The following is a 72,089-nucleotide window of genomic DNA, read 5'->3' as shown; positions in this document are numbered from 1 at the left end:
AACCCCCATTTTTGTCGAAAATAGCCATGAACGACTATTTTCAATGACACTGAAGGCTAACACCTACGGATTTTTGACCAAGAACTGGTCTCCACCATAGATCCAAGAATGTGATATATGGAAAGAAAACATATGTGTAGTGAGGTGTATGAGCCTCTGGTTGAAGATAAATGGCCACACAACCCCCATTTTTGTCGAAAATAGCCATGAACGACCATTTTCAATAATACCGAATGCTAACACATACGGATTTTTGACCAAGAAATGGTCTCCACCAGAAATCCAAGAATGTGATCTATGGCAAGGAAACATTTGTGGGGTGAGGTGTACGAGCCTCTGGTCAATTATCAATGGCCACACAACCCCCATTTTTGTCGAAAATAGCCATGAACGACTATTTTCAATGACACTGAAGGCTAACACCTACGGATTTTTGACCAAGAACTGATCTCCACCATAGATCCAAGAATGTGATATATGGAAAGAAAACATATGTGTAGTGAGGTGTATGAGCCTCTGGTTGAAGATAAATGGCCACACAACCCCCATTTTTGTCGAAAATAGCCATGAATGACCATTTTCAATAATACCGAAGGCTAACACCTATGGATTTTTGACCAAGAAATGGTCTCCACCAGAAATCCAAGAATGTGATCTATGGCAAGGAAACATATGTGGGGTGAGGTGTATGAGCCTCTGGTCGATGATCAATGGCCACAGAACCTCTATTTTGTCGAAAATAGCCATGAACGACCATTTTCAATGACAATGAAAGCTAGCACCTATGGATTTTTGACCAAGAAATGGTCTCCACCATAAATCCAAGAATGTGATATATGGCAAGGAAACATATGTGTAGTGAGGTGTATGAGCCTTTGGTCGAAGATCAATGGCGAAACAACCCCCATTTTTATCGAAAATAGCCATGAATGACCATTTTCAATAATACCAGAGGCCAACACCTACAGATTTTTGACCAAGAAATGGTCTCCACCAGAAATCCAAGAATGTGATCTATGGCAAGGAAACATATGTGGGGTGAGGTGTATGAGCCTCTAGTCGATGATCAATGGCCACACAACCCCCATTTTTGTCGAAAATAGCCATGAACGACCATTTACAATAATATCGAAGGCTAACACCTACGGATTTTGACCAAGAAATGGTCTCCACCAGAAATCCAAGAATTTGATCTATGGCAAGGAAACATATGTGGGGTGAGGTGTACGAGCCTCTGGTCGATGAGCAATGGCCACACAACCCCCATTTTTGTCGAAAATAGCCATGAACGACCATTTTCAATAATACCGAAGGCTAACACCTACGGATTTTTGGCCAAAAAATCGTCTCCACTAGAAATCCAAGAATATGATCTATGGCAAGGAATTATATGTCGCGTGAGGTGTACGAGCCTCTTGTCGATGATCAATGGCCACACAACCCCCATTTTTGTCGAAAATAGCCATGAACGACGTTTTTCAATAATACCGAAGGCTAACACGTACGGATTTTTGACCAAGAAATGGTCTCCACGAGAAATCCAAGATTTTGATCTATGGCAATAAAACATATGTGGGGTGAGGTGTACGAGCCTCTGGTCGATGATCAATGGCCACACAACCCCCATTTTTGTCGAAAATAGCCATGAACGACAATTTTCAATGATACCGAAGGCTAACACCTACGGATTTTTGACCAAGAAATGGTCTCCACCAGAAATCCAAGAATGTGATCTATGGCAAGGAAACATATGTGGGGTGAGGTGTACGAGCCTTTGGTCGATTATCAATGGCCACACAACCCCCATTATTGTCGAAAATAGCCATGAACGACTATTTTCAATGACACTAAAGGCTAACACCTATGGATTTTTGACCAAGAACTGGTCTCCACCATAGATCCAAGAATGTGATCTATGGCAAGAAAACATATGTCTAGTGAGGTGTATGAGCCTCTGGTTGAAGATAAATGGCCACACAACCCCCATTTTTGTCGAAAATAGCCACGAATGACCATTTTCAATAATACCGAAGGCTAACACATTCGGATTTTTGCCCAAGAAATGGTCTCCACCAGAAATCCAAAAATGTGATCTATGTCAAGGAAAAATATGTGGGGTGAGGTGTATGAGCCTCTGGTCGATGATCAATGGGCACAGAACCTCTATTTTGTCAAAAATAGCCATGAACGACCATTTTCAATAATACCGAAGGCTAACACGTACGGCTAACACCTACGGATTTTTGACCAAGAAATGGTCTCCACCAGAAATCCAAGAATGTGATCTACGGCAAGGAAACATATGTGGGTGAGGTGTACGAGCCTCTGGTCGATGATCGATGGCCACACAACCCCCATTTTGTCGAAAATAGCCATGAACGACCATTTTCAATAATACCGAAGGCTAACACGTACGAATTTTTGACCAAGAAATGGTCTCCACCAGAAAGTCAAGAGTGTGCTCTATGGCAAGGAAACATATGTGGGGTGAGGTGTACGAGCCTTTGGTCGATGATAAATGGCCACACAACCCCCATTTTTGATGAAAATAGCCATGAACGACCATTCTCAATAATACCGAAAGCTAACACCTACGGAATTTTGACCAACAAATGCTCTCCACCAGAAAGAATGTGGTCTATGGCAAGGAAACATATGTGGGGTGAGGTGTATGAGCCTTTGGTCGATGATAAATTGCCACACAACCCCCATTTTTGTCGAAAATAGCCATGAACGGCCATTTTCAATAATACCGAAGGCTAACACCTACGGATTTTTGACCAAGAAATGGTCACCACCAGAAATCCAAGAATGTGGTCTATGGCTAGGAAACACATGTGGGGTGAGGTGTATGAGCCTTTGGTCGATGATAAATTGCCACACAACCCCCATTTTTGTCGAAAATAGCCATGAACGACCATTTTCAATAATACCGAAGGCTAACACCTACGGATTTTTGACCAAGAAATGGTCTCCACCAGAAATCCAAGAATGTGATATATGGCAAGGAAACTTATGTGGGGTGAGGTGTATGATCCTCTGGTCAATGATCAATGGCGACACAACCCCCATTTTTGTCGAAAATAGCCATGAATGACCATTTTCAATGACAGTGAAGGCTAACACCTACGAATTTTTGACCAACAAATGGTCTCCATGAGAAATCCAAGATTCCGATCTATGGCAAGAAAACATATGTGGGGTGAAGTGTACGAGCCTCTGGTCGACGATCAATGGCCACACAACCCCCATTTTTGTCGAAAATAGCCATGAACCACCATTTTCAATGACACTGAAGGCTAACACCTATGGATTTTTGACCAAGAAATGGTCTCCACCATAAAGCCAAGAATGTGATCTATGGCAAGGAAACATATGTGTAGTGAGGTGTATGAGCCTCTGGTCGAAGATCAATGGCCACACAACCCCCATTTGTGTCGAAAATAGCCATGAATGACCATTTTCAATAATATCGAAGGCTAACACGAACGGATTTTTGACCAAGAAATGGTTTCCACCAGAAATCCAAGAATGTGATATATGGCAAGGAAACATATGTAGGGTGAATTGTACAAGCCTCCAGTCGATGATAAATGGCCACACAACCCCCATTTTAGTAAAAAATAGCCATGAACGACCATTTTCAATAATACCGAAGGCTAACACCAACAGATTTTTGACCAAGAAATGGTCTCCTCTAGAAATCCAAGAATGTGATCTATGGCATGAAAACATATGTGGGGTGAAGTGTACGAGCCCCTGGTCGATGATCAATGGCCACACAACCCCCATTTTTGTCGAAAATAGCCAAGAACGACCATTTTCAATGACACTGAAGGCTAACACCTATGGATTTTTGACCAAGAAATGGTCTCCACCATAAATCCAAGAATGTGATCTACGGCAAGGAAACATAAGTGTAGTGAGGTGTATGAGCCTCTGGTCGAAGATCAATGGCCACACACCCCCCATTTTTGTCAAAAATAGCCATGAATGACCATTTTCAATAATACCGAAGGCTAACACGTACGGATTTTTGACCAAGAAATGGTATCCACCAGAAATCCAAGAATGTGATCTATGGCAAGGAAACATATGTGGGGTGAATTGTACGAGCCTCTGGTCGATGATAAATGGCCACACAACCCCCATTTTAGTAGAAAATAGCCATGAACGACCATTTTCAATAATACCGAAGGCTAACACCAACAGATTTTTGACCAAGAAATGGTCTCCTCCAGAAATCCAGAATGTGATCTATGGCAAGAAAACATATGTGGGGTGAAGTGTACGAGCTTCTGGTCCATGATCAATGGCCACACAACCCCCATTTTTGTCGAAAATAGCCATGAACGACCATTTTCAATGACACTAAAGGCTAACACCTATGGATTTCTGACCAAGAAATGGTCTCCACCATAAATCCAAGAATGTGATCTATGGCAAGCAAACATATGTGTAGTGAGGTGTATGAGCCTCTGGTCGAAGATCAATGGCCACACAACCCCCATTTGTGTCGAAAATAGCCATGAATGACCATTTTCAATTATACCGAAGGCTAACACATTCGTATTTTTGACCAAGAAATGGTCTCCACCAAAAATCCAAAAATGTGATCTATGGCAAGGAAACATATGTATGGTGAATTGTACAAGCCTCCGGTCGATGATAAATGGCCACACAACCCCCATTTAAGTCAAAAATAGCCATGAACGACATTTTCAATAATACCGAAGGCTAACACCAACAGATTTTTGACCAAGAAATGGTCTCCTCTAGAAATCCAAGAATGTGATCTATGGCAAGAAAACATATGTGGGGTGAAATGTACGAGCCTCTGGTCGATGATCAATGGCCACACAACCCCCATTTTTGTCGAAAATAGCCATGAACGACCATTTTCAATGACACTGAAGGCTAACACCTATAGATTTTTGACCAAGAAATAGTCTCCACCATAAATCCAAGAATGTGATCTATGGCAAGGAAACATAAGTGTAGTGAGGTGTATGAGCCTCTGGTCGAAGTTCAATGGCCAGACAACCCCCATTTTTGTCGAAAATAGCCATGAATGACCATTTTCAATAATACCGAAGGCTAACACGTACGGATTTTTGACCAATAAATGGTCTCCACCAGAAATCCAAGAATGTGATCTATGACAAGGAAACATATGTGGGGTGAATTGTACGAGCCTCTGGTCGATGATAAATGGCCACACAACCCCCATTTTAGTCGAAAATAGTCATGAACGACCATTTTCAATAATACCGATGGCTAACACCAACAGATTTTTGACCAAGAAATGGTCTCCTCCAGAAATCCAAGAATGTGATCTATGGCAAGAAAACATATGTGGGGTGAAGTGTACGAGCCTCTAGTCGATGATCAATGGCCACACAACCCCCATTTTTGTCGAAAATAGCCATGAACGACCATTTTCAATGACACTAAAGGCTAACACCTATGGATTTCTGACCAAGAAATGGTCTCCACCATAAATCCAAGAATGTGATCTATGGCAAGGAAACATATGTATAGTGAGGTGTATGAGCCTCTGGTCGAAGATCAATGGCCACACAACCCCCATTTTTGTCGAAAATAGCCATGAATGACCATTTTCAAAAATACCGAAGGCTAACACATTCGAATTTTTCCCCAAGAAATGGTCTCCACCAGAAATCCAAGAATGTGATCTATGGCAAGGAAACATATGTGGGGTGAGGTGTACGAGCCTCTGGTCGATGATCAATGGCCACACAACCCCCATTTTGTCGAAAATAGCCATGAACGACCATTTTCAATAATACCGAAGGCTAACACGTACGAATTTTTGACCAAGAAATGGTCTCCACCAGAAATCCAAGAATGTAATCTATGGCAAGGAAACATATGTGGGTGAGGTTTACGAGCCTCTAGTCGATGATAGATGGCCACACAACCCCCATTTTTGATGAAAATAGCCAAGAGCGACCATTTTCAATAATACTAGAGGCTAACACCTACGGATTTTTGACTAAGAAATGGTCTCCACCAGAAATCCAAGAATGTGATCTATGGCAAGGAAACATATGTGGGGTGAGGTGTATGAGCCTCTGGTCGATGATCAATGGCCACACAACCCCCATTTTTGTCGAAAATAGCCATGGACGACCATTTTCAATAATACCGAAGGCTAACACCTACGGATTTTTGACCAAGAAATGGTCTCCACCAGAAATCCAAGAATGTGATCTACGACAAGGAAACATATGTGGGGTGAGGTGTACGAGCCTCTAGTCAATGATCAATGGCCACACAACCCCTATTTTTGTCGAAAATAGCCATGAACAACCATTTTCAATGACACTGAAGGCTAACAACTACGAATTTTTGACCAAAAAATGGTCTCCACCATAAATCCAAGAATGAGATCTATGGCAAGGAAACATATGTGGGTTGAGGTGTACGAGCCTCTGGTCGATGATCAATGGCCACAAAACCCTAATTTTTGTCGAAAATAGCCATGAACGACCATTTTCAATGACACTGAAGGCTAACACATTCGGATTTTTGACCAAAAAATGGTCTCCACCAGAAATCAAAGAATGTGATCTATGGCAAGGAAACATATGTGGGGTGAGGTTTACGAGCCTCTGGTTGATGATCATTGGCCACACAACCCCAATTTTTGTCGAAAATAGCCATGAATGACCATTTTCAATAATACCGAAGGCTAACACGTACGGATTTTTGACCAAGAAATGGTCTCCACCAGAAATCCAAGAATGTGATCTATGGCAAGGAAACATATGTGGGGTGAGGTGTATGAGCCTCTGGTCGATGATAAATGGCCACACAACCCCCATTTTAGTCCAAAATAGCCATGAACGACCATTTTCAAAAATACCAAAGGCTAACACCAACGGATTTTTGACCAAGAAATGGTCTCCACCAGAAATCCTAGAATGTGATCTCTGGCAAGAAAACATATGTGGGGTGAAGTGTACGAGCCTTTGGTCAATGATCAATGGCCACACAAACCCCATTTTTTCGAAACTAGCCATGAACGACCATTTTCAATGACACTGAAGGCTAACACCTACGGATTTTTGACCAAGAAATGGTCTCCACCAGAAATCAAAGAATGTGATCTATGGCTAGGAAACATATGTGGGGTGAGGTTTACGAGCCTCTGGTCGATGATCAATGGCCACACAACCCCCATTTTTGTCGAAAATAGCCATGAATGACCATTTTCAATAATACTGAAGGCTAACACGTACAGATTTTTGACCAATAAATGGTCTCCACCGGAAATCCAAGAATGTGATCTATGGCAAGGAAACATATGTGGGGTGAGGTGTACGAGCCTCCGGTTGATGATCATTGGCCACAGAACCCCCATTTTTGTCGAAAATAGCCATGAATGACCATATTCAATAATACCAAAGGCTAACACGTACAGATTTTTTACCAAGAAATGGTCTCCACCGGAAATCCAAGAATGTGATCTATGGCAAGGAAACATATGTGGGGTGAATTGCATGAGCCTCTGGTCGATGATAAATGGCCACACAATCCCCATTTTAGTCGAAAATAGCCATGAACGACCATTTTCAATAATACCGAAGGCTAACACCAACAGATTTTTGACCAAGGAATGGTCTCCTCTAGAAATCCAAGAATGTGATATATGGAAAGAAAACATATGTGGGGTGAAGTGTACGAGCCTCTGGTCGATGATCAATGGCCACACAACCCCCATTTTTGTCGAAAATAGCCATGAACGACCATTTTCAATGACACTAAACGCTAACACCTATGGATTTCTGACCAAGAAATGTCTCCACCATAAATCCAAGAATGTGATCTATGGCAAGGAAACATATGTGTAGTGAGGTGTATGAGCATCTGGTCGAAGATCAATGGCCACACAACCCCCATTTTTGTCGAAAATAGCCATGAATGACCATTTTCAAAAATACCAAAGGCTAACACATTCGGATTTTTGCCCAAGAAATGGTCTCCACTAGAAATCCTAGAATGTGATCTATGGCAAGGAAACATATGTGGGGTGAGGTGTACGAGCCTTTGGTCGATGATCAATGGCCACACAACCCCCATTTTGCCGAAAATAGCCATGAACGACCATTTTCAATAATACCGAAGGCTAACACGTACGAGTCTTTGACCAAGAAATGGTCTCCATCAGAAATCCAAGAATGTGATCTATGGCAAGGAAACATATGTGGGGTGAGGTTTGTGAGCCTCTAGTCGATGATAAATGGCCACACAACCCCCATTTTTTATGAAAATAGCCATGAGCGACCATTTTCAAAAATACTAGAGGCTAACACCTACGGATTTTTGACCAAGAAATGGTCTCCACTAGAAATCCAAGAATGTGATCTATGGCAAGGAAACATATGTGGGGTGAGGTGTATGAGCCTCTGGTCGATGATCAATGGCCACACAACCCCCATTTTTGTCGAAAATAGCCATGAACGACCATTTTCAATAATACCGAAGGCTAACACCTACGGATTTTTGACCAAGAAATGGTCTCCACCAGAAATCCAAGAATGTGATCTACGACAAGGAAACATATGTGGGGTGAGGTGTATGAGCCTCTGGTCGACGATCAATGGCCACACAACCCTAATTTTTGTCGAAAATAGCCATGAACGACCATTTTCAATGACACTGAAGGCTAACAATTACGGATTTTTGACCAAGAAATGGTCTCCACCATAAATCAAGAATGTGATCTATGGCAAGGAAACATATGTGTAGTGAGGTGTATGAGCCTCTGGTCGAAGATCAATGGCCACACAACCCCCATTTTTGTCAAAAATAGCCATGAATGACCATTTTCAAAAATACCAAAAGGCTAACACATTCGGATTTTTGCCCAAGAAATGGTCTCCACCAGAAATTCAAGAATGTGATCTATGGCAAGGAAACATATGTGGGGTGAGGTGTACGAGCCTCTGGTCGATGATCAATGGCCACACAACCCCCATTTTGCCGAAAATAGCCATGAACGACCATATTCAATAATACCGAAGACTAACACGTACGAGTTTTTGACCAAGAAATGGTCTCCACCAGAAATCCAAGAATGTGATCTATGGCAAGGAAACATATGTGGGGCGAGGTTTATGAGCCTCTAGTCGATGATAAATGGCCACACAACCCCCATTTTTATGAAAATAGCCATGAGCGACCATTTTCAATAATACTAGAGGCTAACACCTACGGATTTTTGACCAAGAAATGGTCTCCACCAGAAATCCAAGAATGTGATCTATGGCAAGGAAACATATGTGGGGTGAGGTGTATGAGCCTCTGGTCGATGATCAATGGCCACACAACCCTTAGTTTTGTCGAAAATAGCCATGAACGACCATTTTCAATAATACCGAAGGCTAACACCTACGGATTTTTGACCAAGAAATGGTCTCCACCAGAAATCCAAGAATGTGATCTACGGCATGGAAACATATGTGGGGTGAGGTGTATGAGCCTCTGGTCGACGATCAATGGCCACACAACCCTAATTTTTGTCGAAAATAGCCATGAACGACCATTTTCAATGACACTGAAGGCTAACACCTACGGATTTTTGACCAAGAAATGGTCTCCACCATAAATCCAAGAATGTGATTTATGGCAAGGAAACATATGTGTAGTTAGGTGTATGAGCCTCTGGTCAAAGATCAATGGCCACACAACCCCCATTTTTGTCGAAAATAGCCATGAATGACCATTTTCAAAAATACCAAAGGCTAACACATTCGGATTTTTGCCCAAGAAATGGTCTCCACCAGAAATCCAAGAATGTGATCTATAGCAAGGAAACATATGTGGGGTGAGGTGTACGAGCCTCTGGTCGATGATCAATGGCCACACAACCCCCATTTTGCCGAAAATAGCCATGAACGACCATTTTCAATAATACCGAAGGCTAATACGTACGAGTTTTTGACCAAGAAATGGTCTCCACCAGAAATTCAAGAATGTGATCTATGGCAAGGAAACATATGTGGGGTGAGGTTTATGAGCCTCTAGTTGATGATAAATGGCCACACAACCCCCATTTTTTATGAAAATTGCCATGAGCGACCATTTTCAATAATACTAGAGGCTAACACCTACGGATTTTTGACCAAGAAATGGTCTCCACCAGAAATCCAAGAATGTGATCTATGGCAAGGAAACATATGTGGGGTGAGGTGTATGAGCCTCAGGTCGATGATCAATGGCCACACAACCCCCATTTTTGTCGAAAATAGCCATGAACGACCATTTTCAATAATACCGAAGGCTAACACCTACGGATTTTTGACCAAGAAATGGTCTCCACCAGAAATCCAAGAATGTGATCTACGGCAAGGAAACATATGTGGGGTGAGGTGTTTGAGCCTCTGGTCGACGATCAATGGCCCCACAACCCTAATTTTTGTCGAAAATAGCCATGAACGACCATTTTCAATGACACTGAAGGCTAACACCTATGGATTTTTGGCCAAGAAATGGTCTCCACCATAAATCCAAGAATGTGATCTATGGCAAGGAAACATATGTGTAGTGAGGTGTATGAGCCTCTGGTCCGATATCAATGGCCACACAACCCCCATTTTTGTCGAAAATAGCCATGAACGACAATTTTCAATAGTTCCGAAGACTAACACATTCGGATTTTTGACCAAGAAATGGTCTCCACCAAAAATCAAAGAATGTGATCTATGGCAAGGAAACATATGTGGGGTGAGGTGTACGAGCCTTTGGTCGATGATCAATGGCCACACAACCCCCATTTTTGTCGAAAATAGCCATGAATGACCATTTTCAATAATACCGAAGGCTAACATGTACGGATTTTTGACCAAGAAATGGTCTCCACCAGATATCCAAGAATGTGATCTATGGCAAGGAAACATATGTGGGGTGAGGTGTATGAGCCTCTGGTCGATGATAAATGGCCACACAACCCCCATTTCAGTCGAAAATAGCCATGAACGACCATTTTCAATAATACCGAAGGCTAACGCCAACAGATTTTTGACCAAGAAATGGTCTCCACCAAAAATCCAAGAATGTAATCTATGGCAAGAAAACATATGTGGGGTGAAGTGTACGAGCCTCTGGTTGATGATCAATGGCCACACAACCCCCATTTTTGTCGAAAATAGCCATGAACGACCATTTTCAATGACACTGAAGGCTAACACATATGGATTTTTGACCAAGAAATGGTCTCCACCATAAATCCAAGAATTTGATCTAAGGCAAGGAAACATATGTGTAGTGAGGTGTATGAGCCTCTGGTCAAAGATCAATGGCCACAGAACCCCCATTTTTGTCGAAAATAGCCATGAATGACCATTTTCAAAAAATACCGAAGGCTAACACATTTGGATTTTTGCCCATGAAATGGTCTCCACCAGAAATCCAAGAATGTGATTTATGGCAAGGAAACATATGTGGGGTGAGGTGTACGAGCCTCTGGTCGATGATCAATGGCCACACAACCCCCATTTTGTCGAAAATAGCCATGAACGACCATTTTCAATAATACCGAAGGCTAACACGTACGAATTTTTGACCAAGAAATGGTCTCCACCAGAAATCCAAGAGTGTGATCTATGGCAAGGAAACATATGTGGGGTGAGGTGTACGAGCCTCTGGTCGATGATAAATGGCCACACAACCCCCATCTTTGATGAAAATAGCCATGAACGACCATTTTCAATAATACCAGATTCTAACACCTACGAATTTTTTACCAAGAAATGGTCTCCACCAGAAATCCAAGAATGTGATCTATGGCAAGGAAACATATGTGGGGTGAGGTGTATGAGCCTCTGGTCGATGATAAATGACCACACAACCCCCATTTTTGTCGAAAATAGCCATGAACGACCATTTTCAATAATACCGAAGGCTAACACCAACGGATTTTTTACCAAGAAATGGTCCCCATCAGAAAACTAAGAATGTGATCTATGGCAAGAAAACATATGTGGGGTGAAGTGTACGAGCCTCTGGTCGATGATCAATGGCCACACAAACCCCATTTTTGTCGAAAATAGCCATGAACAACCATTTTCAATGACACTGAACGCTAACACCTACGGATTTTTGACCAAGAAATGGTCTCCACCATAAATCCAAGAATGTGATCTATGGAAAGTAAACATGTGTAGTGAGGTGTATGAGCCTTTGGTCGAATATCAATGGCCACACAACCCCCATTTTTGTCGAAAATAGCCATGAACGACCATTTTCAATAGTACCGAAGGCTAAAACATTCAGATTTTTGACCAAGAAATGGTCTCCACCAGAAATCAAAGAATGTGATCTATGGCAAGGAAACATATGTGGGGTGAGGTTTACGAGCCTCGGGTCGACGATCAATGGCCACACAACCCCCATTTTTGTCGAAAATAGCCATGAATGACCATTTTCAATAATACTGAAGGCTAACACGTACAGATTTTTGACCAATAAATGGTCTCCACCAGAAATCCAAGAATGTGATCTATGGCAAGGAAACAAATGTGGGGTGAGGTGTACGAGCCTCTGGTCGATGATAGATGGCCACACAACCCCCATTTTAGTCGAAAATAGCCATGAACGACCATTTTCAATAATACCGAAGGCTAACACCAACAAATTTTTGACTAAGAAATGGTCTCCACCAGAAATCCAAGAATGTGATCTATGGCAAGAAAACCTATGTGGGGTGAAGTGTACGAGCCTCTGGTCGATGATCAATGACCACACAACCCCCATTTTTTGTCGGAAATAGCCATGAACGACAATTTTCAATGACACTGAAGGCTAACACATACGGATTTTTGACCAAGAAATGGTCTCCACCATAAATCCAAGAATGTGATCTATGGCAAGGAAACATATGTGTAGTGAGGTGTATGAGCCTCTGGTCAAAGATCAATGGCCACACAACCCCCATTTTTGTCGAAAATAGCCATGAATGACAATTTTCAATAATACCGAAGGCTAACACATTCGGATTTTTGCCCAAGAAATGGTCTCCACTAGAAATCCAAGAATGTGATCTATGGCAAGGAAACATATGTGGGGTGAGGTGTACGAGCCTCTGGTCGATGATCAATGGCCACACAACCCCCATTTTGTCGAAAATAGCCATGAACGATCATTTTCAATAATACTGAAGGCTTACATATGTTTCCTTAGCCTTCGGTATTATTGAAAATGGTCGTTCATGGCTATTTTCAACAAAATGGGGGTTGTGTGGCCATTGATCATCGACCAGAGGCTCATACACCTCACCCCACATATGTTTCCTTGCCATATATCACATTCTCAGATTTCTGGTGGAGACCATTTCTTGGTCAAAAATCCATACGTGTTAGCCTTCTATATTATTGAAAATGGTCGTTGATCGCTATTTTCGACAAAAAATGGGCGTTGTGCGGCCATTGATCAACGACCAGAGGCCCATACACCTCACCCCACATACGTACGAATTTTTGACCAAGAAATGGTCTCCACCAGAAATCCACGAATGTGATCTATAGCAAGGAAACATATGTGGGGTGAGGTGTACGAGCCTCTGGTCGATGATAAATGGCCACACAACCCCCATTTTTGATGAAAATAGCCATTGTTGGGGGCCTTCGGCTTCCGAAGGTCCTCAAAAACGTGATTTGACAATGCTTTCTAAGTATGCGAGCAGGTATCTTCGGAATCAGGAATCAGGTTGCGGGTATACAGAAGCATGGTCAAGACGAAGATTGACTGAGACGGCGATCACGAAGCTATATGCAGAAGAGCTTCGGCATCACGGCGGGAAGGGGAAACCGACTTAAGGATGAAAAGCCAAACTAGACCTCGAAGAATTACTATAGGGTTATTGATAAATGTAAAGGGCATTAATGTAATTTTGCATGGGCTGCGACCTGTGCCTATAAATAGGTGATCAGTATCCCTGTACTGTTCACGCTGACTTGGCATTCACTTTTGCGCCACGCCTGTACTTTTCTTTCCCTCAAGCTGAAGGTACATTTGTAATTTATCTTCGTTTACACAAATAATATAAATAGAAATATATTAATGATAATGTACACATAAATTATGCTACTTTCTGTATTTTGTTTGAATGTTCTCCACTTTATATCATGATCATGAGGGTTCGCCCTTCATGACCTTCGTCCTAAATTCATTATATCCAAAGGGAAATAATGATTAGAAGGACGAAGGGCTTTTGACATTTAACATTTTATGTTGCCTTGTTCTTGATTCATAGCATTTGAGAACAAGTCTCCAACATTGGCGCCCACCTCCGGTGAACTCACTTCCACTTTTTGAATCTTGAACGCTTTCGGCAAGCATCACCTTCGTCATGCCGCCGAAAAAAGCTTCAGCAATAGGGTCTGGTACTTTACAGCCATTGGATCCCAATCAGGATGTCCTTTCTCTTAGAGAGGCACGAAGCCAGAAGAGGAAGGCTGTTAGTCCAACACCTCCGGAAGATGACTTGGATCAGGAGATCCAGAACCTGGAGATCCTTCAGCAACAGGTGCAGCGCAAGAAGGAGAAGATGGCTCGTCTAGCTGACCTTCAGAGACAGATAGACGAAGCTTCTAAAGAGGTTCGTCATTTTGTTCAAGATGATCAGAGCCGAAGGCCTCCACGCAGAGAGCTCCATCAGGAAGGTTTCCACAATGAGGACGACTGGTATGAAGATTTCCATCATGGAAACTTTGCTTTTGATGATGCTTCTCCTCTTTCAACAGAATTACAGGCTACACCATGGCCCCAGTCTTACAAGCCACCCCAACTCCCCATGTATGATGGTCATACAGACCCGAAGCAATTCCTGATGAGCTACGAAGCAACCATATCTTCGTATGGTGGCAATACTGCAGTCATGGCAAAATCTTTTGTCATGGCCGTCAAAAGCGTTGCTCAGACCTGGTACTCTTCTCTTTGGCCAGGGACAATCACTTCTTGGCAAAAGCTGAAGGATATGTTGATAACCAGCTTCCAAGGATTTCAGACAAAGCCAGTCACCGCCCAGGCTCTATTCCAGTGTACTCAGGATCACGAAGAATACCTTCAGGCGTATGTCCAAAGGTTCCTGCGTCTGAGAGCACAGGCGCCAACGGTGCCCAATGAAATTGTCATTGAGGCCATGATTAAGGGGCTTCGGCCGGGACCTTCAGCGCAGTACTTTGCCAGGAAGCCACCACAAACGTTGGAAAAGCTGCTCCAGAAGATGGACGAATACATTCGAGCTGACAATGACTTCCGCCAAAGAAGGGAGGAAGCATTCAGGTTCTCTGAAATGACCAGGGGCTTCGGAGGAAGATTTCACCCGAGGCACGTTAGGTCAATTCATAACTCTACTCAAACCGATGATCGAGGGAGCCAGCATCAAAGGCCACAATACCCTTCACAAGCTTCGGGTCAACAGCAAGGTTCTTTTCAGCTGCCAGCGCCAAGGGGCAGAGGCGCCAGGGGCTTCGGGGGAAGGTTTGGAGATCAGTCAAGAAAAATTTATTGCCTATTCTGTGGTGAAGACAAGAGCTATACCACCAGGATGTGTCATGTTACCATCCAAAAGCAGAAGGAGATAGCAGAAGCAGCTGCGCAACAAAGTCAGCCGAAGCAGGTCATGCATACTGCTTCGTATCATTCGCCTTATATTCCAGAATATGTAGGCAACCACCCTGCAGCTTCTGTTGCTTCGGCAAGCCAACCCCAAGCATCTTGGCAGCATCCTCCACCACCACCGCCGACGCAGCGAGGGCAGCAGCCAGAAGGGAGTCAGAACAATCACCTTCAGAGAGATTTCAGATAGGAGTCCAAAGCTCGCACAGTCAATAGCACTGTGCCAGAGTCAAAGCACATTTATTGACAAATATCCTACTTCAACAAGCAATTTTTTCGCATTTTCATATTCAGTACTACCTCTTAGTTAATAAGGAACAATTATGAGAAGTTTATATGTCTTTTATCGTTTTTTAATTTCTTGTAACACTTTCTCCTTTTTACCATAATAAAAACATGTCCTTTCCATAGGCTTGAGTTGCCGAAGCATACGACCTTATGGTGGCATGAAGGACCTTTGTATTATCAAAAATTTGTTCTAATAGACACAGTGCAAATTCTGCAAAACACTGAAAAGTCGTTCCTAACGGAGCGAAGTGTAAGTTTTCTGAATCTACAGCGAAAAATAAACGTTGATTCCGCTGAAAGTAAAAGGCGAAGAAGCTCCTAAGGGAGGCTTACAGCGAAAAATAAACGCTGATTCCGCTGAAAGTAAAGGCAAAGAAGCTCCTAAGGGAGACTTACAACGAAAAATAAACGCTGATTCCTCTGAAAGTAAAAGGCGAAGAAGCTCCTAAGGGAGGCTTACAGCGAAAAGTCAGCGCTGATATATAAAGTATGTGTGCTCTATTACAGGGATTTATATTTGTGGCGCAAATATCATTTTGCATGACATAACATCATCACATCATTTTTGCATAACATAAGCATCATATAGCATATTGCATGAGGAACAAGAAGGGGATACAGTGCTGATCTTCAGAAAATATTTTGGGAAAGAGAAAATTATGCTAAGGCACAAGATAAATCGAGACGCAGCACAAAATCTTCTTATAGCTTCGGAGAATATTTCACGAAGCTTGGATATTCTTCATCAGAGAAGTAAGCAATCTCTTGTGATATAGAAAAGATTTTCTTCACGAAGCATGAAAAGAAGGGAAGGTGTTTTTTCGCCGAAGGCTCAAAAAATGGTATGTATGCAAAATTTCATGCATCGTAAAGAATTAAACTATAAATAGATTATATATTACATTCAAAGTTACAATGTATTACATATGATACGATCCAAATGTTCCTACAATATTGATTAATCTTCCTTCAGAACTATTTCCGCAGCTTCGTTCAGTAGTTGGTCGACAACCTTGTCCATAATGGCTTCGGCCATTTTTCTAATCTCATCGTCCCCCTTCGGGTGGGGGCCCGGAGATGCCTCAGCAGGTTCTGAGGGAAGAGAAGATACGGCTATATTACTATTACAGACCGCGAACAAAGTCTGGAATTAAAAATTATAGCATAATAAAAACCACTAATTAATACCTATTTGCCCTTCGGGCTCTGTACTTTTCTTGGCAGCTTCTGCTACTTTTCTAGCATCGTGGATGCCTTTTTCACTCTTTTGAATAATTTCTTGCGCCATTTCTCGGCCGCCGTTATCCCAGATATCGGTAAAGAATTTCCCGCCGACCATGCTTGCTTCGGGTGAGGGGTCTTTAATGTCTTCAGAAGATAGGGTAGCTTCGGACTGCGCTAAGGATTTTACATGCTCGCAGCCTTTCCTCTCCAAAACAGCAGCAATCCCTCTAGCACCCGAAAAAGCGCAGATGTCACCGCGGCTATTCAGGATTTCCTCGAAGGCCTCTGCCTCATGGCTGATCCATTCCATTGGACCTTCAGGATTGCCTCTTGAGAAATTCTCTTCACTAGAGAATGCGCCAACGTTGGCGAAGCTGGATTTTATCTTCTTGACGCACTGTATGGATTTAACATAGCATTTTCTCTGGGATGCACGAAGCTCCTTAACACTTATCTCTAAATGATTGGCCAATTGATCACTAAGCTCCCGTTTTGTCTCTTCAAGTATACGTTCTTCTTTAGCTCTAGCTAGCTGTTTCTGAAGATCTTTAATTTCACGCTTTTGGGCTTCGGCCTAGGCTTTTGAGGCAGCTTCGTCCTTTTTTACCTTGTCTACCAATGTAAGCAGAATTTTATCCTTCTCTAGAGCTTCGTTTCTCAGTTTAATAACTTCGGATCGCAGGTTGTTAAACGCAATTTCATAGCTCTCGTCTTCGGCACTTTTTTGTGCTCTCAATGCATTGCTTAAAATTAAACCCTATATGTAAAAAAAAGTTAGTATAAGAATAAAAAAATGAGTTATGAATCATAAAATTTCCAAATACCCAATTCCCATACCTTCAGGCTATTGTACGCAAGACTATCCGCGAGATCCTCCTTCGTCATAGCACATAATCCAGCTTCGAGCTTCGGAAATCCCATACTTCTAGCCATCTCTCGACAGACGGATAATTCTTTGTTGTCTGGGAGGCAGTATAGGAAATCTTCTTCGTTCGTCCCATTGAACACTAATGCCCCCTTCGGATATTTCAATTCTTTGGCATAGTGATTAGCTTCAAAAACTTCTTCTTCTGATAACTTTCTCCCCGAAGCATGTCGCACGATATAATCGTATATTTTGGAAGATGCTTCGGGGGCAGCGGTATCAATTTCTTTGACCAAAGTTGGCTCTCACATTTTCATTTCTTCGGTTGCCTTTGCAATTTTCGCTTCTTCTGCCTCCAAATGTATTACCTTGGTTGGTTCTGAAGGCTATGTTTCAACTCCAGTCTGTTGCTCCGGAGCTTTGGCAACGGATACTTCAGCAAGGGCCTCAGAAGTTTCAGCAGCCTTCTTTGGGGTTGCGCTTGGAAGTTTAATTGTTTCCAAAACATCTAACACATTAACCATTCTTTTTCTTTTTGGGATCACTGTTGGCCCCTTTTTAATTTTTGCTGCTTCAATTTCTTCTGAAGGACTTAAAATTTCTGATATTTTCACTCCCTCAGCTGATGCTTTCGCTTCTTCTGTGTTTGGTTCTTCCACCTTTTCTGTCGCTGGCACTTCGGCCATTTATGTGACTTCTGGCAGCAGCGTTGGCTCTTTAGCCTCGGTGGCCGAAGAAGTCTCACCGGTGAACTTAGGCACCGTGGCTGGTTCAATATAGCGTGGCCGGTGTGTGAGAACTTTTATCCTTTTTCTCTTCGGCGCTGGCTCGCTAGGAACAGCTGCACCTGTTTCTTTCGCAGAAGTTGTGCCTTTTCTTTTTTGCCCCCGTATTGGATAGCGATAGTCGGGGTAGACAAACCCGACTGCATCAAACACTCGGTTGAGTCTTTTCTTTTTTCGGCCTCCGAAGGCCGCTGACAATGCAGTGTCTTCGGCCTTCGAATATACCCCAAGCAATTCATCACTTACAGTCTCAATGCTCTTTAACCAATCATCATCTGGTTCAACGAACTTGTCTCCGTACTTGAATGTATACTTCAGCCTGACTAGCCCACCTTCGTCAGTATCTTTAACAGTTTCTTTTCGCATTTCCCAATTATCTGCAAGAGGCCACACTCGGAAGGCAATGTGTTCTTGTGTTAAATCCCTTGTCCCAATAAAAGAGCAGACAACTCCGAAGGCTCTCTGGCATTCTTCGTCTGCTTCATTCATTTCAACCGTCGGCCTTCGCAGGCCGAAGCGTTGCCAGATGGGATGCATAATGATCTTCTTTATATCTTCTCGAGATTTCAAGTCATTCTTCACGTAGAACCATTCCGTATAACAATTCGTGTATGTTGCAGAAGCTTTTTGCATCAGGTTCCAAGCCTTGGCTCCTCACGGCCCATACGAAGATGTTCATCCTTATGATTGCTTCGGGGGTAAGTTGGTGAAGGTGAATTTCAAATATCTTCAGCACCTCTACAACAAAACTGCTCAGGGGAAATCGTAGTCCAGCTTTCAAGAAGCTTCGAAATATTACGACCTCATTTTCCTCAGGAGTTGGGCAAGTCTTTTCTCCTTCGTCGGCCCTTACAACAGACAAATCCCGGAAATATCTTCCCCTCATGTTGACAAGATGATTCTCTTTAATACTTGATTTGCCGAAGACCGCATGGCTTGGTCGCCAAGGCCGATCTTCGGAGTCTTCGCCACCACTATCAACGTCATAGCTGTCGCTATCACCAGTATCTTCAGATAAACCTTCCAAAATTTCTTTAGTGATCTTCTCTGTATTAGTCTTTGACATAGATTGAAGAAAACCCAGATGCATCTCTTCAGAAAGGCTCAGCTTCATTTCGGCAGCAACCTTCTTCTCCTCAGACATCCCTTCGAATTTCTTGCCTCTCGCTTCCGAAGCTTAAAACTAGGGAGGCAACCAAATACTTGTGGGCAGAAAACTTTTTAAGCAGCCAAAACAGATGGCAAGAGAGCGTGCCAAATAAATTGTGGTGAGCCCTTATTTATACACCCATTATGTCAAAAACTAGAGGGTCCCGCTTGTCAAAGACTGTTGCTATTCTAGCAAAGGGAAGGTGTTTTTTCGGACCTTCGGCTCAAAGCCTTCGTACATGTCGCAATATAAATTTATCATTCCAACAAATTAATATTGCGAGGGGCTACTGTTGGGGGCCTTCGGCTTCCGAAGGTCCTAAAAAACGTGATTTGACAATGCTTTCTAAGTATGCGAGCAGGTATCTTCGGAATCAGGAATCAGGTTGCGGGTATACAGAAGCATGGTCAAGACGAAGCTTGACTGAGACGGCGATCACGAAGCTATATGCAGAAGAGCTTCGGCATCACGGCGGGAAGGGGAAACCGACTTAAAGATGAAAAGCCAAACTAGACCTCGAAGAATTACTATAGGGTTATTGATAAATGTAAAGGGCATTAATGTAATTTTGCATGGGATGCGACCTGTGCCTATAAATAGGTGAACAGTATCCCTGTACTGTTCACGCTGACTTGGCATTCACTTTTGCGCCACGCCTGTACTTTTCTTTCCCTCAAGCCGAAGGTACATTTGTAATTTATCTTCGTTTACACAAATAATATAAATAGAAATATATTAATGATAATGTACACAGAAATTATGCTACTTTCTGTATTTTGTTTGAATGTTCTTCACTTTATATCATGATAATGAGGGTTCGCCCTTCATGACCTTCGTCCTAAATTCATTATATCCGAAGGGAAATAATGATTAGAAGGACGAAGGGCTTTTGACATTTAACATTTTATGTTGCCTTGTTCTTGATTCATAGCATTTGAGAACAAGTCTCCAACAGCCATGAACGACCATTTTCAATAATACCGAAGGCTAACACCTACGAACTTTTGACCAAGAAATGGTCTCCACCAGAAATCCAAGAATGTGATCTATGGAAAGGAAACATATGTGGGGTGAGGTGTATGAGCCTCTGGTCGGAATTATTGAAAATGGTCGTTCATGGCTATTTTCTACAAAAATGGGGGTTGTGTGGCCATTAATCATCGACCAGAGGCTCCTACACCTCACCCCACATATGTTTTCTTGCCATATATCACATTCTTGGATTTCCAGTGGAGACCGTTTCTTGGTCAAAAATCCGTAGGTGTTAGCCTTCGGTATTATTGAAAATGGTCGTTCATGGCTATTTTCGACAAAAATGGGGGTTGTGTGGCTGTTGATCATCGACCAGAGGCTCGTACACCTCACCCCACATATGTTTCATTGCCATAGATCACATTCTTGGATTTCTGGTGGAGACCATTTCTTGGGCAAAAATCTGAATGTGTTAGCCTTCGGTATTATTGAAAATGGTCATTCATGGCGATTTTCTACAAAAATGGGTGTTGTGTGGCCATTGATCTTCGACCAGAGGCTCATACACCTCACTACACATATGTTTCCTTGCCATAGATCATATTCTTGGATTTATGGTGGAGACCATTTCTTCGTCAAAATTCCGTAGGTGTTAGCCTTCAGTGTCATTGAAAATGGTCGTTCATGGCTATTTTCGACAAAAATAGGGGTTGTGTGGCCATTGATCATCGACCAGAGGCTCGTACACCTCACCCCACATATGTTTCCTTGCCATATATCACATTCTCGGATTTCTGGTGGAGACCATTTCTTGGTCAAAAAGCCATATGTGTTAGCCTTCTGTTTTATTGAAAATGGTCGTTGATCGCTATTTTCGACAAAAAATGGGCGTTGTGTGGCCATTGATCAATGACCAGAGGCCCATACACCTCACCCCACATATGTTTCCTTGCCATAGATCACATTCTTGGACTTATGGTGGAAACCATTTCTTGGTCAAAAATCCGTAGGTGTTACCCTTCAGTGTCATTGAAAATGGTCGTTCATGGCTATTTTCGACAAAAATTGGGGTTATGTGGCCATTGATCATCGACCAAAGGCTCGTACACCTCAACCCACATATGTTTCCTTGCCATAGATCACATTCTTGGATATCATAGATCACATTTTGGATTTCTAGTGGAGACCATTTCTAGTGGAGACCATTTTCGGTGTTATTGAAAATGGTCGTTCATGGCTATTTTTGACAAAAATGGGGGTTCTTTGGCCATTGATCATCGACCAGAGGCTCATACACCTCACCCCACATGTTTCCTTTCCATAGATCACATTCTTGGATATCTGGTGGAGACCATTTCTTGGTCAAAAATCCATAGGTGTTAGCCTTCGGTATTATTGAAAATGGTCGTTCATGGCTATTTTCATCAAAAATGGGGGTTGTGTGGCCATTTATCATCGACCAGAGGCTCGTACACCTCACCCCACATATGTTTCCTTGCTATAGATCACATTCTTGGATTTCTGGTGGAGACCATTTCTTGGTCAAAAATTCGTACGTGTTAGCCTTCAGTATTATTGGAAATGATCGTTCATGGCTATTTTCGACAAAATGGGGGTTGTGTGGCCATTGATCATCGACCAGAGGCTCGTACACCTCACCCCAGATATGTTTCCTTGCCATAGATCACATTCTTGGATTTCTAGTGGAGACCCTTTCTTGGGCAAAAATCCGAATGTGTTAGCCTTCGGTGTTATTGAAAATTGTCATTCATGGCTATTTTCGACAAAAATGGGGGTTGTGTGGCCATTGATCTTTAACCAGAGGCTCATACACCTCACTACACATATGTTTCCTTTCCATAGATCACATTCTTGGATTTATGGTGGAGACCATTTCTTGGTCAAAAATCCGTAGGTGTTAGCCTTCAGTGCCATTGAAAATGGTCGTTCATGGCTATTTCTGACAAAAATGGGGCTTGTGTGGCCATTGATCATCGACCAGAGGCTCATACACTTCACCCCACATAGGTTTTCTTGCCATAGATCACATTCTTGGATTTCTGGTGGAGACCATTTCTTAGTCAAAAATTCGTTGGTGTTAGCCTTCAGTATTATTGAAAATGGTCGTTCATGGCTAATTTCGACTAAAATGGGGGTTGTGTGGCCATTTATCATCGACCAAAGGCTCGTACACCTCACCCCACATATGTTTCCTTGCCATAGATCACATTTTTGGATTTCTGGTAGAGACCATTTATTGGTCAAAAATCTGTACGTGTTAGCCTTCAGTATTATTAAAAATGGTCATTCATGGCTATTTTCGACAAAAATGGGGGTTGTGTGGCCATTGATCATCGACCAGAGGCTCGTAAACCTCACCCCACATATGGTTCCTTGCCATAGATCACATTCTTTGATTTCTGGTGGAGACCATTTCTTGGTCAAAATTCTGAATGTTTTAGCCTTCGGTACTATTGAAAATGGTCGTTCATGGCTATTTTCGACAAAAATGGGGGTTGTGTGGCCATTGATATTCGACCAAAGGCTCATACACCTCACTACACATTTTTCCTTTCCATAGATCACATTCATGGATTTATGGTGGAGACCATTTCTTGGTCAAAAATCCGTAGGTGTTAGCGTTCAGTGTCATTGAAAATGGTCGTTCATGGCTATTTTCGACAAAAATGGGGTTTGTGTGGCCATTGATCATCGACCAGAGGCTCATACACTTCACCCCACATATGTTTTCTTGCCATAGATCACATTCTTGGATTTCTGGTGGGGACCATTTCTTGGTCAAAAATCCGTTGGTGTTAGCCTTCGGTATTATTGAAAATGGTCGTTTATGGCTATTTTCGACAAAAATGGGGGTTGTGTGGCCATTTATCATCGACCAGAGGCTCATACAGCTCACCCCACATATGTTTCCTTTCCATAGATCACATTCTTGGATTTCTGGTGTTGACGATTTCTTGGTAAAAAATCCGTAGGTATTAGCCTCTGGTATTATTGAAAATGGTCGTTCATGGCTATTTTCATCAAAAATGGGGGTTGTGTGGCCATTTATCATCGACCAGACGCTCGTACACCTCACCCCACATATGTTTCCTTGCCATAGATCACATTCTTGGATTTCTGGTAGTGAACGTTTCTTGGTCAAAAATTCGTACGTGTTAGCCTTCGGTATTATTGAAAATGGTCGTTCATGGCTATTTTTGACAAAATGGGGGCTGTGTGGCCATTGATCATCGACCAGATGCTCGTACACCTCACCCCACATATGTTTCCTTGCCATAGATCACATTCTTGGATTTCTGGTGGAGACCATTCTTGGGCAAAAATCTGAATGTGTTAGCCTTCGGTATTTTTGAAAATGGTCATTCATGGCTATTTTCGACAAAAATGGGGGTTGTGTGGCCATTGATCTTCGACCAGAGGCCCATACACCTCACCCCACATATGTTTCCTTGCCATAGATCAAATTCTTGGATTTATGGTGGAGACCATTTCTTGGTCAAAAATCCATAGGTGTTAGCCTTCAGTGTCATTGAAAATGGACGTTCATGGCTATTTTCGACAAAAATGGGTGTTGTGTGGCCATTGGTCATCGACCAGAGGCTCGTACACTTCACCCCACATAAGTTTCCTTGCCATAGATCACATTCTTGGATTTTTGGTGGAGACCATTTCTTGGTCAAAAATCCGTAGGTGTTAGCCTTCGGTATTATTGAAAATGGTCGTTCATGGCTATTTTCGACAAAAATGGGGGTTGTGTGGCCATTGATCATCGACCAGAGGCTCATACACCTCACCCCACATATGTTTCCTTGCCATAGATCACATTCTTGGATTTCTGGTGGAGACCATTTCTTGGTCAAAAATCCGTAGGTGTTAGGCTCTAGTATTATTGAAAATGGTCGCTCATGGCTATTTTCATAAAATATGGGGGTTGTGTGGCCATTTATCATCGACTAGAGGCTCATAAACCTCACCCCACATATGTTTCCTTGCCATAGATCACATTCTTGGATTTCTGTGGAGACCATTTCTTGGTCAAAAACTAGTACGTGTTAGCCTTCGGTATTATTGAAAATGGTCGTTCATGGCTATTTTCGGCAAAATGGGGGTTGTGTGGCCATTGATCATCGACCAGAGGCTCGTACACCTCACCCCACATATGTTTCCTTGCCATAGATCACATTCTTGGATTTCTGGTGGAGACCATTTATTGGGCAAAAATCCGAATGTGTTAGCCTTTGGTATTTTTGAAAATGGTCATTCATGGCTATTTTCGACAAAAATGGGGGTTGTGTGGCCATTGATCTTCGACCAGAGGCTCATACACCTCACTACACATATGTTTCCTTGCCATAGATCACATTCCTGGATTTATGGTGGAGACCATTTCTTGGTCAAAAATCCATAGGTGTTAGCCTTCAGTGTCATTGAAAATGGTCGTTCATGGCTATTTTCGACAAAAATTAGGGTTGTGTGGCCATTGATCGTTGACCAGAGGCTCATACACCTAACCCCACATATGTTTCCTTGCCGTAGATCACGTTCTTTGATTTCTGATGGAGACCATTTCTTGGTCAAAAATCCGTAGGTGTTAGCCTTCTGTATTATTGAAAATGGTCATTCATGGCTATTTTCGACAAAAATGGGGGTTGTGTGGCCATTGATCATCGACCAGAGGCTCAAACACCTCACCCCACATATGTTTCCTTGCCGTAGATCGTATTCTTGGATTTCTGGTGGAGACCATTTCTTGGTCAAAAATCCGTACGTGTTAGCCTTCGGTATTATTGAAAATGGTCGTTCATGGCTATTTTCATAAAAAATGGGGGTTGTGTGGCCATTTATCATCGACTAGAGGCTCATAAACCTCACCCCACATATGTTTCCTTGCCATAGATCACATTCTTGGATTTCTGGTGGAGACCATTTCTTCGTCAAAAACTCGTACGTGTTAGCCTTCGGTATTATTGAAAATGGTCGTTCATGGCTATTTTCGGCAAAATGGGGGTTGTGTGGCCATTGATCATCGACCAGAGGCTCGTACACCTCACCCCACATATGTTTTCTTGCCATAGATCAGAATCTTGGATTTCTCGTGGAGACCATTTGTTGGTCAAAAATTCGTAGGTGTTAGCCTTCAGTGTCATTGAAAATGGTCATTCGTGGCTATTTTCGACAAAAATGGGGGTTGTGTCGCCATTGATCATCGACCAGAGGATCGTACACCTCACCCCACATAAGTTTCCTTACCATATATCACATTCTTGGATTTCTGGTGGAGACCATTTCTTGGTCAAAAATCCGTAGGTGTTAGCCTTCAGTATTATTGAAAATCGTCGTTCATGGCTATTTTCGACAAAAATGGGGGTTGTGTGGCAATTGATCATCGACCAAAGGCTCATACACCTCACCCCACATGTGTTTCCTTGCCATAGACCACATTCTTGGATTTCTGGTGGTGACCATTTCTTGGTCAAAAATCTGTAGGTGTTGGCCTTTGGTATTATTGAAAATGGTCGTTCATGGCTATTTTCGACAAAAATGGGGGTTGTGTGGCCATTGATCATCGACCAAAGGCTCATACACCTCACCCCACATATGTTTCCTTGCCATAGACCACATTCTTGGATTTCTGGTGGAGACCATTTGTTGGTCAAAAATCCGTAGGTGTTAGCTTTCGGTATTATTGAAAATGGTTGTTCATGGCTATTTTCATCAAAAATGGGGGTTGTGTGGCCATTTATCATCGACCAGAGGTTCGTACACCTCACCCCACATATGTTTCCTTGCCATAGAGCACACTCTTGGATTTCTGGTGGAGACCATTTCTTGGTCAAAAATTCGTACGTGTTAGCCTTTGGTATTATTGAAAATGGTCGTTCATGGCTATTTTCGACAAAATGGGGGTTGTGTGGCCATTGATCATCGACCAGGGGCTCGTACACCTCACCCACATATGTTTCCTTGTCGTAGATCACATTCTTGGATTTCTGGTGGAGACCATTTCTTGGTCAAAAATCCGTACGTGTTAGCCTTCGGTATTATTGAAAATGGTCGTTCATGGCTATTTTTGACAAAATAGAGGTTTTGTGGCCATTGATCATCGACCAGAGGCTCATACACCTCACCCCACATATGTTTCCTTGACATAGATCACATTTTTGGATTTATGGTGGAGACCATTTCTTGGGCAAAAATCCGAATGTGTTAGCCTTCGGTATTATTGAAAATGGTCATTCATGGCTATTTTCGACAAAAATGGGTGTTGTGTGGCCATTTATCTTCAACCAGAGGCTCATACACCTCACTACACATATGTTTTCTTGCCATAGATCACATTCCTGGATCTATGGTGGAGACCAGTTCTTGGTCAAAAATCCATAGGTGTTAGCCTTCAGTGTCATTGAAAATAGTCGTTCATGGCAATTTTCGACAAAAATGGGGGTTGTGTGGCCATTCATAATCGACCAGGGGCTCGTACACCTCACCCCACATATGTTTCCTTGCCATAGATCACATTCTTGGATTTTTGGTGGAGACCATTTCTTGGTCAAAAATCCGTTGGTGTTAGCCTTCGTTTTATTGAAAATGGTCGTTCATGGCTATTTTCGACAAAAATGGGGGTTGTGTGGCCATTTATCATCGACCAGAGGCTCGTACAACTCACCCCACATATGTTTAATTGCCATAGATCACAATCTTGGATTTCTCGTGGAGACCATTTCGTGGTCAAAAATCCGTACGTGTTAGCCTTCGGTATTATTGAAAATGGTCGTTCATGGCTGTTTTCGACAAAAATGGGGGTTGTGTGGCCATTGATCATCGACCAGAGGCTCATACACCTCACCCCAAATATGTTTCCTTGTCATAGATCATATTCTTGGATTTCTGGTGTAGACGATTTCTTGGTCAAAATTCCATAGGTGTTAGCCTTCGGAATTATTGAAAATGGTCGTTCATGGCTATTTTCGATAAAAATGGGGGTTGTGTGGCCATTGATCATCGATCAGAGGCTCGTACACCTCACCCCACATATGTTTCCTTGCCATAGATCACATTCTTGGATTTCTGGTAGAGACCATTTCTTGGTCAAAAATCCGTACGTGTTAGCCTTCGGTATTATTGAAAATGGTCATTCATGGCTATTTTCGACACAAATGGGGGTTGTGTGGCCATTGATCTTCGACCAGAGGCTCATACACCTCACCCCACATATGTTTCCTTGCCATAGATCACATTCTTGGATTTCTGGTGGAGACCATTACTTGGTCAAAAATCTGTACGTGTTAGCCTTCGGTATTATTGAAAATGGTCATTCATGGCTATTTTCGACACAAATGGGGGTTGTGTGGCCATTGATCTTCGACTAGAGGCTCATACACCTCACTACACATATGTTTCCTTGCCATAGATCACATTCTTGGATTTATGGTGGAGACCATTTCTTGGTCAAAAATCCATAGGTGTTAGCCTTCAGTGTCATTGAAAATGGTCGTTCATGGCTATTTTCGACAAAAATGGGGGTTGTGTGGCCATTGATCATCGACCAGAGGCTCATACACTTCACCCCACATATGTTTTCTTGCCATAGATCACAATCTTCGATTTCTCATGGAGACCATTTGTTGGTCAAAAATTCGTAGGTGTTAGCCTTCAGTGTCATAGAAAATGGTCATTCATGGCTATTTTTGACAAAAATGGGGGTTGTGTCGCCATTGATCATCGACAAGAGGCTCGTACACCTCACCCCACATAAGTTTCCTTGCCATAGATCACATTCTTGGATTTTTGGTGGAGACCATTTTTGGTCAAAAATCCGTAGGTATTAGCCTTCAGTATTATTGAAAATGATCGTTCATGGCTATTTTCGACAAAAATGGGGGTTGTGTGGCAATTGATCATCGACCAAAGGCTCATACACCTCAACCCACATATGTTTCCTTGCCATAGACCACATTCTTGGATTTCTGGTGGAGACCATTTCTTGGTCAAAAATCCATAGGTGTTAGCCTTCAGTGTTATTGAAAATGGTCGTTCATGGCTATTTTCGACAAAAATGGGGGTTGTGTGGCCATTGATCATCGACCAGAGGCTCGTACACTTCACCCCACATACATTTTCTTGCTATAGATCACATTCTTGGATTTCTGGTGGAGACCATTTCTTGGTTAAAAATCCGTACGTGTTAGCCTTCTGTATTATTGAAAATGGTCATTTTTGTGCTATTTTCGACAAAAATGGGGGTTGTGTGGCCATTGATTATCGACCAGAGGCTCGTACACCTAACCCCACATATGTTTCCTTGCCATAGATCACATTCTTGGATTTCTGGTGGTGACCATTTCTTGGTCAAAAATCCGTAGGTGTTAGCCTTCGATATTATTGAAAATGGCCGTTCATAGCTATTTTCGACAAAAATGGGGGTTGTGTGGCCATTGATCATCAACCAAAGGCTCATACACCTCACCCCGCATATGTTTCCTTGCCATAGACCACATTCTTGGATTTCTAGTGGAGACCATTTGTTGGTCAAAAATCCGTAGGTGTTAGCCTTCGGTATTATTGAAAATGGTCGTTCATGGCTATTTTCATCAAAAGTGGGGGTTGTGTGGCCATTTATCATCAACCAGAGGCTCGTACACCTCACCCCACATATGTTTCCTTGCCATAGATCACATTCATGGATTTCTAGTGGAGACCATTTCTTGGTCGAAAATTCGTACGTGTTAGCCTTCGGTATTATTGAAAATGGTCGTGGTCGTTCATGGCTATTTTCGACAAAATGGGGGTTGTGTGGCCATTGATCATCGACCAGAGGCTCGTACGCCTCACCCACATATGTTTCCTTGTCGTAGATCACATTCTTGGATTTCTGGTGGAGACCATTTCTTGGTCAAAAATCCGTACGTGTTAGCCTTCGGTATTATTGACAATGGTCGTTCATGGCTATTTTCAACAAAATAGAGGTTCTGTGGCCATTGATCATCGACTAGGGGCTCATACACCTCACCCACATATGTTTCCTTGCCGTAGATTACATTCTTGGATTTCTGGTGGAGACCATTTCATGGGAAAAAATCCGAATGTGTTAGCCTTCGGTATTATTGAAAATGGTTATTCATGGCTATTTTCGACAAAAATGGGGGTTGTGTGGCCATTTATCTTCAACCAGAGGCTCATACACCTCACTACACATATGTTTTCTTGCCATAGATCACATTCTTGAATCTATGGTGGAGACCAGTTCTTGGTCAAAAATCCATAGGTGTTAGCCTTCAGTGTCATTGAAAATAGTCGTTCATGGCTATTTTCGACAATAATGGGGGTTGTGTGGCCATTGATAATCGACCAGAGGCTCGTACACCTCACCCCACATATGTTTCCTAGCCATAGATCACATTATTGGATTTCTGGTGGAGACCATTTCTTGGTCAAAAATCCGTAGGTGTTAGCCTTAGGTATTATTGAAAATGGTCGTTCATGGCTATTTTCGACAAAAATGGGGGTTGTGTGGCCATTGATCATCGACCAGAGGCTCGTACACCTCACCCCACATATGTTTTATTGCCATAGATCAAAATCTTGGATTTCTCGTGGATACCATTTCTTGGTCAAAAATCCGTACGTGTTAGCCTTCGGTATTATTGAAAATGATCGTTCATGGCTATTTTCGACAAAAATGGGGGTTGTGTGGCCATTGATCATCGACCAGAGGCTCGTACACCTCACCCGACATATAATTCCTTGCCATAGATCATATTCTTGGATTTCTGGTGGAGACGATTTCTTGGTCAAAAATCAGTAGGTGTTAGCCTTCGGTATTATTGAAAATGGTCGTTCATGGCTATTTTCGACAAAATGGGGGTTGTGTGGCCATTTATCATCGACCAGAGGCTCGTACACCTCACCCCACATATGTTTCCTTGCCATAGATCAAATTCTTGGATTTCTGGTGGAGACCATTTCTTGGTCAAAAATCTATAGGTGTTAGCCTCTAGTATTATTGAAAATGGTCGTTCATGGCTATTTTGATAAAAATGGGGGTTGTATGGCCATTTATCATCGACCAGAGGCTCGTACACCTCACCCCACATATGTTTCTTTCCATAGATCACATTCTTGGATTTCTGGTGGAGACCATTTCTTGGTCAAAAATTCGTACGTGTTAGCCTTCGGTATTATTGAAAATGGTCGTTCATGGCTATTTTCGACAAAATGGGGGTTGTGTGGCCATTGATCATCGAACAGAGGCTCGTACACCTCACCCCACAAATGTTTCCTTGCCATAGATCACATTCTTGAATTTCTGGTGGAGACCATTTCTTGGGCAAAAATCCGAATGTGTTAGCCTTCGGTATTTTTGAAAATGGTCATTCATGGCTATTTTCGATAAAAATGGGGGTTGTATTGCCATTGATCTTCAACCAGAGGCTCATACACCTCACTACACATATGTTTCCTTGCCATAGATCACATTCTTGGATTTTTGGTGGAGACAATTTCTTGGTCAAAAATCCATAGGTGTTATCCTTCGGTATTATTGAAAATGGTCATTCATGGCTATTTTCGACAAAAATGGGGGTTGTGTGGCCATTTATCTTCAACCAGAGGCTCATACACCTCACTACACATATGTTTTCTTGCCATATATCACATTCTTGGATCTATTGTGGAGACCAGTTCTTGGTCAAAAATCCGTAGGTGTTAGCCTTTAGTGTCATTGAAAATAGTCGTTCATGGCTATTTTCGACAAAAATGGGGGTTGTGTGGCCATTTATCTTCGACTAGAGGCTCGTAAACCTCACCCCATATATGTTTCATTACCATAGATCACAATCTTGGATTTCTCGTGGAGACCATTTCTTGGTCAAAAATCCGTACATGTTAGCCTTCTTTATTATTGAAAATGGTCGTTCATGGCTAGTTTCGACAAAAATGGGGGTTGTGTGGCCATTGATCATCGACCAGAGGCTCGTACACCTCACCCCACATATGTTTCCTTGCCATAGATAATATTCTTGGATTTCTGGTGGAGACGATTTCTTGGTCAAAAATCCGTAGGTGTTAGCCTTCTGTATTATTGAAAATGGTCGTTCATGGCTATATTCGACAAAAATGGGGGTTGTGTGGCCATTGATCATCGACCAGAGGCTCGTACACCTCACCCCACATATGTTTCCTTGCCATAGATCACATTCTTGGATTTCTGGTGGAGACCATTTCTTGGTCAAAAATTCGTAGGTGTTAGCCTTCGGTATTATTGAAAATGGTCGTTCATGGCTATTTTCGACAAAAATGGGGGTTGTGTGGCCATTGATCATCGACCAGAGGCTCACACACCTCACCCCACATATGTTTCCTTGCCATATTTCACATTCTTGGATTTCTGGTGGAGACCATCTCTTTGTCAAAAATTCGTAGGTGTTAGCCTATGGTATTATTGAAAATGGTCGTTCATTTTTGACTAAGAAATGGTCTCCACCAGAAATCCAAGAATGTGATCTATGGCAAAGAAACATTTGTGGGGTGAGGTGTATGAGCCTCTGGTCAATTATCAATAGCCACACAACCTCCATTTTTGTCAAAAATAGCCATGAACGACTATTTTCAATGACACTGAAGGCTAACACCTACGGATTTTTTACCAAGAACTGGTCTCCACCATAGATCCAAGAATGTGATATATGGCAAGAAAACATATGTGTAGTGAGGTGTATGAGCCTCTGGTTGAAGATAAATGGCCACACAACCCCCATTTTTGTCGAAAATAGGCATGAATGACCATTTTCAATATTACCGAAGGCTAACACCTACGGATTTTTGACCAAGAAATGGTCTCCACCAGAAATCCAAGAATGTGATCTATGGCAAGGAAACATATGTGGGGTGAGGTGTATGAGCCTCTGGTCGATGATCAATGGCCACAGAACCTCTATTTTGTCGAAAATAGCCATGAACGACCATTTTCAATGACACTGAAGGCTAACACCTATGGATTTTTGACCAAGAAATGGTCTCCACCATAAATCCAAGAATGTGATATATGGCAAGGAAACATATGTGTAGTGAGGTGTATGAGCCTCTGGTCGAAGATCAATGGAGAAACAACCCCCATTTTTATCGAAAATAGCCATGAATGACCATTTTCAAAAATACCGAAGGCTAACACATTCGGATTTTTGCCCAAGAAATGGTCTCCACCAGAAATCCAAGAATGTGATCTATTGCAAGGAAACATATGTGGGGTGAGGTGTACGAGCCTCTGGTCGATGATCAATGGCCACACAACCCCCATTTTGTCGAAAATAGCCATGAACGACCATTTTCAATAATATCGAAGGCTAACACGTACGAATTTTTGACCAAGAAATGGTCTCCACCAGAAATCCAAGAATGTGATCTATGGCAAGAAACATATGTGGGGTGAGGTGTACGAGGCTCTGGTCGATGATAAATGGCCATACAACCCCCATTTTTTATCAAAATAACCATGAACGACCATTTTCAATAATACTAGAGGCTAACACCTACATATTTTTGACCAAGAAATGGTCTCCACCAGAAATCCAAGAATGTGATCTATGGCAAGGAAACATATGTGGGCTGAGGTGTATGAGCCTCTGGTCGATGATCAATGGCCACACAACCCCCATTTTTGTCGAAAATAGCCATGAACGACCATTTACAATAATATCGAAGGCTAACACCTACGGATTTTTGACCAAGAAATGGTCTCCACCAGAAATTCAAGAATTTGATCTATGGCAAGGAAACATATGTGGGGTGAGGTGTACGAGCCTCTGGTCGATGATCAATGGCCACACAACCCCCATTTTTGTCGAAAATAGCAATGAACGACCATTTTCATAAATACCGAAGGCTAACACCTACGGATTTTTGACCAAGAAATGGTCTCCACCAGAAATTCAAGAATTTGATCTATGGCAAGGAAACATATGTGGGGTGAGGTGTACGAGCCTCTAGTCGATGATCAATGGCCAAACAACCCCCATTTTTGTCGAAAATAGCCATGAACGACCATTTTCAATAATACCGAACGCTAACACATACGGATTTTTGACCAAGAAATGGTCTCCACGAGAAATCCAAGATTTTGATCTATGGCAATAAAACATATGTGGGGTGAGGTGTACGAGCCTCTGGTCGATGATCAACGGGCACACAACCCCCATTTTTGTCGAAAATAGCCATGACGATCATTTTCAATAATACCGAAGGCTAACACCTACGGATTTTAGACCAAGAAATGGTCTCCACCAGAAATCCAAGAATGTGATCTATGGCAAGGAAACATATGTGGGGTGAGGTGTACGAGCCTCTGGTCGATTATCAATGGCCACACAACCCCCATTATTGTCGAAAATAGCCATGAACGACTATTTTCAATGACACTGAAGGCTAACACCTATGGATTTTTGACCAAGAACTGGTCTCCACCATAGATCCAAGATTGTGATCTATGGCAAGAAAACATATGTGTAGTGAGGTGTATGAGCCTCTGGTTGAAGATAAATGGCCACACAACCCCCATTTTTGTCGAAAATAGCCATGAATAACCATTTTCAATAATACCGAAGGCTAACACATTCGGATTTTTGCCTAAGAAATGGTCTCCACCAGAAATCCAAGAATGTGATCTACGGCAAGGAAACATATGTGGGTGAGGTGTATGAGCCTCTGGTCGATGATCAATGGCCACAGAACCACTATTTTGTCGAAAATAGCCATGAACGACCATTTTCAATAATACCGTAGGCTAACACGTATAGATTTTTGACCAAGAAATGGTCTCCACCAGAAATCCAAGAATGTGATCTATGGCAAGGAAACATATGTGGGGTGAGGTGTACGAGCCTCTGGTCGATTATCAATGGCCACACAACCCCCATTATTGTCGAAAATAGCCATGAACGACTATTTTCAATGACACTGAAGGCTAACACCTATGGATTTTTGACCAAGAACTGGTCTCCACCATAGATCCAAGATTGTGATCTATGGCAAGAAAACATATGTGTAGTGAGGTGTATGAGCCTCTGGTTGAAGATAAATGGCCACACAACCCCCATTTTTGTCGAAAATAGCCATGAATAACCATTTTCAATAATACCGAAGGCTAACACATTCGGATTTTTGCCCAAGAAATGGTCTCCACCAGAAATCCAAGAATGTGATCTACGGCAAGGAAACATATGTGGGTGAGGTGTATGAGCCTCTGGTCGATGATCAATGGCCACAGAACCACTATTTTGTCGAAAATAGCCATGAACGACCATTTTCAATAATACCGTAGGCTAACACGTACAGATTTTTGACCAAGAAATGGTCTCCACCAGAAATCCAAGAATGTGATCTACGACAAGGAAACATATGTGGGTGAGGTGTATGAGCCTCTGGTCGATGATCAATGGCCACACAACCCCCATTTTGTCGAAAATAGCCATGAACGACCACGACCATTTTCAATAATACCGAAGGCTAACACGTACGAATTTTTGACCAAGAAATGCTCTCCACTAGAAATCCAAGAATGTGATCTATGGCAAGGAAACATATGTGGGGTGAGGTGTACGAGCCTCTGGTTGATGATAAATGGCCACACAACCCCCATTTTTGATGCAAATAGCCATGAATGAACATTTTCAATAATACCGAAGGCTAACACCTACGGATTTTTGACCAACAAATGGTCTCCACCAGAAATCCAAGAATGTGGTCTACGGCAAGGAAACATATGTGGGGTGAGGTGTACGAGCCTCTGGTCGATGAGAAATGGCCACACAACCCCCATTTTAGTCGAAAATAGCCATGAACGACCATTTTCATTAATACCGAAGGCTAACACCAACAGATTTTTGACCAAGAAATGGTCTCCACCAGAAATCCAAGAATGTGATCTATAGCAAGAAAACATATGTGGGGTGAAGTGTACGAGCCTCTGGTCGATGATCAATGGACACACAACCCCCATTTTTGTCGAAAATAGCCATGAACGACCATTTTCAATGACACTGAAGGCTAACACCTATGGATTTTTGACCAAGAAATGGTCTCCACTAGAAATCCAAGAATGGGGTCTATGGCAAGGAAACATATGTGGGGTGAGGTGTATGAGCCTTTGGTCGATGATCAATTGCCACACAACCCCTATTTTTGTCGAAAATAGCCATGAACGACCATTTTCAATAATACCGAAGGCTAACACCTACGGATTTTTGACCAAGAAATGGTCTCCACCAGAAATACAAGAATGTGATCTATGGCAAGGAAACTTATGTGGGGTGAGGTGTACGAGCCTCTGGTCGATGATCAATGGCGACACAACCCCCATTTTTGTCGAAAATAGCCATGAATGACCATTTTCAATGACACTGAAGGCTAACACCTATGAATTTTTGACCAACAAATGGTCTCCACGAGAAATCCAAGATTGTGATCTGTGGCAAGAAAACATATGTGGGGTGAAGTGTACGAGCCTCTAGTCGATGATCAATGGCCACACAACCCCCATTTTTGTCGAAAATAGCCATGAACGACCATTTTCAATGACACTGAAGGCTACCACCTATGGATTTTTGACCAAGAAATGGTCTCCACCATAAATCAAAGAATGTGATCTATGGCAAAGAAACATATGTGTAGTGAGGTGTATGAGCCTCTGGTCGAAGATCAATGGCCACACAACCCCCATTTGTGTCGAAAATAGCCATGAATGACCATTTTCAATAATACCGAAGGCTAACACGTACAGATTTTTGACCAAGAAATGGTCTCCACTAGAAATCCAAGAATGTGATCTATGGCAAGGAAACATATGTGGGGTGAGGTGTATGAGCCTCTGGTCGATGATCAATGGCCACACAACCCCCATTTTTGTCGAAAATAGCCATGAACGACCATTTACAATAATACCGAAGGCTAACACCTACGGATTTTTGACCAAGAGAAGATCTCCACCAGAAATCCAAGAATGTGATCTATGGCAAGGAAACATATGTGGGGTGAGGTGTACGAGCCTCTGATCGATGATCAATGGCCACACAACCCCCATTTTTGTCGAAAATAGCCATGATCGACCATTTTCAATAATTCTGAAGGCTAACACCTACGGATTTTTGACTAAGAAATCGTCACCACCAGAAATCCAAGAATATGATCTATGGCAAGGAAACATATTGGGGTGAGGTGTACGAGCCTCTGGTCGATGATCAATGGCCACACAACCCCCATTTTTGTCGAAAACAGCCATGAACGACCATTTTCAATAATACGAAGGCTAACACGTACGGATTTTTGACCAAGAAATGGCCTCCACGAAAAATCCAAGATTGTGATCTATGGCAATTAAACATATGTGGGGTGAGGTGTACGAGCCTCTGGTCGATGATAAATGGCCACACAACCCCCATTTTTGTCGAAAATAGCCATGAACGACCATTTTCAATAATACCGAAGGCTAACACCTACGGATTTTTGACCAAGAAATGGCCTCCACCAGAAATCCAAGAATGTGATCTATGGCAAGGAAACATATGTGGGGTGAGGTGTACGAGCCCCTGGTCGATTATCAATGGCCACACAACCCCCATTTTTGTCGAAAATTGCCATGAACGACTATTTTCAATGACACTGAAGGCTAACACCTATGGATTTTTGACCAAGAACTGGTCTCCACCATAGATCCAAGAATGTGATCTATGGAAAGAAAACATATGTGTAGTGAGGTGTATGAGCCTCTGGTTGAAGATAAATGGCCACACAACCCCTTTTTTTGTCGAAAATAGCCATGAATGACCATTTTCAATAATACCGAAGGCTAACACATTCAGATTTTTGCCCAAGAAATGGTCTCCACCAGAAATCCAAAAATGTGATCTATGTCAAGGAAACATTTGTGGGGTGAGGTGTATGAGCCTCTAGTCGATGATCAATGGCCATAGAACCTCTATTTTGTCAAAAATAGCCATGAACGACCATTTTCGATAATACCGAAGGCTAACACGTATGAATTTTTGACCAAGAAATGGTCTCCACCATAGATCCAAGAATGTGATATATGGCAAGAAAACATATGTGTAGTGAGGTGTATGAGCCTCTGGTTGAAGATAAATGGCCACACAACCCCCATTTTGTCGAAAATATCCATGAACGACCATTTTCAATAATACCGAAGGCTAACACGTACGAATTTTTGACCAAGAAATGGTCTCCACCAGAAATCCAAGAGTGTGCTCTATGGCAAGGAAACATATGTGGGGTGAGGTGTACGAGCCTCTAGTCGATGGTAAATGGCCACACAACCCCCATTTTTGATGAAAATAGCCATGAACGACGATTTTCAATAATACCGAAAGCTAACACCTACGGATTTTTGACCAACAAATGGTCTCCACCAGAAATCCAAGAATGTGGTCTATGGCAAGGAAACATATGTGGGGTGAGGTGTATGAGCCTTTGGTCGATGATCAATGGCCACACAACCCCCATTTTTGTCGAAAATAGCCATGAACGACCATTTTCAATAATACCGAAGGCTAACACCTACGGATTTTTGACCAAGAAATGGTCTCCACCAGAAATCCAAGAATGTGATATATGGCAAGGAAACTTATGTGGGGTGAGGTGTACGATCCTCTGGTCGATGATCAATGGCGACACAACCCCCATTTTTGTCGAAAATAGCCATGAATGACCATTTTCAATGACACTGAAGGCTAACACCTACGAATTTTTGACCAACAAATGGTCTCCACGAGAAATCCAAGATTCTGATCTATGGCAAGAAAACATATGTGGGGTGAAGTGTACGAGCCTCTGGTCGATGATCAATGGCCACATAACCCCCATTTTTGTCGAAAATAGCCATGAGCGACCATTTTCAATGACACTGAAGGCTAACACCTATGAATTTTTGACCAAGAAATGGTCTCTACCATAAATCCAAGAATGTGATCTATGGCAAGGAAACATATGTGTAGTGAGGTGTATGAGCCTCTGATCGAAGATCAATGGCCACACAACCCCCATTTGTGTCGAAAATAGCCATGAATGACCATTTTCAATAATACCGAAGGCTAACACGTACGGATTTTTGACCAAGAAATGGTCTCCACCAGAAATCCAAGAATGTGATCTATGGCAAGGAAACATATGTGGGGTGAATTGTACGAGCCTCCGGTCGATGATAAATGGCCACACAACCCCCATTTTAGTCGAAAATAGCCATGAACGACCATTTTCAACAATACCGAATGCTAACATTAACAGATTTTTGACCAAGAATTGGTCTCCTCCAGAAATCCAAGAATGTGATATATGGCAAGAAAACATATGTGGGGTGAAGTGTACGAGCCTCTGGTCGATGATCAATGGCCACCCAACCCCCATTTTTGTCGAAAATAACCATGAACAACCATTTTCAATGACACTAAAGGCTAACACCTATGGATTTCTGACCAAGAAATGGTCTCCACCATAAATCCAAGAATGTGATCTATGGAAAGGAAACATATGTGTAGTGAGGTGTATGAGCCTCTGGTCGAAAATCAATGGCCACACAACCCCCATTTTTGTCGAAAATAGCCATGAATGACCATTTTCAAAAATACCAAAGGCTAACACATTCGGATTTTTTCCCAAGAAATGGTCTCCACCAGAAACCAAGAATGTGATCTATGGCAAGGAAACATATGTGGGGTGAGGTGTACGAGCCTCTGGTCAATGATCAATGGCCACACAACCCCCATTTTGCCGAAAATAGCCATCAACGACCATTTTCAATAATACCGAAGGCTAACACGTACAAATTTTTGACCAAGAAATGGTCTCCACCAGAAATCCAAGAATGTGATCTATGGCAAGGAAACATATGTGGGATGAGGTTTACGATCCTCTAGTCGATGATAGATGGCCACACAACCCCCATTTTTGATGAAAATAGCCATGAGCGACCATTTTCAATAATACTAGAGGCTAACACCTACGGATTTTTGACTAAGAAATGGTCTCCACCAGAAATCCAAGAATGTGATCTATGGCAAGGAAACATATGAGGGGTGAGGTGTATGAGCCTCTGGTCGATGATCAATGGCCACACAACCCCCATTTTTGTCGAAAATAGCCATGAACGACCATTTTCAATAATATCGAAGGCTAACACCTATGGATTTTTGACCAAGAAATGGTCTCCACCAGAAATCCAAGAATGTCATCTACGGCAAGGAAACATATGTGGGGTGAGGTGTACGAGCCTCTGGTCGATAATCAATGGCCACACAACCCTAATTTTTGTTGAAAATAGCCATGAACGACCATTTTCAATGACACTGAAGGCTAACAACTACGGATTTTTGACCAAAAAATGGTCTCCACCATAAATCCAAGAATGTGATCTACGGCAAGGAAACATATGTGGGTTTAGGTGTACGAGCCTCTGGTCGATGATCAATGGCCACACAACCCTAATTTTTGTCGAAAATAGCCATGAACGACCATTTTCAATGACACTGAAGGCTAACACCTACGGATTTTTGACCAAGAAATGGTCTCCACCAGAAATCAAAGAATGTGGGGTGAGGTGTACGAGCCTTTGGTCGATGATCAATGGCCACATGACCCCCATTTTTGTCGAAAATAGCCATGAATGACCATTTTCAATAATACCGAAGGCTAACACGTACGGATTTTTGACCAAGAAATGGTCTCCACCAGATATCCAAGAATGTGATCTATAGCAAGGAAACATATCTGGGGTGAGGTGTATGAGCCTCTGGTCGATGATAAATGGCCACACAACCCCAATTTTAGTCGAAAATAGCCATGAACGACCATTTTCAATAATACCGAAGGCTAACACCAACAGATTTTTGACCAAGAAATGGTCTCCACCAGAAATCCAAGAATGTGATCTATGGCAAGAAAAGATATGTGGGGTGAAGTGTACGAGCCTCTGGTCGATGATCAATGGCCACACAACCCCCATTTTTGTCGAAAATAGCCATGAACAACCATTTTCAATGACACTGAAGGCTAACACCTATGTGGGGGCCTTTGGTCGATGATCAATGGCCACATGACCCCCATTTTTGTCGAAAATAGCCATGAATGACCATTTTCAATAATACCGAAGGCTAACACGTACGGATTTTTGACCAAGAAATGGTCTCCACCAGATATCCAAGAATGTGATCTATGGCAAGGAAACATATGTGGGGTGAGGTGTATGAGCCTCTGGTTGATGATAAATGGCCACACAACCCCAATTTTAGTCGAAAATAGCCATGAACGACCATTTTCAATAATACCGAAGGCTAACACCAACAGATTTTTGACCAAGAAATGGTCTCCACCATAAATCCAATAATTTGATCTATGGCAAGGAAACATATGTGTAGTGAGGTGTATGAGCCTCTGGTCGAAGATCAATGGCCACACAACCCCCATTTTTGTCGAAAATAGCCATGAATGACCATTTTCAAGAATACCGAAGGCTAACACATTCGGATTTTTGCCCAAGAAATGGTCTCCACCAGAAATCCAAGAATGTGATCTATGGCAAGGAAACATATGTGGGGTGAGGTGTACGAGGCTCTGGTCGATGATCAATGTACACACAACCCCCATTTTGTCGAAAATAGCCATGAACGACCATTTTCAATAATACCGAAGGCTAACACGTACGAATTTTTGACCAAGAATTGGTCTCCACCAGAAATCCAAGAATGTGATCTATGGCAAGGAAACTTATGTGGGGTGAGGTGTACGAGCCTCTGGTCGATGATAAATGGCCACACAACCCCCATTTTTGTCGAAAATAGCCATTAACAACCATTTTTAACAATACCGAAGGCTAACACCTACGGATTTTTGACCAAGAAATGGTCTCCACTACAAATCCAAGAATATGATCTATGGCAAGGAAACATATGTGGGGTGAGGTGTACGAGCCTCTGGTCGATGATCAATGGCAACACAACCCCTATTTTTGTCGAAAATAGCCTTGAACAACCATTTTCAATGACACTTAAGGCTAACACCTACCGATTTTTGACCAAGAAATGGTCTCCACCATAACTCCAAGAATGTGATCTATGGCAAGGAAACATATGTGTAGTGAGGTCTATGAGCCTCTGGTCGAATATCAATGGCCACACAACCCCCATTTTTGTCGAAAATAGCCATGAATGACCATTTTCAATAGTACCGAAGGCTAACACATTCGGATTTTTGACCAAAAAATGGTCTCCACCAGAAATCAAAGAGTGTGCTCTATGGCAAGGAAACATATGTGGGGTGAGGTTTACGAGCCTCTGGTTGATGATCATTGGCCACACAACCCCCATTTTTGTCGAAAATAGCCATGAATGACCATTTTCAATAATACCGAAGGCTAACACCTACGGATTTTTTACCAAGAAATGGTCTCCACCAGAAATCCAAGAATGTGATCTATGGCAAGGAAACATATGTGGGGTGAGGTGTATGAGCCTCTGGTTGATGATCAATGGCCACACAACCCCCATTTTTGTCGAAAATAGCCATGAACGACCATTTTCAATAATACCGAAGGCTAACACCTACAGATTTTTGACCAAGAAATGGTCTCCACTAGAAATCCAAGAATATGATCTATGGCAAGGAAACATATGTGGGGTGAGGTGTACGAGCCTCTGGTCGATGATCAATGGCCACACAACCCCTATTTTTGTCGAAAATAGCCATGAACAACCATTTTCAATGACACTTAAGGCTAACACCTACGGATTTTTGACCAAGAAATGGTCTCCACCATAAATCCAAGAATGTGATCTATGGCAAGGAAACATATGTGTAGTGAGGTCTATGAGCCTCTGGTCGAATATCAATGGCCACACAACCCCCATTATTGTCGAAAATAGCCATGAACGACCATTTTCAATAATACAGAAGGCTAACACGTACGAATTTTTGACCAAGAAATGGTCTCCATCAGAAATCCAAGAGTGTGCTCTATGGTAAGGAAACATATGTGGGGTGAGGTGTATGAGCGTCTGGTCGATGATAAATGGCCACACAACCCCCATTTTTGATGAAAATAGCCATGAACGACCATTTTCAATAATACCGAAAGCTAACACCTACGGATTTTTGACCAACAAATGGTCTCCACCAGAAATCCAAGAATGTGGTCTATGGCAAGGAAACATATGTGGGGTGAGGTGTATGATCCTTTGGTCGATGATCAATGGCCACACAACCCCCATTTTTGTCAAAAATAGCCATGAACGACCATTTTCAATAATACCGAAGGCTAACACCTACGGATTTTTGACCAAGAAATGGTCACCACCAGAAATCCAAGAATGTGGTCTATGGCAAGGAAACACATGTGGGTGAGGTGTATGAGCCTTTTGTCGATAATCAATTGCCACACAACCCCCATTTTTGTCGAAAGTAGCCATGAACGACCATTTTCAATAATACCGAAGGCCAACACCTACGGATTTTTGACCAAGAAATGGTCTCCACCAGAAATCCAAGAATGTGATATATGGCAAGGAAACTTATGTGGGGTGAGGTGTACGATACTCTGGTCGATGATCAATGGCGACACAACCCCCATTTTTGTCGAAAATAGCCATGAATGACACTGAAGGCTAACACCTACGAATTTTTGACCAACAAATGGTCTCCACGAGAAATCCAAGATTCTGATCTATGGCAAGAAAAAATATGTGGGGTGAAGTGTACGAGCCTCTGGTCGATGATCAATGGCCACACAACCACCATTTTTGTCAAAAATAGCCATGAACGACCATTTTCAATGACACTGAAGGCTAACACCTATGGATTTTTGACCAAGAAATGGTCTCCACCATAAATCCAAGAATGTGATCTATGGCAAGGAAACATATGTGTAGTGAGGTGTATGAGCCTCTGGTCGAAGATCAATGGCCACACAACCCCCATTTGTGTCGAAAATAGCCATGAATTACCATTTTCAATAATACAGAAGGCTAACACGTACGGATTTTTGACCAAGAAATGGTCTCCACCAGAAATCCAAGAATGTGATCTATGGCAAGGAAACATATGTGGGGTGAATTGTACGAGCCTCCGGTCGATGATAAATGGCCACACAACCCCCATTTTAGTCGAAAATAGCCATGAACGACCATTTTCAACAATACCGAAGGCTAACACCAACAGATTTTTGACCAAGAAATGATCTCCTCCAGAAATCCAAGAATGTGATATATGGCAAGAAAACATATGTGGAGTGAAGTGTACGAGCCTATGGTCGATGATCAATGGCCACACAACCCCCATTTTTGTCGAAAATAACCATGAACGACCATTTTCAATGACACTAAAGGCTAACACCTATGGATTTCTGACCAAGAAATGGTCTCCACCAGAAATCCAAGAATGTGATCTATGGCAAGGAAACAAATGTGGGGTGAGGTGTATGAGCCTCTGGTTGATGATCAATGGCCACTCAACCCCCATTTTTGTCAAAAATAGCCATGAACGACCATTTTCAATAATACCGAAGGCTAACACGTACGGATTTTTGACCAAGAAATGGTCTCCACTAGAAATCCAAGAATATGATCTATGGCAAGGAAACATATGTGGGGTGAGGTGTACGAGCCTCAGGTCGATGATCAATGGCCACACAACCCCTATTTTTGTCGAAAATAGCCATGAACAAACATTTTCAATGACACTTAAGGCTAACACCTACGGATTTTTGACCAAGAAATGGTCTCCACCATAAATCCAAGAATGTGATCTATGGCAAGGAAACATATGTGTAGTGAGGTCTATGAGCCTCTGGTCGAATATCAATGGCCACACAACCCCCATTATTGTCGAAAATAGCCATGAACGACCATTTTCAATAATACCGAAGGCTAACACGTACGAATTTTTGACCAAGAAATGGTCCCCACCAGAAATCCAAGAGTGTGCTCTATGTCAAGGAAACATATGTGGGGTGAGGTGTATGAGCGTCTGGTCGATGATAAATGGCCACACAACCCCCATTTTTGATGAAAATAGCCATGAACGACCATTTTCAATAATACCGAAAGCTAACACCTACGGATTTTTGACCAACAAATGGTCTCCACCAGAAATCCAAGAATGTGGTCTATGGCAAGGAAACATATGTGGGGTGAGGTGTATGAGCCTTTGGTCGATGATCAATGGCCACACAACCCCCATTTTTGTCAAAAATAGCCATGAACGACCATTTTCAATAATACCGAAGGCTAACACCTACAGATTTTTGACCAAGAAATGGTCACCACAAGAAATCCAAGAATGTGATCTATGGCAAGGAAACACATGTGGGTGAGGTGTATGAGCCTTTTGTCGATGATCAATTGCCACACAACCCCCATTTTTGTCGAAAGTAGCCATGAACGACCATTTTCAATAATACCGAAGGCTAACACCTACGGATTTTTGACCAAGAAATGGTCTCCACCAGAAATCCAAGAATGTGATATATGGCAAGGAAACTTATGTGGGGCGAGGTGTACGATCCTCTGGTCGATGATCAATGGCGACACAACCCCCATTTTTGTCGAAAATAGCCATGAATGACCATTTTCAATGACACTGAAGGCTAACACCTACGAATTTTTGACCAACAAATGGTCTCCACGAGAAATCCAAGATTCTGATCTATGGCAAGAAAACATATGTGGGGTGAAGTGTACGAGCCTCTGGTCGATGATCAATGGCCACACAACCCCCATTTTTGTCGAAAATAGCCATGAACGACCATTTTCAATGACACTGAAGGCTAACACCTATGGATTTTTGACCAAGAAATGGTCTCCACCATAAATCCAAGAATGTGATCTATGGCAAGGAAACATATGTGTAGTGAGGTGTATGAGCCTCTGGTCGAAGATCAATGGCCACAAAACCCCCATTTGTGTCGAAAATAGCCATGAATGACCATTTTCAATAATACCGAAGGCTAACACGTACGGATTTTTGACCAAGAAATGGTCTCCACCAGATAACCAAGAATGTTATCTATGAAAAGGAAACATATGTGGGGTGAGGTGTACGAGCCTTTGGTCGATGATAAATGGCCACACAACCCCCATTTTAGTCAAAAATAGCCATGAACGACCATTTTGAATAATACCGAAGGCTAACACCAACAGATTTTTGACCAAGAAATGGTCTCCACCAGAAATCCAAGAATGTGATCTATGGCAAGAAAACATATGTGGGGTGAAGTGTACGAGCCTCTGGTCGATGATCAATGGCCACACAACCCCCATTTTTGTCGAAAATAGCCATGAACGACCATTTTCAATGACACTGAAGGCTAACACCTATGGATTTTTGACCAAGAAATGGTCTCCACCATAAATCCAAGAATTTGATCTATGGCAAGGAAACATATGTGTAGTGAGGTGTATGAGCCTCTGGTCGAAGATCAATGGCCACACAACCCCCATTTTTGTCGAAATAAGCCATGAATGACCATTTTCATGAATACCGAAGGCTAACACATTCGGATTTTTGCCCAAGAAATGGTCTCCATCAAAAATCCAAGAATGTGATCTATGGCAAGGAAACATATGTGGGGTGAGGTGTACGAGGCTCTGGTCGATGATCAATGGCCACACAACCCCCATTTTATCGAAAATAGCCATGAACGACCATTTTCAATAATACCGAAGGCTAACACGTACGAATTTTTGACCAAGAAATGGTCTCCACCAGAAATCCAAGAATTGATCTATGGCAAGGAAACTTATGTGGGGTGAGGTGTACGAGCCTCTGGTCGATGATAAATGGCCACACAACCTCCATTTTTGATGAAAATAGCCATGAACGACCATTTTCATTAATACTAGAGGCTAACACCTACGGATTTTTTACCAAGAAATGGTCTCCACCAGAAATCCAAGATTGTGATCTATGGCAATGAAACATATGTGGGGTGAGGTGTATGAGCCTCTGGTTGATGATCAATAGCCACACAACCCCCATTTTTGTCGAAAATAGCCATGAACGACCATTTTCAATAATACCGAAGGCTAACACCTACGGATTTTTGACCAAGAAATGGTCTCCACTAGAAATCCAAGAATATGATCTATGGCAAGGAAACATATGTGGGGTGAGGTGTACGAGCCTCTGGTCGATGATCAATGGCCACACAACCCCTATTTTTGTCGAAAATAGCCATGAACAACCATTTTCAATGACACTTAAGGCTAACACCTACGGATTTTTGACCAAGAAATGGTCTCCACCATAAATCCAAGAATGTGATCTATGGCAAGGAAACATATGTGTAGTGAGGTCTATCAGCCTCTGGTCGAATATCAATGGCCACACAACCCCCATTTTTGTCCAAAATAGCCATGAACGACCATTTTCAATAGTCCGAAGGCTAACACATTCAGATTTTTGACCAAGAAATGGTCTCCACCAGAAATCAAAGAATGTGATCTATGGCAAGGAAACATATGTGGGGTGAGGTTTACGAGCCTCTGGTCGATGATCAATGGCCACACAACCCCCATTTTTGTCGAAAATAGCCATGAATGACCATTTTCAATAATACTGAAGGCTAACACGTACAGATTTTTGACCAAGAAATGGTCTCCACCGGAAATCCAAGAATGTGATCTATGGCAAGGAAACAAATGTGGGGTGAGGTGTACGAGCCTTTGGTCGATGATCATTGGCCACACAACCCCCATTTTTGTCGAAAATAGCCATGAATGACCATATTCAATAATACCGAAGGCTAACACGTACGGATTTTTGACCAAGAAATGGTCTCCACCAGAAATCCAAGAATGTGATCTATGGCAAGGAAACAAATGTGGGGTGAATTGCACGAGCCTCTGGTCGATGATAAATGGCCACACAACCCCCATTTTAGTCGAAAATAGCCATGAACGACCATTTTCAATAATACTGAAGGCTAACACCAACAGATTTTTGACCAAGGAATGGTCTCCTCCTGAAATCCAAGAATGTGATCTATGGAAAGAAAACATATGTGGGGTGAAGTGTACGAGCCTCTAGTCGATGATCAATGGCCACACAACCCCCATTTTTGTCGAAAATAGCCATGAACGACCATTTTCAATGACACTAAAGGCTAACACCTATGGATTTCTGACCAAGAAATGGTCTCCACCATAAATCCAAGAATGTGATCTATGGCAAGGAAACATATGTGTAGTGAGGTGTATGAGCCTCTGGTCGAAGATCAATGGCCACACAACCCCCATTTTTGACGAAAATAGCCATGAACGACCATTTTCAATAATACCGAAGGCTAACACGTACGAGTTTTTGACCAAGAAATGGTCTGCACCAGAAATCCAAGAATGTGATCTATGGCAAGGAAACATATGTGGGGTTACGTTTATGAGCCTCTAGTCGATGATAAATGGCCACACAACCCCCATTTTTTATGAAAATAGCCATGAGCGACCATTTTCAATAATACTAGAGGCTAACACCTACGGATTTTTGTCCAAGAAATGGTCTCCACCAGAAATCCAAGAATACGATCTATGGCAAGGAAACACATGTGGGGTGAGGTGTATGAGCCTCTAATCGATGATAAATGGCCACACAACCCCCATTTTTGTCGAAAATAGCCATGAACGACCATTTTCAATAATACCGAAGGCTAACACCTACGGATTTTTGACCAAGAAATGGTCACCACCAGAAATCCAAGAATGTGATCTACGGCAAGGAAACATATGTGGGGTGAGTTGTATGAGCCTCTGGTCGACGATCAATGGCCACACAACCCTAATTTTTGTCAAAAATAGCCATGAACGACCATTTTCAATGACACTGAAGGCTAACACCTACGGATTTTTGACCAAGAAATGGTGTCCACCATAAATCCAAGAATGTGATCTATGGAAAGGAAACATATGTGTAGTGAGGTGTATGAGCCTCTGGTCGAAGATCAATGGCCACACAACCCCCATTTTTGTCGAAAATAGCCATGAATATAATGACCATTTTCAAAAATCCAAGAATGTGATCTATGGCAAGGAAACATATGTGGGGTGAGGTGTACGAGCCTCTGGTCGATGATCAATGGCCACACAACCCCCATTTTGCCGAAAATAGCCATGAACGACCATTTTCAATAATACCGAAGGCTAACACGTACGAGTTTTTGACCAAGAAATGGTCTCCACCAGAAATCCAAGAATGTGATCTATGGCAAGGAAACATATGTGGGGTGAGGTTTATGAGCCTCTAGTCGATGATAAATGGCCACACAACCCCCATTTTTTATGAAAATAGCCATGAGCCACCATTTTCAATAATACTAGAGGCTAACACCTACGGATTTTTGACCAAGAAATGGTCTCCACTAGAAATCCAAGAATGTGATCTATGGCAAGGAAACATATGTGGGGTGAGGTGTATGAGCCTTTGGTCGAATATCAATGGCCACACAACCCCCATTTTTGTCGAAAATAGCCATGAATGACCATTTTCAAAAATACCAAAGGCTAACACATTCGGATTTTTGACCAAGAAATGGTCTCCACCAGAAATCCAAGAATGTGATCTATGGCAAGGAAACATATGTGGGGTGAGGTGTAAGAGCGTCTGGTCGATGATCAATGGCCACACAACCCCCATTTTGCCGAAAATAGCCATGAACGACATTTTCAATAATACCTTGGGCTAAAACGTACGAGTTTTTGACCAAGAAATGGTCTCCACCAGAAATCCAAGAATGTGATCTATGGCAAGGAAACATATGTGTGGTGAGGTTTATGAGCCTCTAGTCGATGATAAATGGCCACACAACCCCCATTTTTTATGAAAATAGCCATGAGCGACCATTTTCAATAATACTAGAGGCTAAGACCTATGGATTTTTGACCAAGAAATGGTCTCCACCAGAAATCCAAGAATGTGATCTATGGCAAGGAAACATATGTGGGGTGAGGTGTATAAGCCTCTGGTCGATGATCAATGGCCACACAACCCCCATTTTTGTCGAAAATAGTCATGAACGACCATTTTCAATAATACTGAAGGCTAACACCTACGAATTTTTGACCAAGAATTGGTCTGCACCAGAAATCCAAGAATGTGATCTACAGCAAGGAAACATATGTGAGGGTGATGGGTATGAGCCTCTGGTCGACGATCAATGGCCACACAACCCTAATTTTTGTCGAAAATAGCCATGAACGACCATTTTCAATGACACTAAAGGCTAACACCTATGGATTTCTGACCAAGAAATGGTCTCCACCATAAATCCAAGAATGTGATCTATGGCAAGGAAACATATGTGTAGTGAGGTGTATGAGCCTCTGGTCGAAGATCAATGGCCACACAACCCCCATTTTTGACGAAAATAGCCATGAATGACCATTTTCAAAAATACTAAAGGCTAACACATTCGGATTTTTGCCCAAGAAATGGTCTCCACCAGAAATACAAGAATGTGATCTATGGCAAGGAAACATATGTGGGGTGAGGTGTACGAGCCTCTGGTCGATGACCAACGGCCACACAACCCCCATTTTGCCGAAAATAGCCATGAACGACCATTTTCAATAATACCGAAGGCTAACACGTACGAGTTTTTGACCAAGAAATGGTCTGCACCAGAAATCCAAGAATGTGATCTATGGCAAGGAAACATATGTGGGGTTACGTTTATGAGCCTCTAGTCGATGATAAATGGCCACACAACCCCCATTTTTTATGAAAATAGCCATGAGCGACCATTTTCAATAATACTAGAGGCTAACACCTACGGATTTTTGTCCAAGAAATGGTCTCCACCAGAAATCCAAGAATACGATCTATGGCAAGGAAACACATGTGGGGTGAGGTGTATGAGCCTCTGATCGATGATAAATGGCCACACAACCCCCATTTTTGTCGAAAATAGCCATGAACGACCATTTTCAATAATACCGAAGGCTAACACCTACGGATTTTTGACCAAGAAATGGTCACCACCAGAAATCCAAGAATGTGATCTACGGCAAGGAAACATATGTGGGGTGAGTTGTATGAGCCTCTGGTCGACGATCAATGGCCACACAACCCTAATTTTTGTCAAAAATAGCCATGAACGACCATTTTCAATGACACTGAAGGCTAACACCTACGGATTTTTGACCAAGAAATGGTGTCCACCATAAATCCAAGAATGTGATCTATGGAAAGGAAACATATGTGTAGTGAGGTGTATGAGCCTCTGGTCGAAGATCAATGGCCACACAACCCCCATTTTTGTCGAAAATAGCCATGAATATAATGACCATTTTCAAAAATCCAAGAATGTGATCTATGGCAAGGAAACATATGTGGGGTGAGGTGTACGAGCCTCTGGTCGATGATCAATGGCCACACAACCCCCATTTTGCCGAAAATAGCCATGAACGACCATTTTCAATAATACCGAAGGCTAACACGTACGAGTTTTTGACCAAGAAATGGTCTCCACCAGAAATCCAAGAATGTGATCTATGGCAAGGAAACATATGTGGGGTGAGGTTTATGAGCCTCTAGTCGATGATAAATGGCCACACAACCCCCATTTTTTATGAAAATAGCCATGAGCCACCATTTTCAATAATACTAGAGGCTAACACCTACGGATTTTTGACCAAGAAATGGTCTCCACCAGAAATCCAAGAATGTGATCTATGGCAAGGAAACATATGTGGGGTGAGGTGTATGAGCCTCTGGTCGAATATCAATGGCCACACAACCCCCATTTTTGTCGAAAATAGCCATGAATGACCATTTTCAAAAATACCAAAGGCTAACACATTCGGATTTTTGACCAAGAAATGGTCTCCACCAGAAATCCAAGAATGTGATCTATGGCAAGGAAACATATGTGGGGTGAGGTGTAAGAGCGTCTGGTCGATGATCAATGGCCACACAACCCCCATTTTGCCGAAAATAGCCATGAACGACATTTTCAATAATACCTTGGGCTAAAACGTACGAGTTTTTGACCAAGAAATGGTCTCCACCAGAAATCCAAGAATGTGATCTATGGCAAGGAAACATATGTGGGGTGAGGTTTATGAGCCTCTAGTCGATGATAAATGGCCACACAACCCCCATTTTTTATGAAAATAGCCATGAGCAACCATTTTCAATAATACTAGAGGCTAAGACCTATGGATTTTTGACCAAGAAATGGTCTCCACCAGAAATCCAAGAATGTGATCTATGGCAAGGAAACATATGTGGGGTGAGGTGTATAAGCCTCTGGTCGATGATCAATGGCCACACAACCCCCATTTTTGTCGAAAATAGCCATGAACGACCATTTTCAATAATACTGAAGGCTAACACCTACGAATTTTTGACCAAGAATTGGTCTGCACCAGAAATCCAAGAATGTGATCTACAGCAAGGAAACATATGTGAGGGTGATGGGTATGAGCCTCTGGTCGACGATCAATGGCCACACAACCCTAATTTTTGTCGAAAATAGCCATGAACGACCATTTTCAATGACACTGAAGGCTAACACCTACGGATTTTTGACCAAGAAATGGTCTCCACCATAAATCCAAGAATGTGATCTATGGCAAGGAAACATATGTGTAGTGAGGTGTATGAGCCTCTGGTCGATGATCAATGGCCACACAACCGCCATTTTTGTCGAAAATAGCCATGAATGACCATTTTCAAAAATACCAAAGGACATTCGGATTTTTGCCCAAGAAATGGTCTCCACCAGAAATCCAAGAATGTGATCTATGGCAAGGAAACATATGTGGGGTGAGGTGTACGAGCCTCTGGTCGATGATCAATGGCCACACAACCCCCATTTTGCCGAAAATAGCCATGAACGACCATTTTCAATAATACCGAAGGCTAACACGTACGAGTTTTTGACCAAGAAATGGTCTCCACCAGAAATCCAAGAATGTGATCTATGGCAAGGAAACATATGTGGGGTGAGGTTTATGAGCCTCTAGTCGATCATAAATGACCACACAACCCCCATTTTTTATGAAATTTGCCATGAGCGACCATTTTCAATAATACTAGAGGCTAACACCTACGGATTTTTGACCAAGAAATGTTCTCCACCCGAAATCCAAGAATGTGATCTATGGCAAGGAAACATATGTGGGGTGAGGTGTATGAGCCTCTGGTCGATGATCAATGGCCACACAACCCCCATTTTTGTCGAAAATAGCCATGAACGACCATTTTCAATAATACCGAAGGCTAACACCTACGGATTTTTGACGAAGAAATGGTCTCCACCAGAAATCCAAGAATGTGATCTACGGCAAGGAAACATATGTGGGGTGAGGTGTATGAGTCTCTGGTCGACGATCAATGGCCACACAACCCTAATTTTTGTCGAAAATATCCATGAACGACCATTTTCAATGACACTGAAGGCTAACACCTACGGATTTTTGACCAAGAAATGGTCTCCACCATAAATCCAAGAATGTGATCTATGGCAAGGAAACATATGTGTAGTGAGGTGTATGAGCCTCTGGTCAAAGATCAATGGCCACACAACCCCCATTTTTGTCGAAAATAGCCATGAATGACAATTTTCAATAACACCGAAGGCTAACACATTCGGATTTTTGCCCAAGAAAGGGTCTCCACTAGAAATCCAAGAATGCGATCTATGGCAAGTAAACATATGTGGGGTGAGGTGTATAAGCCTCTGGTCGATGATCAATGGCCACACAACCCCCATTTTGTCGAAAATAGCCATGAACGACCATTTTCAATAATACCGAAGGCTAACACCAACGGATTTTGACCAAGAAATGGTCCCCACCAGAAATCCAAGAATGTGATCTATGGCAATAAAACATATGTGGGGTTAAGTGTACGAGCCTCTGGTCGATGATCAATGGCCACACAAACCCCATTTTTGTCGAAAATAGCCATGAACGACCATTTTGAATGACACTGAACGCTAACACCTACGGATTTTTGACCAAGAAATGGTCTCCACCATAAATCCAAGAATGTGATCTATGGATAGAAAACATGTGTAGTGAGGTGTACGAGCCTTTGGTCGAATATCAATGGCCACACAACCCCCATTTTTGTCGAAAATAGCCATGAACGACCATTTTCAATAGTACCGGAGGCTAAAATATTCAGATTTTTTACCAAGAAATGGTCTCCAGCAGAAATCAAAGAATGTGATCTATGGCAAGGAAACATATGTGGGGTGAGGTTTACGAGCCTCTGGTCGATGATCAATGGCCACACAACCCCCATTTTTGTCGAAAATAACCATGAATGACCATTTTCAATAATACTGAAGGCTAACACGTACAGATTTTTGACCATTAAATGGTCTCCACCAGAAATCCAAGAATGTGATCTATGGCAAGGAAACATATGTGGGGTGAGGTGTACGAGCCTCTGGTCGATGATAAATGGCCACACAACCCCCATTTTAGTCAAAAATAGCCATGAACGACCATTTTCAATAATATCGAAGGCTAACACCAACGGATTTTTGACCAAGAAATGGTCTCCACCATAAATCCAAGAATGTCATCTATGGCAAGGAAACATATGTGTAGTGAGGTGTATGAGCCTCTAGTCAAAGATCAATGGCCACATAACCCCCATTTTTGTCGAAAATAGCCATGAACGACCATTTTCAATAATACCGAAGGCTAACACCTACGTATTTTTGACCAAGAATTGGTCTCCACCATAAATCCAAGAATGTGATCTATGGCAAGGAAATATATGTGGGGTGAGGTGTATGGGCCTCTGGTCGATGATCAATGGCCACACAACGCCCATTTTTTGTCGAAAATAGCGATCAACTACCATTTTCAATAATATAGAAGGCTAACACGTATGGATTTTTGACCAAGAAATGGTCTCCACCAGAAATCCGAGAATGTGATCTATGCAAGGAAACATATGTGGGGTGAGGTGTACGAGCCTCTGGTCGATGATAAATGGCCACACAACCCCCATTTTAGACGAAAATAGCCATGAACGACCATTTTCAATAATACTGAAGGCTAACACCAACAGATTCTTGACCAAGAAATGGTCTCCACCAGAAATCCAAGAATGTGATCAATGGCAAGAAAACATATGTGGGGTAAAGTGTACGAGCCTCTGGTCGATGATCAATGGCCAAAGAACCCCCATTTTTGTCGAAAATAGCCATGAACGACCATTTTCAATGAAATGGAAGGCTAACACCTACGGATTTTTGACCAAGAAATGGTCTCCACCATAAATCCAAGAATGTGATATATGGCAAGGAAACATATGTGAGGTGAGGTGTACGAGCCTCTGGTCGATGATAAATGGCCACACAACCCCCATTTTTTATGAAAATAGCCATGAACGACCATTTTCAATGAAATGGAAGGCTAACACCTACGGATTTTTGACCAAGAAATGGTCTCCACCATAAATCCAAGAATGTCATCTATGGCAAGGAAACATATGTGTAGTGAGGTGTATGAGCCTCTAGTCAAAGATCAATGGCCACATAACCCCCATTTTTGTCGAAAATAGCCATGAACGACCATTTTCAATAATACCGAAGGCTAACACCTACGGATTTTTGACCAAGAAATGGTCTCCACCAGAAATCCAAGAATGTGATATATGGCAAGGAAACATACGTGGGGTGAGGTGTATGAGCCTCTGGTCGATTATCAATGGCCACACAACCCCCATTTTTGTCAAAAATAGCCATGAACGACCATTTTCAATAATACCGAAGGCTAACACCTACGGATTTTTGACCAAGAAATGTTCTCCACCAGAAATCCAAAATGTGATCTATGGCAAGGAAACATATGTGGGGTGAGGTGTATGAGCCTCTGGTCGATGATCAATGGCCACACAACCCCCATTTTTGTCGAAAATAGCCATGAACGACCATTTTCAATGACACTGAAGGCTAACACCTACAGATTTTTGACCAAGAAATGGTCTCCACCATAAATCCAAGAATGTGATCTATGGCAAGGAAACATATGTGGGGTGAGGTGTATGGGCCTCTAGCCGATGATCAATGGCCACACAACGCCCATTTTTGTCGAAAATAGCGATCACCGACCATTTTCAATAATACCGAAGGCTAACACGTATGGATTTTTGACCAAGAAATGGTCTCCACCAGAAATCCGAGAATGTAATCTATGGCAAGGAAACATATGTGGGGTGAGGTGTACGAGCCTCTGGTCGATGATCAATGGCCACACAACCCCCATTTTTGTCGAAAATAGCCATGAACGACCATTTTCAATGACACTGAAGGCTAACACCTACGGAATTTTGACCAAGAAATGGTCTCCACTATAAATCCAAGAATGTGATATATGGAAGGAAACATATGTGTAGTGAGGTGTATGTGCCTCTGGTCGAAGATCAATGGCCACAACACCCATTTTTGTCGAAAATAGCCATGAATGACCATTTTCAATAATACCGAAGGCTAACACATTCAGATTTTTGCCCAAGAAATGGTCTCCACCAGAAATCCAAGAATGTGATCTATGGCAAGGAAACATATGTGGGGTGAGGTGTACGAGTCTCTGGTCGATGATCAATGGCCACACAACCCCCATTTTTGTCGAAAATAGCCATGAACGACCATTTTGAATGACACTGAAGGCTAACACTCACGGATTTTTGACCAAGAAATGGTCTCCACCATAAATCCAAGAATGTGATGTATGGCAAGGAAACATATGTGTAGTGAGGTGTATGAGCCTATGGTCGAATATCAATGGCCACACAACACTTATTTTAGTCGAAATAGCCATGAACGACCATTTTCAATAGTACCGAAGGCTAACACATTCGGATTTTTGACCAAGAAATGGTCTCCACCAGAAATCAAAGAATGTGATCTATGGCAATGAAACATATGTGGGGTGAGGTTTATGAGCCTCTGGTCGATGATCAATGGCCACACAACCCCCATTTTTGTCGAAAATCGCCATGAATGACCATTTTCAATAATACCGAAGGCTAACATGTACGGATTTTTGACCAAGAAATGGTCTCCACCAGAAATCCAAGAATGTGATCTATGGCAAGGAAACATATGTGGGGTGAGGTGTACAAGCCTCTGGTCGATGATAAATGGCCACACAACCCCCATTTTAGACGAAAATAGCCATGAACGACCATTTTCAATAATACCGAAGGCTAACACCAACAGATTCTTGACCAAGAAATGGTCTCCACCAGAAATCCAAGAATGTGATCAATGGCAAGAAAACATATGTGTGGTAAAGTGTACGAGCCTCTGGTCGATGATCAATGGCCACACAACCCCCATTTTAGATGAAAATAGCCATGAACGACCATTTTCAATGACACGGAAGGCTAACACCTACGGATTTTTGACCAAGAAATGGTCTCCACCATAAATCCAAGAATGTGATCTATGGCAAGGAAACATAAGTGAGGTGAGGTGTACGAGCCTCCGGTCGATGATAAATGGCCACACAACCCCTATTTTTGATGAAAATAGCCATGAACGGCCATTTTCAATAATACCGAAGGCTAACACCTACGGATTTTTGACCAAGAAATGGTCTCCACCAGAAATCCAAGAATGTGATCTATGGCAAGGAAACATACGTGGGGTGAGGTGTATGAGCCTCTGGTCGATGATCAATGGCCACACAACCCCCATTTTTGTCGAAAATAGCCATGAACGACCATTTTCAATAATACCGAAGGCTAACACCTACGGATTTTTGACCAAGAAATGTTCTCCACCAGAAATCCAAAATGTGATCTATGGCAAGGAAACATATGTGGGGTGAGGTGTACGAGCCTCTGGTCGATGATCAATGGCCACATAACCCCCATTTTTGTCGAAAATAGCCATGAACGACCATTTTCAATGACACTGAAGGCTAACACCTACGGATTTTTCACCAAGAATTGGTCTCCACCATAAATCCAAGAATGTGATCTATGGAAAGGAAACATATGTGGGGTGAGGTGTATGGGCCTCTGGTCGATGATCAATGGCCACACAACGCCCATTTTTGTCTAAAATAGCGATCAACGACCATTTTCAATAATACAGAAGGCTAACACGTATGGATTTTTGACCAAGAAATGGTCTCCACCAGAAATCCAAGAATGTGATCTATGGCAAGGAAACATATGTGGGGTGAGGTGTACGAGCCTCTGGTCGATGATCAATGGCCACACAACCCCTATTTTTGTCGAAAATAGCCATGAACAACCATTTTCAATGACAGTGAAGGCTAACACCTCCAGAATTTTGACCAAGAAATGGTCTCCACCATAAATCCAAGAATGTGATCTATGGCAAGGAAACATATGTGTAGTGAGGTGTATGAGCCTCTGGTCGAAGATCAATGGCCACACAACCCCCATTTTTTATGAAAATAGCCATGAACGACCATTTTCAATAATATTGAAGGCTAACACCTACGGATTTTTGACCAAGAAATGGTCTCGACCAGAAATCCAAGAATGTGATCTATGGCAAGGAAACATATATGGGGTGAGGTGTACGAGCCTCTGGTTGATGATCAATGGCCACACAACCCCCATTTTTCTCGAAAATAGCCATGAACGACCATTTTCAATGACGTTGAAGGCTAACACTCACAGATTTTTGACCAAGAAATGCTCTCCACCATAAATCCAAGAATGTGATCTATGGCAAGGAAACATATTTGTAGTGAGGTCTATGAGCCTCTGGTCGAATATCAATGGCCACACAACCCTTATTTTTTCGAAGATAGCCATGAACGACCATTTTCAATAGTACCGAAGGCTAACACATTCGGATTTTTGATTAAGAAATGGTCTCCACGAGAAATCAAAGAATGTGATCTATGGCAAGGAAACATATGTGGGGTGAGGTTTATGAGCCTCTGGTCAATGATCAATGGCCACACAACCGCCATTTTTGTCGAAAATAGCCATGAATGACCATTTTCAATAATACCGAAGGCTAACACGTACGGATTTTTGACCAAGAAATGGTCTCCACCAGAAATCCAACAATGTGATCAATGGCAAGAAAACATATGTGGGGTAAAGTGTATGAGCCTCTAGTCAATGATCAATGGCCACACAACCCCCATTTTTGTCGAAAATAGCCATGAACGACCATTTTCAATGACACGGAAGGCTAACATCTACGGATTTTTGACCAAGAAATGGTCTCCACCATAAATCCATGAATGTGATCTATGGCAAGGAAACATATGTGGGGTGAGGTGTATGGGCCTCTGGCCAATGATCAATGGCCACACAATGCCCATTTTTGTCGAAAATAGTGATCAACGACCATTTTCAATAATACCGAAGGCTAACACGTATGGATTTTCGACCAAGAAATGGTCTCCACCAGAAATCCGATAATGTGATCTATGGCAAGGAAACATATGTGAGGTGAGGTGTACGAGCCTCTGGTCGATGATCAATGGCCACACAACCCCCATTTTTGTCAAAAATAGCCATGAACGACCATTTTCAATAATACCGAAGGCTAACACCTACAGATTTTTGACAAAGAAATGGTCTCCACCATAAATCCAAGAATGTGATCTATGGCAAGTAAACATATGTGCAGTGAGGTGTATGAGCCTCTGGTCGAATATCAATGGCCACACAACCCCCATTTTTGTCGAAAATAGCAATGAACGACCATTTTCAATAGTACCGAAGGCTAACACATTCGGGTTTTTGACCAAGAAATGGTCTCCACCAGAAATCAAAGAATGTGATCTATGGCAAGAAAACATATGTGGGGTGAGGTCTACGAGCTCTAGTCGATGATCAATGGCCACACAACCCCCATTTTTATCGAAAATATCCATGAATGACCATTTTCAATAATACCGAAGGCTAACACGTACGGATTTTTGACCAAGAAATGGTCTCCACCAGAAATCCAAGAATGTGATCTATGGCAAGGAAACATATGTGGGGTGAGGTGTACGAACCTCTGGTCGATGATAAATGGCCACACAACCCCCATTTTAGTCAAAAATAGACATGAACGACCATTTTTCAATAATACCAAAGGCTAACACTAACGGATTTCTGACCAAGAAATGGTCTCCACCAGAAATCCAAGAATGTGATCTATGGCAAGGAAACATATGTGGGGTGAGGTGTACGAGCCTCTGGTCGATGATCAATGACCACACAACCCCCATTTTTGTCGAAGATAGCCATGAACCACCATTTTCAATGACACTAAAGGCTAGCACCGACGGATTTTTGACCAAGAAATGGTCTCCACCAGAAATTCAAGAATGTGATCTATGGCAAGGAAACATATGTGGGGTGAGGTGTTTGAGCCTCTGGTTGAATATCAATGGCCACACAACCCCCATTTTTGTCAAAAATAGCCATGAACGACCATTTTCAATAGTACCGAAGGCTAACACATTCGGTTTTTGACCAAGAAATGGTCTCCACCAGAAATCAAAGAATGTGATCTACGGCAAGGAAACATATGTGGGGTGAGGTTTACGATCCTCTGGTCGATGATCAATGGCCACACAACCCCATTTTTGTCGAAAATAGCCATGAATGACCATTTTCAATAATACCAATGGCTGACACGTACGAATTTTTGACCAAGAAATGGTCTCCACCAGAAATCCAAGAATGTGATCTATGGCAAGGAAACATATGTGAGGTGAGGTGTATGAGCCCCTGGTCGATGATAAATGGCCACACAACCCCCATTTTAGTCGAAAATAGCCATGAACGACCATTTTCAATAATACCGAAGGCTAACACCAACGGATTTTTGACCAAGAAATGGTCTCCACCAAAAATCCAAGAATGTGATCTATGGCAAGAAAACATATGTGGGGTGAAGTGTACGAGCCTCTGCTCGATGATCAATGGCCACAAAACCCTCCATTTTTGTCGAAAATAGCCATGAACGACTATTTTCAATGACACTGAAGGCTAACACCTACGAATTTTTGACCAAGAAATGGTCTCCACCATAAATCCAAGAATTTGATCTATGGCAAGGAAACATATGTGTAGTGGGGTGTATGAGCCTCTGGTCGAAGATCAATGGCCGCACAACCCCCATTTTTGTCGAAAATAGCGATGAATGACCATTTTCAATAATACCGAAGGCTAACACATTCGGATTTTTGCCATAGAAATGGTCTCCACCAGAAATCCAAGAATGTGATCTATGGCAAGGAAACATATGTGGGGTGAGGTGTACGAGCCTCTGGTCGATGATCAATTGCCATACATCCCCCATTTTGTCGAAAATAGCCATGAACGACCATTTTCAATAATACCGAAGGCTAACACGTACGAATTTTTGACCAAGAAATGGTCTCCACCAGAAATCCAAGAATGTGTTCTATGGCAAGGAAACATATGTAGGGTGAGGTGTACGAGCCTTTGGTCGATGATAAATGGCCACACAACCCCCATTTTTGATGAAAATAGCCATGAACGACCATTTTCAATAATACCGAAGGCTAACGCCTACGGATTTTTGACCAAGAAATGGTCTCCACCAGTAATCCAAGAATGTGATCTATGGCAAGGAAACATTTGTGGTGTGAGGTGTATGAGCCTCTGGTCGATGATCAATGACCACACAACCCCCATTTTTGTCGAAAATAGCCATGAACCACCATTTTCAATGACACTAAAGGCTAGCACCGACAGATTTTTTACCAAGAAATGGTCTCCACCAGAAATCCAAGAATGTGATCTATGGCAAGGAAACATATGTGGGGTGAGGTGTATGAGCCTTTGGTTGAATATCAATGGCCACACAACCCCCATTTTTGTCAAAAATAGCCATGAACGACCATTTTCAATAGTACCGAAGGCTAACACATTCGGTTTTTGACCAAGAAATGGTCTCCACCAGAAATCAAAGAATGTGATCTACGGCAAGGAAACATATGTGGGGTGAGGTTTACGATCCTCTGGTCGATGATCAATGGCCACACAACCCCATTTTTGTCGAAAATAGCCATGAATGACCATTTTCAATAATACCAATGGCTGACACGTACGGATTTTTGACCAAGAAATGGTCTCCACCAGAAATCCAAGAATGTGATCTATGGCAAAGAAACATATGTGAGGTGAGGTGTATGAGCCCCTGGTCGATGATAAATGGCCACACAACCCCCATTTTAGTCGAAAATAGCCATGAACGACCATTTTCAATAATACCGAAGGCTAACACCAACGGATTTTTGACCAAGAAATGGTCTCCACCAAAAATCCAAGAATGTAATCTATGGCAAGAAAACATATGTGGGGTGAAGTGTACGAGCCTCTGCTCGATGATCAATGGCCACAAAACCCCCCATTTTTGTCGAAAATAGCCATGAACGACTATTTTCAATGACACTGAAGGCTAACACCTACGAATTTTTGACCAAGAAATGGTCTCCACCATAAATCCAAGAATGTGATCTATGGCAAGGAAATATATGTGTAGTGGGGTGTATGAGCCTCTGGTCGAAGATCAATGGCCACACAACCCCCATTTTTGTCGAAAATAGCGATGAATGACCATTTTCAATAATACCGAAGGCTAACACATTCGGATTTTTGCCATAGAAATGGTCTCCACCAGAAATCCAAGAATGTGATCTATGGAAAGGAAACATATGTGGGGTGAGGTGTACGAGCCTCTGGTCGATGATCAATTGCCACACATCCCCCATTTTGTCGAAAATAGCCATGAACGACCATTTTCAATAATACCGAAGGCTAACACGTACGAATTTTTGACCAAGAAATGGTCTCCACCAGAAATCCAAGAATGTGTTCTATCGCAAGGAAACATATGTAGGGTGAGGTGTACGAGCCTCTGGTCGATGATAAATGGCCATACAACCCCCATTTTTGATGAAAATAGCCATGAACGACCATTTTCAATAATACCGAAGGCTAACGCCTACGGATTTTTGACCAAGAAATGGTCTCCACCAGTAATCCAAGAATGTGATCTATGGCAAGGAAACATTTGTGGGGTGAGGTGTATGAGCCTCTGGTCGATGATCAATGGCCATACAACCCCCGTTTTTGTCGAAAATACCATGAACAACCATTTTCAATAATACCGAAGGCTAACACCTACGGATTTTTGACCAAGAAATGGTCTCCACCAGAAATACAAGAATATGATCTATGGCAAGGAAACATATGTGGGGTGAGGTGTACGAGCCTCTGGTCGATGATCAATGGCCACACAACCCCCATTTTTGTCGAAAATAGCGATGAATGACCATTTTCAATAATACTGAAGGGTAACACATTCGGATTTTTGCCCTAGAAATGGTCTCCACCAGAAATCCAAGAATGTGATCTATGGCAAGGAAACATATGTGGGGTGAGGTATACGAGCCTCTGGTCGATGATCAATTGCCACACATCCCCCATTTTGTCGAAAAAAGCCATGAACGACCATTTTCAATAATACCAAAGGCTAACACGTACGAATTTTTGACCAAGAAATGGTCTCCACCAGAAATCCAAGAATGTGTTCTATGGCAAGGAAACATATGTAGGGTGAGGTGTACGAGCCTTTGGTCGATGATAAATGGCCACACAACCCCCATTTTTGATGAAAATAGCCATGAACGACCATTTTCAATAATACCGAAGTCTAATGCCTATGAATTTTTGACCAAGAAATGGTCTCCACCAGTAATCCAAGAATGTGATCTATGGCAAGGAAACATATGTGGGGTGAGGTGTATGAGCCTCTGGTCGATGATCAATGGCCACACAACCCCCGTTTTTGTCGAAAATAGCCATGAACAACCATTTTCAATAATACCGAAGGCTAACACCTACGGATTTTTGACCAAGAAATGGTCTCCACCAGAAATCCAAGAATATGATCTATGGCAAGGAAACATATGTGGGGTGAGGTGTACGAGCCTCTGGTCGATGATCAATGGCCACACAACCCCCATTTTTGTCGAAAATAGCCATGAACGACCATTTTCAATGACACAGAAGGCTAACACCTATGGATTTTTGACCAAGAAATGGTCTCCACCATAAATACAAGAATGTGATCTATGGCTAGGAAACATATGTGTAGTGAGGTGTATGAGCCTCTAGTCGAATATCAATGACCACACAACCCCCATTTTTGTCAAAAATAGCCATAAACGACCATTTTCAATAGTACCAAAGGCTAACACATTCGGAGTTTTTGACCAAGAAATGGTCTCCACCAAAAATCAAAGAATGTGATCTATGGCAAGGAAAGATATGTGGGGTGAGGTTTACGAGCCTCTGGTCGATGATCAATGGCCACACAACCCCCATTTTTTGTCGAAAATAGCCATGAACGACCATTTTCAATAATACCGAAGGCTAACACGTACGGATTTTTGACCAAGAAATGGTCTCCACCAGAAATCCAACAATGTGATCAATGGCAAGAAAACATATGTGGGGTAAAGTGTATGAGCCTCTGGTCAATGATCAATGGCCACACAACCCCCATTTTTGTCGAAAATAGCCATGAACGACCATTTTCAATGACACGGAAGGCTAACATCTACGGATTTTTGACCAAGAAATGGTCTCCACCATAAATCCATGAATGTGATCTATGGCAAGGAAACATATGTGGGGTGAGGTGTATGGGCCTCTGGCCAATGATCAATGGCCACACAATGCCCATTTTTGTCGAAAATAGTGATCAACGACCATTTTCAATAATACCGAAGGCTAACACGTATGGATTTTCGACCAAGAAATGGTCTCCACCAGAAATCCGATAATGTGATCTATGGCAAGGAAACATATGTGAGGTGAGGTGTACGAGCCTCTGGTCGATGATCAATGGCCACACAACCCCCATTTTTGTCAAAAATAGCCATGAACGACCATTTTCAATAATACCGAAGGCTAACACCTACAGATTTTTGACAAAGAAATGGTCTCCACCATAAATCCAAGAATGTGATCTATGGCAAGTAAACATATGTGCAGTGAGGTGTATGAGCCTCTGGTCGAATATCAATGGCCACACAACCCCCATTTTTGTCGAAAATAGCAATGAACGACCATTTTCAATAGTACCGAAGGCTAACACATTCGGGTTTTTGACCAAGAAATGGTCTCCACCAGAAATCAAAGAATGTGATCTATGGCAAGAAAACATATGTGGGGTGAGGTCTACGAGCTCTAGTCGATGATCAATGGCCACACAACCCCCATTTTTATCGAAAATATCCATGAATGACCATTTTCAATAATACCGAAGGCTAACACGTACGAATTTTTGACCAAGAAATGGTCTCCACCAGAAATCCAAGAATGTGTTCTATGGCAAGGAAACATATGTAGGGTGAGGTGTACGAGCCTTTGGTCGATGATAAATGGCCACACAACCCCCATTTTTGATGAAAATAGCCATGAACGACCATTTTCAATAATACCGAAGGCTAACGCCTACGGATTTTTGACCAAGAAATGGTCTCCACCAGTAATCCAAGAATGTGATCTATGGCAAGGAAACATTTGTGGTGTGAGGTGTATGAGTCTCTAGTCGATGATCAATGACCACACAACCCCCATTTTTGTCGAAAATAGCCATGAACCACCATTTTCAATGACACTAAAGGCTAGCACCGACAGATTTTTTACCAAGAAATGGTCTCCACCAGAAATCCAAGAATGTGATCTATGGCAAGGAAACATATGTGGGGTGAGGTGTATGAGCCTTTGGTTGAATATCAATGGCCACACAACCCCCATTTTTGTCAAAAATAGCCATGAACGACCATTTTCAATAGTACAGAAGGCTAACACATTCGGTTTTTGACCAAGAAATGGTCTCCACCAGAAATCAAAGAATGTGATCTACGGCAAGGAAACATATGTGGGGTGAGGTTTACGATCCTCTGGTCGATGATCAATGGCCACACAACCCCATTTTTGTCGAAAATAGCCATGAATGACCATTTTCAATAATACCAATGGCTGACACGTACGGATTTTTGACCAAGAAATGGTCTCCACCAGAAATCCAAGAATGTGATCTATGGCAAAGAAACATATGTGAGGTGAGGTGTATGAGCCCCTGGTCGATGATAAATGGCCACACAACCCCCATTTTAGTCGAAAATAGCCATGAACGACCATTTTCAATAATACCGAAGGCTAACACCAACGGATTTTTGACCAAGAAATGGTCTCCACCAAAAATCCAAGAATGTAATCTATGGCAAGAAAACATATGTGGGGTGAAGTGTACGAGCCTCTGCTCGATGATCAATGGCCACAAAACCCCCCATTTTTGTCGAAAATAGCCATGAACGACTATTTTCAATGACACTGAAGGCTAACACCTACGAATTTTTGACCAAGAAATGGTCTCCACCATAAATCCAAGAATGTGATCTATGGCAAGGAAACATATGTGTAGTGGGGTGTATGAGCCTCTGGTCGAAGATCAATGGCCACACAACCCCCATTTTTGTCGAAAATAGCGATGAATGACCATTTTCAATAATACCGAAGGCTAACACATTCGGATTTTTGCCATAGAAATGGTCTCCACCAGAAATCCAAGAATGTGATCTATGGAAAGGAAACATATGTGGGGTGAGGTGTACGAGCCTCTGGTCGATGATCAATTGCCACACATCCCCCATTTTGTCGAAAATAGCCATGAACGACCATTTTCAATAATACGGAAGGCTAACATGTACGAATTTTTGACCAAGAAATGGTCTCCACCAGAAATCCAAGAATGTGTTCTATGGCAAGGAAACATATGTAGGGTGAGGTGTACGAGCCTCTGGTCGATGATAAATGGCCATACAACCCCCATTTTTTATGAAAATAGCCATGAACGACCATTTTCAATAATACCGAAGGCTAACGCCTACGGATTTTTGACCAAGAAATGGTCTCCACCAGTAATCCAAGAATGTGATCTATGGCAAGGAAACATTTGTGGGGTGAGGTGTATGAGCCTCTGGTCGATGATCAATGGCCATACAACCCCCGTTTTTGTCGAAAATACCATGAACAACCATTTTCAATAATACCGAAGGCTAACACCTACGGATTTTTGACCAAGAAATGGTCTCCACCAGAAATACAAGAATATGATCTATGGCAAGGAAACATATGTGGGGTGAGGTGTACGAGCCTCTGGTCGATGATCAATGGCCACACAACCCCCATTTTTGTCGAAAATAGCGATGAATGACCATTTTCAATAATACTGAAGGGTAACACATTCGGATTTTTGCCCTAGAAATGGTCTCCACCAGAAATCCAAGAATGTGATCTATGGCAAGGAAACATATGTGGGGTGAGGTATACGAGCCTCTGGTCGATGATCAATTGCCACACATCCCCCATTTTGTCGAAAAAAGCCATGAACGACCATTTTCAATAATACCAAAGGCTAACACGTACGAATTTTTGACCAAGAAATGGTCTCCACCAGAAATCCAAGAATGTGTTCTATGGCAAGGAAACATATGTAGGGTGAGGTGTACGAGCCTCTGGTCGATGATAAATGGCCACACAACCCCCATTTTTGATGAAAATAGCCATGAACGACCATTTTCAATAATACCGAAGTCTAATGCCTATGAATTTTTGACCAAGAAATGGTCTCCACCAGTAATCCAAGAATGTGATCTATGGCAAGGAAACATATGTGGGGTGAGGTGTATGAGCCTCTGGTCGATGATCAATGGCCACACAACCCCCGTTTTTGTCGAAAATAGCCATGAACAACCATTTTCAATAATACCGAAGGCTAACACCTACGGATTTTTGACCAAGAAATGGTCTCCACCAGAAATCCAAGAATAGGATCTATGGCAAGGAAACATATGTGGGGTGAGGTGTACGAGCCTCTGGTCGATGATCAATGGCCACACAACCCCCATTTTTGTCGAAAATAGCCATGAACGACCATTTTCAATGACACAGAAGGCTAACACCTATGGATTTTTGACCAAGAAATGGTCTCCACCATAAATACAAGAATGTGATCTATGGCTAGGAAACATATGTGTAGTGAGGTGTATGAGCCTCTAGTCGAATATCAATGACCACACAACCCCCATTTTTGTCAAAAATAGCCATAAACGACCATTTTCAATAGTACCAAAGGCTAACACATTCGGAGTTTTTGACCAAGAAATGGTCTCCACCAAAAATCAAAGAATGTGATCTATGGCAAGGAAAGATATGTGGGGTGAGGTTTACGAGCCTCTGGTCGATGATCAATGGCCACACAACCCCCATTTTTTGTCGAAAATAGCCATGAACGACCATTTTCAATAGTACCGAAGGCTAACACATTCGGATTTTTGACCAAGAAATGGTCTCCACCAGAAATCAAAAAATGTGATCTATGTCAAAGAAACATATGTGGGGTGAGGTTTACGATCCTCTGGTAGATGATTAATAGCCACACAACCCCCATTTTTGTCGAAAATACCATGAATTACCATTTTCAATAATACCGAAGGCTAACACATATGGATTTTTGACCAAGAAATGGTCTCCACCAGAAATCCAAGAATGTGATCTATGGCAAGGAAACATATATGGGGTGAGGTGTACGAGCCTCTGGTCGATGATAATAGGCCACACAACCCACATTTTAGTCGAAAATGCCATGAACGACCATTTTCAATAATACCGAAGGCTAACACCAACGGATTTTTGACCAAGAAATGGTCTCCACCCGAAATCCAAGAATGTGATCTATGGCAAGAAAACATATGTGGAGTGAAGTGTACGAAGCTCTGGTTGATGATCAATGGCCACACAACCCCCTTTTTTGTCGAAAATAGCCATGAACGACCATTTTCAATGACACTGACGGCTAACACCTACGGATTTTTGACCAAGAAATGGTCTCAACCATAAATCCAAGAATGTGATCTATGGCAAGGAAACATATGTGTAGTGGGGTGTATGAGCCTCTGGTCGAAGATCAATGGCCACACAACCCCCATTTTTGTCAAAAATAGCCATGAATGACCATTTTCAATAATACCGAAGGCTAACACATTGGGATTTTTTCCCAAGAAATGGTCTCCACCAGAAATCCAAGAATGTGATCTATGGCAAGGAAACATATGTGGTGTGAGGTGTACGAGCCTCTGGTCGATGATCAATAGCCACACAACCCCCATTTTGATGAAAATAGTCATGAACGACCATTTTCAATAATACCGAAGGCTAAGACCTACGAATTTTTTACCAAGAAATGGTCTCCACCAGAAATCCAAGAATGTGATCAATGACATGGAAACATATGTGGGGTGAGGTGTATGAGCCTCTAGTCGATGATCAATGGCCACACAACCCCCATTTTTGTCGAAAATAGCCATGAACGACCATTTTCAATAATACCGAAGGCTAACACCTACGGATGTTTGACCAAGAAATGGTCTCCACCAAAAATCCAATAATGTGATCTATGGCAAGGAAACATATGTGGAATGAGGTGTATGAGCCTCTAGTCGATGGTCAATGGCACACAACCCCCATTTTTGTCGAAAATAGCCATGAACGACCATTTTCAATAATACCGAAGGCTAACACCTACGGATTTTTGACAAAGAAATGGTCTCCACCATAAATCCAAAAATGTTATCTATGCAAGGAAACATATGTGTAGTGAGGTGTATGAGCCTCTGGTCGAATATCAATGGCCACACAACCCCCATTTTTGTCGAAAATAGCCATGAACGACCATTTTCAATAGTACCGAAGGCTAACACATTCGGATTTTTGACCAACAAATGGTCTCCACCAGAAATCAAAGAATGGGATCTATGGCAAGGAAACATATGTGGGGTGAGGTTGACGAGCCTCTGGTCGATGATCAATGGCCACACAACCCCCATTTTTGTCAAAAATAGCCATGGATGACCATTTTCAATAATACCGAAGGCTAACACGTACGGATTTTTGACCAAGAAATGGTCTCCACCAGAATTCAAAGAATGTGATCTATGGCAAGGAAACATATGTGGGGTGAGGTGTACGAGCCTCTGGTCGATGACCAATGTCCACACAACCCCCATTTTTGTCAAAAATAGCCATGAACGACCATTTTCAATAGTACCGAAGGCTAACACATTCGGATTTTTGACCAAGAAATGGTCTACACCAGAAATCAAAGAATGTGATATATGGCAAGGAAACATATGTGGGGTGAGGTTTACGTTCCTCTGGTCAATGATCAATGGCCACACAACCCCCATTTTTGTCGAAAATACCATGAATGACCATTTTCAATAATACCGAATGCTAGCACCTACGGATTTTTGACCAAGAAATGGTCTCCACCAGAAATCTAAAAATGTGACCTATGACAAGGAAACATATGTGGGGTCTGGTGTACAAGCCTCTGGTCTATGATCAATGGCCCCACAACCCCCATTTTGTCGAAAATAGCCATGAACGATCATTTTCAGTAATACTGAAGGCTAACACCTAGGATTTTTACCAAGAAATGCTCTCCACCAGAAATCCAAGAATGTGATCCACGGTAAGGAAACATATGTGGGTGAGGTGTACGAGCCTCTGGTCGATGATCAAAGGCCACACCACCCCTATTTTTTCAAAAATAGCATGAACGACCATTTTCAATAATACCGTAGGCTAACACCAACGGATTTTTGACCAAGAAATGGTCTCACCAAAAATCCAAGAATGTGATCTTTGGCAAGGAAACATATGGGGGTGAGGTGAACGAGCCTCTGGTCAATGATCAATGGCCACACAACCCCCATTTTTGTCGAAAATAGCCATGAACGACCATTTTCAATAATATCGAAGGCTAACACCTTCAGATTTTTGACCAAGAAAATGGTCTCCATAGAAATCCAAAAATGTGACCTATGGCAAGGAAACATAAGTGGGGTGAGGTGTACGAGCCTCTGGTCGATGATGAATGGCCACACAACCCCATTTTTGTCAGAAATTGCCTTGAACGAGCATTTTCAATAATACCAAAGGCTAACACCTACAGATTTTTGACAAAGAAATAGTCTTCGCCAGAAATCCAAGAATGTGAACTATGGGAAGGAAACATATCTGGGGTGAGGTGTACTCAAAACTGGTCGATGATCAATTGCCACACAACCCCCATTTTTGTCGAAAATAGCATGCACGACCATTTTCAATAATACCTACAGATTTTTGGCCAAGAAATGGTCTCCGCCCGAAAACCAAGAATGTGATCTATCACAAGGAAACAAATGTGGGGTGAGGTGTACGAGCCTCTAGTCGATCATCAATGGCCAACACCTACGGATTCTTGACCAAGAAATGGTCTCCACCAAAAATCCAAGAATGTGATTTATGGCCAGGAAACATATGTGGGGTCAGGTTTATGGGCCTCTGGTCGATGATCAATGATCACACAACCCCTATTTGTGTCCAAAATAGCATGAATGACCATTTTCAATAATACCGAAGGCTAACACCAATGGATTTTTGACCAAGTAATGGCCTCCACCAGAAATCCAAGAATGTGATCTATGGCAAGGAAACATATGTGGGGTGAGGTGTACGAGCCTCTGGTCGATGATCAATGGCCACACAACACACATAAACTTAAACTCTTATTGATGTGTTTATGTCCACTCAAGTAAAACATCACACATCATTTCTAAAAATAAAATAAAGACCATGGGAAATTTAGCCAAATTGCACGAGAGAACTATCCAAACATGGGTTAAGGTTGTAAGGAATCTTCTTTCCACCAAACTATTGCTATTAAGTAGGAATATGAAGAATTCAAAACAATAGATCATCTTTTAAACTAAAAATGACGTTTCCTTGATGTCAAGGGCATTGTATTCGCACCAGAGGGTATTAGAGTACAACTAGTGGATGAAGACGTTATTGGGCTAGCTATGACCTTTTGTGATACCAGGTTTCCTATAATCCCCTCTATTCAAGGCATACCTAGATGGTTTTTATATCCACTCAAGAAAAACAACACAAATCAATATGCCACATCGTTTCTCAAAATAAAATAATGACCATGGAAAATTTATCCAAATTGAGTGAGAGAACTGTCCAAACATAGGTTAAGGTTGTA

Source organism: Zea mays, chromosome 9, assembly GCF_902167145.1.
Source record: "Zea mays cultivar B73 chromosome 9, Zm-B73-REFERENCE-NAM-5.0, whole genome shotgun sequence".
In the NCBI taxonomy this organism is placed as follows: domain Eukaryota; kingdom Viridiplantae; phylum Streptophyta; class Magnoliopsida; order Poales; family Poaceae; genus Zea; species Zea mays.
This window is presented reverse-complemented; position numbering follows the sequence as displayed.